The following is a 72,089-nucleotide window of genomic DNA, read 5'->3' as shown; positions in this document are numbered from 1 at the left end:
TAGATATATAAAAATTATTTTAAAATATTATAATTTAAGCATCAACTTTTCAAAAAATATTTTGATAAAAAAAATTCTTTTCACGAACTAACAGACGTGAAAATAGTGATTCTATACGCCCCAATGTCACTTGCATGTGCGAATCAAGACAGTAAGATCCACATTGACGACGTCGGACGAAGCCACGAACGTTGTCCCCAAAAAAAAAAAAAATGAGACTATGAATGAGATTAGGGGGGGGTTTGGTTGGCGGAAGTGGATGTCTGGAATCGAAATCGGAATGGATGACTCTTATTCTAACCGTTTAGTTAGGAGGAGTTCCATTTCGATTATGATTTCAGAATAGAATGGGAATGGCTCAATTTATATAGAACTCAATCTCTATTCTCCTCTATGGATTCAAATTTTCATTTTGATTTCGATTTTGATTTCGATCATGAATCAAATATTTCGAAAGATTTGATCATTCTGATTTCGATTCTAAGTCATTTTGATTTTCATTTCTATTCTGATTTCAGTTACAAATCAAATATTTTTTAAATATATTATATGCGTACAAGTGTTCAGAGTAAATGCCACCGGGGACAGCGCACTGAAGCACACAAAAAAAAAAAAACACACCGAGTTGAGGCTTCCTGCATGAATCGCCATGCACGCGTCCGGGCGATGGAGCTCTGTCCGATTGGCATTTGCTATCTGGGACTTGAAAACCTGTCGTTACACGGATCCCTTCTTAGTGTTGAGTGCGGCGATCCTCTCGTAAGAGAAAACTGACGAACGCGCCCGCAAGTATTCCCCCTGCTTCCGCCTCTTCCCTGTACCTATCAGAGGCCTCCCTCATCCGCTCCATAGAACTTTCTGGATCCTCGCCTCACGACGGCAACAGCATGGTAGTGGCTTTTTTTTTTTTTGGTAAAGATGCTAGTGGCTCCTTGGAGGGCGAAAAAAACTGCATCGTTATGATCACCACCTGTTCTAACGTTAGGATGAGCAAAGTGGCAGTCACTGTAACGAATAAAAAATTTGCGAGGGTGTTTTTGTCTAAATATATTGGCTAATCAAAACTTCATTAACATAATAACAAATATGGGTGCAACTAAATATAAAACAACGGTTAAATTAGTATTTTCCTTTTGGGAAGCGTATAATTGTTCTTTTGGATTATATTTATCTTGAAATAACATATAACCTAGCAATTAGATATGGAGGATAGTTATGACAAAATGGACAATAGAATATTAATCATTGTTGGTGCAAGATTCCACACGGCATCGGGACACTGGAATAGACAGTTAGATGGGTCTCCTGGGGTTCTGATTTGCATAAAAAGTCCGGATCAAAGGTTGCTCCGATGGAGACCTTCTGATACTCAAGTTAGAATTTTTGTTTAATAAATAGAGGAGCGTGAGAAATAAAGTAATGGCTTATCTTTTTTTAGGGTTCTCTTTGGATCTCTTTTTATGGACGAAGGCAGAAGCTTCCGTTGGTTAGTCGGTTGGCACAATCCCATCCGATCGGAGTGCAATTTGCATGTAGCGGTGGAATTGTCACTCGAAACTCCCGGGATATGATAGTTGTGGTTGTCTTATTCATTTTATGATAGCTATCGCCTAGTAAGTATTGAATTTTGAACTGATGTGCCAAACTAATATCGGCGAACCAGACTAGTCAGTCACGATTAGAAGTCGGATGCTCTGTGCCGTCCTCAAATGGAGAGTCAAGAGATAGGGGCCCATGTGGTAATGGAAGGCTGGTCGGTCGGATGTGATCGATTGAAGATCATTATCTGGCCAGACTGAGCTAATCATTTGAATGCGTTGATGACTCTTCAGCCCAGCCTACAAGGATTGACCATCGAGAAAATATTAGTGGTCTTGGGTGAGTATTATCAAGCACCAATCAGTGGGTCTTCATTTGCTCAGGCCGCGGAGTGCCAATGAGGCAGAAGTCGAGGATTAGTCAGCGACAAAGTGATGAAGATTATAGCCGATGATAGATCGGTGGGGGCTTAGTAGGCAGGCTTATCAGGCTTGAATATTTTGGGCCTTGGGCCTCTTCATATTATCGATCCGTATAAAATTTCTCTCAATACATATCTCCTACACTCGAGTCCAAGCTTTGATCGGACGAAGGGAGTATGCTTGCCTCTCTAAGCCGAGGATATGAAGAGACTCTTCAATTGATGGGACATGCATAACTTTTGGAGCAGATGTGAAGTGACACAACTAAACCATCATAACTGAATTAAATGAGCATCGATTCGAAATCTCTTTTAGAGCACCGCATTGATTTGGCCAACTGATGATTGCGGCTAACAAACAGAGGAGCACCACATGCTGCAGGTTGTTTGGCAGGAGATGATTCGATATCTCTAAGGATTAATTTTTTTTTGTCGAATAAAAGTTGGTCAGTTGTCACAAGATCCTAGAGCTTGGTTGGCCAAGGACCAGTTGACCTCACATCTTCGGATGACACAGTCCGATGTATGTTCAATACGGGCTACATGGTCGGCTTTTGGACGTGCAGAAATCGAATTAGGATGGTGTTCCCAGACTTGATCTTTCCAGCTTCTTGCCTGAAGGCAGCGCAGAGTCTTCGACCTTCAGGTGTAGGTCTCGGGGCATGAAGATTTGCGAGCTTGGTTCCGACGGTATAGAGATCTGTGAGAAAAATCTCGATGAAACTTCAGAGGTCAGGACTAGTCGTGATCCAATGTAACAATTTCTATCATCATCCATTCAGGATGACGACATTCCTATAATCACAAAAATACAATAAAAATCACTTATATTGTATTTTCTTTTACTTTGCAATGCTAGCTGGCGTTGTTGTTGGACTTTCTTGTTCGGGAGGCTTCACATTCTTGACGAAAAATCCTCGATGCTTTTCATATCAAACACCCCATGCATTAACTATGGGCAGTGTTTCAATGCTTCGTAAATCCTGACGTATTTAAGACGAACGTAATATGATTGGATGATAGTTGTGGGGAATGATGGTTGTTGTTTCTTCTGACGGAATAAATTTTGAAAAAAATACTCCAAGCTTATGGGGACATGCCACATGGCAGTGTACTGATTCACAAAGTGTTGTCCGAGTTGACTTTCGAGGTTAGAAAGGCATGCCATTTTTATGGTCTAGAAAATAGTCATACCATCAAAGCTAACGATTGGAGATTAATGGAGGTGCTCGTGCCTATAAAGAGGAGACTGATGGTCAGCGAAAGCTTCACATTCTATCTTTTCTCTCATAGTACTTACGAAAACTTTTCATCCCTTCTACAATCATGATGCCCTCTAAGAAAGCCATCAAGGAAGCAGTCAAAGAGATGAGGGCCGCCTCCAAGAAGATTCTTTCATCCAAAAGGGCAAAAAAAGAAGGGCCAGGCTAGTCTACCTCCTTTGGTGTGCCATCTACCCCCAGACCCCTAGCTACGCCAGGTTTTTGCTCGCTCTGTGGAGCTCGGGAAGAAGTTGCCACCATCGATTGGGGGTGAGAGTGCCTCTTTCTCCATCATGCGGATCCTCTATGCGGTCCGCAAACACTGCATCAAGGAGTTCAAGGCCTCGACGGCGTTCGAAGAAAAGGTCACCAACACCATCATCTCCACTCTCGTTTATGGGTTTGAGGATTGTAAGATCCGTCTATGACAGATGATGCCGCAACTGGACCTTAGCTACCTCCTCCCTGGTAATAGTAATGAGGAGGTAGGGGTCGTCTCCTCGGATGAGGAATGAACTCCTCATCCCTTTTTTTCTTTTTTCTTTTCTCTTTTCTTCTTCTTTCTTTTTTTTAGGCAGTGCTTGAAGCACTATTTTTGTAAAAATCTTTTAATAATAAAAGAAAAATTTAGACCTCCTTGCATAGTATCTATATGTGAAATTATTGATCGATGGTTATTTCTCTGTTAGGCCGATCAAAGGTTGTTTGGTTTAAAATCGATCAAATACTCCTTCAGTCGGGCCGAACAAAGGTCATCTTTGGTTTAAGGCCAATCAAAGACTCCTTCAGTTAGGCTGAACAATGACCATCTTTGGTTTAGGGCTGAAGGCTGTCTTTAGTTTAAAGCCGATCAAAGGTTTTTTCAGTTGGGTTGAACAAAGATCGTTTTTAGTTTAAAATCGATCAAAGGCTTCTTCAATCAGACCGAACCAAGATTGTCTTTGATTTAAAGTCGATCAAAGACTCCTTCAGTCGAGCTGAACAAAGATCATCTTTAGTTTAAAACCGATCAAAGACTCCTTCAGTCAGACCAAACAAAGACCGTCTTTGATTTAAGACCGAAGGCTGTCTTTGATTTAAGACTGATTAAAGGCTTCTTTAGTTGGATCGAACAAAGGCCATCTTTGGTTTAAAATCGATCAAAGACTCCTTTAGTCGAACCGAATAAAAGCCATCTTTGGTTTAAAGCTGATCAATGGCTCTTTCAATCGGGCCGAACAAAGGTCATCTTTGATTTAAGATCGAAGGCTCCTTCAGTTGGACTAAATAAAGGCTATTTTTGGTTTAAAGTCGATCAAAAGCTCCTTCAATCAGACTGAACAAAAAATATTTTTTGTTTAAGACCAATCAAAGGCTCCTTCAGTCGGACCGAATAAAGACCATCTTTAATTTAAAGCCAATCAAAGGCTCCTTAAGTCGGACCAAACAAAGATCATATGATCAGCTCCTTCAGTCGGGCCCAACAAAGACCGTCTGATCAGCTTATTCAAAGGCTCCTTCAGTCAGACCGAATAAAGGTCATCTTTGGTTTAAAGTCAATCAAAGGCTCATTCAGTCAGGCCGAACAAAGGCCGTCTTTGGTTTAAAGCCGATCAATGGCTCAAAGTCAATCAAAGGCTCCTCCAATCGAACAGAATAAAAGCCATCTTTGGTTTAAGGTCGATCAAAAATTTCTTCAGTCGGACTGAATAAAGACTGTGTTTGATTTAAAGTCAATCAAAAGCTCCTTTAGTCAGATCAAATAAAGACCATCTTTAAGATAATTGACTAATGGATTAATCCAGAAAGATTCCTCATCCATTTACATCATGATCATCGGCCCCTCAATGCTTGGTTTGCCCATTACTTCGAAGAAAACCCTTTTAGGTAACTCAGATGACGTCGATGTTGCCAGCTTAAATAATATGTCAGTTCAAAAATTTTCCATCTTGGATATCTGTTGGATTTTGAATTTCTTAAATGTGGACGTCAGGTCTCTAATCTTTTGAAGATATTTTATCATGTTCTCCCTGTGGATCTCATAATTATCCTGAATGTGTATGACGACCAGCTGGGAGTCGCTGCATGCCTTCAGATCTTGTATCTTTAATTTTTTAGCTATTTGGAGTCCTATGGTCAAGACTTCATATTCAGCTTCATTATTTATTGTAGGAACTTGAAGTATAAGGCATACTCAACTACTTTCTCCTTCGAATTTGAAAGGATCAGTCCTGCTCCGGATCCTACGGAGTTGGATGAGCCATCTACATACATCACCTAGGAATCGGTATCAACTTCTGAAGGGCCTTCATCTGTCGGCACATGGGGCTCGATTTCTTTCTGTTCAGCTGACTCATTCAGAATGGTACATTCAGCCATGAAGTTGGTCAAGATTTGAGCTTTAATGGATGGTCGAGGTCAGAACTGAATGTCAAACTCAAAAAGCTCAATCACCTATTTTGTGATTCGTCTTGACATGTCTGGCTGATGAAAAATATTCTTTATAAGTTGGTCCATCTAGAGAACGATGGTGTAAACTTGAAAGTAAGGTCAAAATTTTTGAGCCGTAATAAAGAGAGTGTAAACCAACTTCTCTAGCCTTGAATATCAAGTCTCTGCATCCCTCAGGGTTTGGCTGATGTAGTAGATCGATTTTAAAATCCTACTCCGTTCTTGGACTAATACTACATCCATTTCGGCAGATGAAACCGAAAGGTATAAGAATAGCTCTTCATCAGGATTAGGCTTGCTGAGCAGCGGGGCAGAATCAAGGTAGTTTTTGAGATCTACAAATACTTTCTGGCACTTTTCGATCCACTGAAAGTTTTTTGGCTGCTTCAAAACTTGAAAGAAAGATAGGCATCATTCAACCGATCTTGAGATGAATCGGTTCAAAGTGGCGATCCTTCCTATGAGATGCTGCACCTTCTTGATTGTCCTCGGAGGAGCCATCTCTTACACAGCCCTGATCTTCTCCGAATTGGTCTCTATTTTTCGACTGGAGACCATAAAGCCTAAGAATTTCTCTAAAGGCACATTTAGCTTGATTTAGCTTCATTTTATACTTTAATATGACAGCGAAGGCCTCTTCAAGGTCGTTAATATGGATCTTCGTGGATTTACTTTTGATGAGCATATCATCTACGTACACTTTCATGTTTCACCCAATCTAATGCTTGAAGACTTTATTTACAAGGTGCTGATAAATTGTACTTATATTTTTTCAGACCAAAAGATATGATTCTGTAACAAAAGAGATCTCAATCAGTAATAAAAACTATTTTCTCCTTATCTTTAGGCACCATCCGAATTTAGTTATAATCGAAGAAACCATCCATGAAGGTTAGGAGCTCATGGCCCGATGTGGCATCGACCAGCTGATTAATCTTCGACAGAAGATAGCTGTCCTTTGGACAGACTTTGTTCAGATCAATGAAGTCGATACAGATTCATCATTTTTCGCTCATTTTCTTCACCATGACCACATTCACAATCTACTCCGGATAAGTTATTTTCTTGATGAAGCCTGCTTGGAGCAACTTGTTCGCCCCTTCGGCTATCACCTTCTGCTACTCAGGTGTGAAACTCCACTTCTTTTACTTGAAGAAGCGGTGATTCGGACTCATATTCAGTCGGTGCACCATTATCGAGGGATCGATCCTTAGCATATCCATCGGTATCTAAGTGAAGACGTCTGCATTTTTCTATAAAAAGAAGGTCGGCTGATTCTTTGTTATCTGATCCAAATTTGACCCGATCTGAACTGTGTGCTCCTGGTTTCCATCCACCAAGGAGATTGAGATGAGATCCTCGACTAATTCTCTCCGCTCTTCGACTAGCTCATCGCGGGTGTCCAACCCTTCAATTGAGTATGGCTCGATGGGTCTGACTCCTTGAAGAGTGATATTGTAACAGTGATGCATCAAATCCTGATCTCCACGGACTTCTCTGACTCCACATGCTGTTGAAAATTTTATCTTCAGGTGGTATGTGGTTACAACAACCCGGAGTGCATTCAGACCTAGTCGGCCAAAGATATCATTATAAACTGAGGACATTCGAATGACTAGAAAATCAACATGAATGGTGGATTGGAGAGGAAATCAGCCAACTTTCACAGATAGCATGATGACTCCTTCCATGGAGATGGCATCCATGATGAATCCAACAAGTGGGGAGTCTATCCTCACTTGCCGAGCTTGAACGGGCTTATTGCCGAGCTTTCAAGCTTCTACTTATTTTTCGCAAGTCCAAGGTGTTCAAGTTTGGCTCATCCATGGGTAACACTCTAAGTTTTAGTTTCACTTGCTTTCCAATGGAGCAAGCATGCATGTTGTTAGTGTTTTTTTATTCCCCCACAATAAGCTGTTCACGAGCAATCTGGACCTGGTTCATTAATTTTGCAACCATACTTTTAACACTACTATGATAGTTCTCATCCACTTAAACACTATGGACTTATTTGTTTCATGGGAAGTGAAGGAATAAAAGTATGATCAATGAAAAATGAAGGAAAACTTATGTTTGATTGGAGTTTTTAGAAAAAAAAAGAATAGAAAAATAGCATTCTTATGGAAACAAGATTCCTATAGTTCATGAAAAAGAAAAATTCATCTAAGATATGAAAAAGTCCAATTTCCACCAATTAGAAATTAGGATAATTCTTTTTTCTAAATGAATCTTTAAGCTTTTAGGTAGAATAAGATAAAGTTTTAATTTATCTAAGAATATAATAAGTATTTTATATAATTTTTTTTAAAAAAATAAATATCTAATTAAACATAAGCGACTCTTACTATTGGGGGCGATATGTCGTCTAGATTGAAGATAAGCTAATAGAAGATCCATGATGAGACATGCAAGGTTGTCATCATAGTGTCGTTGGAAATGAAGAAGCATAATTCTAGCGTTGGATGCGCCACTTCAAAATTGTGAAACTTCGGTGATGGCAGCCATAAAGCTGTAAGGGGTCATTCAACACATAATGCAATAGTAAAAGATCCAGATAACTACAGGTCCACCAATCTTTACTCTCAGTGATTCTTCCTAGATGGAGCTACCTGACAAACTCTGCCAATTTTGACTTCGGCCCTCGATCCTGGCTTCGGCCACTAACATGGGCTTGAGATGCCAGCTTTAAGCTTTAGCCGTAGGTCTTAGCCACAAGTATCGGAGCAAACGCCATCCCGATCCAAAGTTTACGAACCAAATCAGATTTGATTTGAGGATTCTGCACCTCTTTTTAAATACAAATCGACTCAATTGGCTCTGAAACAAATAAGATAGGTATAATTGTCGCATTCCGAAACTCTTGGTTTCAAATCTCGCTACATTACGTCCGAATTGATTGGAAATACTGCACCTAAACAGATCTCGTCTCTATCCATAAATAGAGTTTTGAAAAGGATCTTCAAGATACATACTCTCTCTCACACACTTCATCTCACCTATTTTTTGAGATCTGATTGGAACGTCCGAAGATTTCGATCAAAATTTATTTTACAGGTTATCTTCTCAGAAGGACGTGTCTGCTCCTCAGCTTCAGTCACTACGACCAACAATCAGATTTCAGTAGCAATACTTACATATATTATTTTTTATAATTAATTAAATATATAAAAAATATTTTTTAAATATTATAATTTAAAAATCAAATTTTTAAAAAATATTTTGATTTTTTTTTTTTACCGTAGAAGCAGTTGTACGGGTGCCTTCCTAATCAACCCTATTCACTTGCATGTGCGAATCAGGACACCAAGGTCCAAGTTGACGACATCGGACGAGGCCTCGAACGTTGTCCCAAAAAAAAAAAATGCGAGACCATGCATGAGATTGGATGTGTTACACGTGTACAAGCATTCAGAGCAAATGCCAACGGAGATGGCGCACTGAAGCGCACCAAGTTGCGGATTCCCGCGTGAATCTCTATGCACGCGTCCGGGCGACGGACCTTTGTCCGATTGGCATTTGCTATGAGGGACTTCAAAACCTTACCCTTCTTAGGACACATTTTGTTCGTAAATTTTTTTTAAAAAAAAAAAAATTAATAAAAATTATATTTTTAAAAAAATATTTTTTAAAAATAAAATTTTAATATATTTAATTAATCATTAAAAAATTATTTTTTGATTGAACACTCATTTTTCTATAAAAATTATGTAAAATATTTATTATATTCTTAATACATATAACATCATATTTTTTTACTCCTAAACTTTATATAAATATAAATATTAAATTTATATAAATATAAATGTAATATAAATATACTATAATATCATATTAAATTATAATAATTTATTATATTAATATAATATAAATATATAAATATAATACAAATATATAAATATAATATTAATATTTAATATAATAAATTTATTAATGCAGATATAAATTTAATATTACATATAATATTAATTAATATAAAATATTAATATATAAATATAAATATTATATTAATATTAATAAAAATATTATATTAGTATAAATATTAATATATTTTTTATTTTATGAAAAATACCAAAATCTATCTTCCCCGTGAATTTTTACTTTCAATGAAATATGAAAAATTACTTCCCATAGAAAGAGCTTTTCACTCTTTTTCCTCTTAAAATCTCAATCAAACAAGAGATCCCTTTTCTACTTTCTAAAAGTTGTCACTTTCTCCCTCCACTTCCCGTCAACCAAATGAGTCCTTGGTGTTAAGTGTGGCGATCCTCTCAGGAGAAAAAACTGGTGGGGAATGCGAACGGGCGGTGATTGATGTGCAAGGAGGACCCCACCCACCCTCCCCATCGACGGTGATTGGCGTGTACGGAGCCCCCCCCCCCTTTTTTTAATTTCCTCCTCTCTTTTTTATTCCCTCCATCCCCTCAGAATATGGTCGGACTGTTATCGTTTGCCACATCATCGCACCTGCTTACGTGCGCATATTAAAATGTTAAGAAAATAGAAATAAATAAATCTTAGGATGCTGTTTGGTATATCACCGGTGATATAATAACTGAAGTGATGTGATCACAGGGGTGATATAAATACTGGGATGATGTGTAAATACTGAGAGATATGTGATCACCATATTTGGTATATCACTAGAATATCATTAAAAATAAAATTTTATTATATTTAATATATCACCAAATAGTAATAGTGATAATGTATAAAATACCATAAATAACCTTATATATTAGTACATAATAATTACTTTACAACTTGATTAAATATTCTTCATTCACAACTCTTTATAAAAATATATAGCAGTAGTAATAATATTATTTATTTATTTATTTATTATTATTATTATTATAGATATTTATTTTAATGAAGCTATTAAAATGATATTGTGATAATATTATATATAATTAGGTTTGACTAGGCTCAGTCAATTTTGACCATTAATATCAGAACTATCCATTAGGAATGATTTAGCCCACCAAAATAGATATTTAATAAATAAATAAAAGATATCCATGTTATTTAACTAAATCTGTCAATAAAAATAAAATTGACGTCTAGTAGATAGGCATCTATAGAAAAAGATGATAAGCATTTTTATTTTTTCTCTAATTTATTGACTAAAGATATTTTTGTCCCAAAATAATTTCAGCACATCACCAGTATTCGGTGATATGCTATCATCTGAGATATGTATGATGATAGCTATGTATGATGATAGCATCACTACGTTATGCAGTAATGCTATTACTGAATTTATTATCGAATCCTTCATCACTGGATGTAAATTTGCAACACCAAATAAGACGATCACATCACCTAACTTAAATTATTAAAATGATATAAAATATTATTTTTTATTAAATATTTTTTTAAAAATATGTAAATAATTTAAATAAATATCACGTAATTACTTAATCATCATGCGTGATGATTGAATCACGTGCGGAGGGAGAAGGGATGAGGAGAATAAAAAAAAAAAAAAAAAGTGGATGCTCCATACGCACTGATCACCATGAGGTGAGATCCTCCATACGCATCAATTACTGTCCGTTCGCATATGTGAACGTACTTATCGTAGACTTTTCCAAACCGACGAACGCGCCCCCAAGCATTCCCCCTGCTTCCGCCTCCCCCATACCTATCAGCGGCCTCCCTCATCCGCACCATAGAACTTTCTGGATCCTCGCCTCACGACGGAAACGGCATAGTTGTTGCTGCTGGAATGGCGAAAAACTGCGTGGTCACGACCACCAGCTGATCCAACGTTAGGATGAGCAAGGTGGCAATCACCATAACGGATAAAAAAATTTCGAGGGTGTCTGCTGTCTAAATATATTGGCTAATCAAAACTTCATTAACATAATAACAACCATGGGTGCAACTAAATATAAAACAACGGCTAAATTAGTATGTACCTTTTAGTTAACGTATAATTGTTCTTATTTATGTAGTTCACTTTTGGATTATATTTATTTTGAAATAACATATTAATTTACCAATTAGATATGGAGGATAGTTATGAGAAAATGGACAATAGAAGTGTCGAATATTGATCATCATTTATTTATACTAGCAATTTCAATAAAAAATGGTTAGTTAAATGCTGATCGTTAGTTTTTAAACAAGTCATGGATAATATATATTAGCTGACTAGGCGAGGGAACTCATGCAAAGCCGGCATAATTACCGTTACAAATCTTATAACGGCCGTTATGGAGCCTTGCTGGCAAGTCTATGGACTGAGAAACAGGCTCGGTATACATTGTCATCGATGTGGAAAGTTAAGCTCACAGGATATAGTCATACTATGTTTTTTTTTTTTTCAGATATGTGGTCAAAGTTTTTGCGCTGTTTTTGGTGTCGAGATGGTCAGTAGCGGTATCTCTCAGGGAAAACGACGGGACTAGAAAGTGAGTTCATGTGGGTTGATCCAGTGCAAGGTAAGTGGAAGAAGAGGACAGCATTCGCCGCCCAGATACCCAGAGCGGGAACAAGAGGCCTGGGTTCATATGTGTTGGTTCAAGTGCAAACCCTCTCATGTCTCCGAGCATCTTGCGCTTCTACAGTACAAGTACGAATCACCTATGGTACAACTTTTGCACATGCAATAGCATAGATAACTACCACATTATCCGTCTCGGAGACAGATGGTCTTAGAGAGGGGCGGCTCTCATTCATTTTTGGAATATAATGATGGTACGGTTAATGCAATATATGGCATGGGGTCCTAAGTCTTGACAATATATTTGATCTCCATAAATCGACGACGAAGATCCCTGTCCTTCTACTTATAAAAGCTGCATGTAGAATCAGTTCTCCAAGCATGGCGGGACTTAATGTCATAGGTTTTGATACTTCAAAAAGGGCACCAAATGAGCCAAGGGTGTTAAATTCTATGGTAACCAGTACGATTTTATCTAAGTTTATCACAAATAACCAAAATATAACTCAAAAAGAAAGAAAAAGGCCAGAAACAATGATCTAATATCTATGCACCAGATGTAGTGCTCTCTTGGTAGTTCCAACCCCTCCCAACCTTGACATTCTCATATCTCACAAAGATTTCAGTGGACTCATTAGACACCCTGAACTTCCACCTTTAATTTGCCAATCTCGGAAACCTGTCTCATTTAAGTAATGCATATATTTATAGAGTTAGGGTAACAGAGTAAAAAGAACGGAGATCAAGAGACTGTTTGGACGCTGGAACCTTGGTGACGGTAGCACGATGGTGGAGTCAACAAGACATTCACAACCAGTATCCATGTTTTTAGGATAATTGAGTCTCATAGAGAGATGATTTATCTTACCCCAGAAAAATAGGGATAAATTATGATCTGATTGGAACCCTCCCCAATGTCCAATAAGAATCCGATGCCAGGCTAATAAAATGTCCCAGCATCCGAAGAGGCCCTAAATGTTATGATATATATGCTGCCCTCATGCATGAAGCTCACGCTGACCAATAAGGTTTCGGTCGTACACCTCTTCAAGGGCCTTATAATTCGTGTTGTAGACCTGTTTTAATATTCAACTCATGTTATGCGAATGAAAAATTTGATTCTTCATGACATTTTTTTTTGGTCTTAAATATCCTGTTGATAACACAAATGTAGAAATTTGGCCACAAGTGTAATGCACAATACAGAAGTGGAGTGATTTAAGCAAAATATATAGCCAATACTCATTTGTATTAGCAACTTGGCCATAGGCCTAGATGCTAAATATTATAATGAGATCAATGCTGACAACTATATTTTTTGTTCAATGATAATTGAATAAACCAAGCTAATACTAATTTGCTTAGGTCCAATAAAAATGATATCCAAGCTCAAGCTATGCTTGACAAGAAATCTTCAATTTTAGCTTTTCAGCTGCTTGCGGCGTGCTTGAACGGGGCTTATTGCCGACCTCTCAAACTTCTACTTATTTTTCGCAAGTCCAAGGTGTTCAAGTTTGGCTCATCTATAGGTCAAACTCAAGTTTTATCTTGACTGGCTTTCCAATGGAGCAAGCATGCATGTTTTTAGTTTTTAATTTTTTTTTTCTTTTTTAAATGAGCTGTTCATGAGCAATCTGGTTCATTAATTTTGCAACCATATTTTTAACACTGCTGTAATAGTTTGCACTTAACCGCTAAGGACTTATTTGGTTCATAAGAAGAGAAGGAATAAAAGAATGATCAATGAAAGAATAGAAAAAGACTCTTATATTTGATGGGAGTTTTCAAGAAAGAAGGATAGAAAAGTACCATTCGTGTGGAAACAAGATTCATATATTTCATGAAAAAAAAATCATATAAGATATTAAAAAAGTTCAATTTCCACCCATTAAGAATTGGGATAAGTTTTTTCTAAATAAGACTTTAAGCTTTTAGGTAGAATAAGGTAAAGTTTTTTTACTTATCTAAGATTTATAATAGATATTTTATATAATTTTTTTAAAAAATAAATATCTAATTAAATATAAATTATTTTTATATATGTCAAATTTTATAATCAATTAGATATATAAAAATTATTTTAAAATATTATAATTTAAGCATCAGCTTTTCAAAAATATTTTGATAAAAAAAAAAAAAATTTCATGAACTAACGGATGTGGAAATAGTGATTCTATACGCCCCAATGTCACTTGCATATGCGAATCAGGACAGTAGGATCCACATTGACGATGTCGAACAAGGCCACAAACGTTGTCCCAAAAAAAAAAAAAAAAAAAAAAAAAAGGCCATGAATGAGATTAGGAGGATGTTTGATTGGTGGGAGTGGAGGTCTAGAATCGAAATTAGAATAGATGACTCTCATTCTAATCATTTGGTTGGAAGGAGTCCCATTCCGATTTCGATTTCAGGATAAAATGGGAATGGCTCAATCTATGTAGAACTCAATCTCTATTCTTCTATATGGATTTAAATTTTCATTCCAATTTTGATTTCGATTTCAATTCCGATCACGAATCAAATACTTCAAAGAATTTGATCATTTCGATTTTGATTCTAAGTCATTTCATTTCAATTGCGAATCAAATATCTTCTAAATATGTTACACGCGTACGAATATTCGGATGCCACCGGGACGGCGCACTGAAGCACACCGAGTAGACCAAAAAATAAAAAATAAAAAACAAACCGAGTAGTTGTGGCTTCCTGCATGAATCGCCATGCACGCGCCCGGGCGATGGAGCTCTGTCCGATTGGCATTTGCTATCTGGGACTTGAAAACCTGTCGTTACACGGATCCCTTCTTGGTGTTGAGTGCGGCGATCCTCCCGTAAGAGAAACTGACGAACGCGCCCGCAAGCATTCCCCCTGCTTCCGCCTCTCCCCTGTGCCTATTAGGGGCCTCCCTCATCCGCTCCATAGAACTTTCTGGATCCTCGCCTCACGACGGCAACAGCATGGTAGTGGCTTTTTTTTTTTTTTTTTTTTTTTTGGTAAAGATGCTAGCGGCTCCTTGGATGGCGAAAAAAACTGCATCGTTATGATCACCACCTGTTCTAACGTTAGGATGAGCAAGGTGGCAGTCACTGTAACGAATAAAAAATTTGCGAGGGTGTTTTTGTCTAAAATATATTGGCTAATCAAAACTTCATTGACATAATAACAAATATGGGTGCAACTAAATATAAAACAACGGTTAAATTAGTATTTTCCTTTTGGTAAGCGTATAATTGTTCTTATTTATGTAGTTCACTTTTGGATTATATTTATCTTGAAATAACATATAAATCTAGCAATTAGATATGGAGGATAGTCACGACAAAATAGACAATAGAAGTGTCAAATATTAATCATTATTGGTACAAGATTCCATACGGCATCGAAATACTAGAATAGACAGTTAGATGGGTCTCCTGAGGGTCTGACTTGCATAAAAAGTCCGGATTGGAAGTTGCTCCGACGGAACCTTCTGATGCTCAAGTCAGAATTTTTGTTTAATAAATAGAGGAGCGTGAGAAACAAAGTAATGACGTATCTTTTTTTTAGGGTTCTCTTTGGGTCTCCTTTTATGGACGGAGGTAGAAGCTTCCATTGTTTAGTTGGTTGGCACAATCCCATCCGATCGGAGTGCAATTTGCGTGTAACGACGGAATTGTCACTCGGAACTCCCGGGATATGATAGTTGTGGTTGTCTTATTCGTTTTGTGATAGCTATCGCCTAGTAAGCTTTGAATTTTGAGCTGATGTGCCAAACTAATATCGACAAGCCAGACTAGTCAGTCACGATTAGAAGTCGGATGCTCTGTGCCGTCCTCAAATAGAGAGTTAAGAGTTAGGGCCCATGCGGTAGTGGAAGGCGGGTCGGTCGGATGTGATCGATTGAAGACCATTATTTGGTTAGACTGAGCTAATCATTTGAATGCGTTGATGACTCTTCAGCCCAGCCTACAGGGATTGACCATCAAGAAAATATCAGTGGTCCTGGGTGAGGATTATCAAGCACCAATCAGTGGGTCTTCATTTGCTCAGGCCACGGAGCGCCAATGAGGCAGAAGTCGAGGACTAGTTAGCGACGAAGTGATGGAGATTATAGCCGACGATAGGTCGACGGGGGCTTAGTAGGTAGGCTTATTAGGCTTGAATATTTTGGGCCTTGGACCTCTTCATATTATCGTCCGTACAAAATTTCTCCTAATACATACTGTTGGTGCAAAAATCTGCTTGCGCCGGAGAAGCTGGAGTCGGGGAAGCCGCGGTCGCCGCCGGGACTTGCAAAGGAAGTCTAAACCGGAGGTGGGGTTGCTCCGGCAAGACCCTCCGACACTCAAGTCAGTTCTCTGCCTCAACAAGAATGGAGTGCTCGAACGAAGAATTTAGCAGAGTTTTGAGATAAGAAATGAGCTTATCGAATAACGTATCTGAGTCCCCCTTTTATAGGCGGAGGAAGCAACGAATTGATGGCGACGTTTGTAACCGTCTGGCAGTGGACTGCCCAGGGTCAGGCGGAGTTTGCTGCGAAGCGTAGTGGAACAGACCCGTGGCTATCGCTGGGGCGTGCCACATGGAGTCTGCCGCATGAAGTGGGGCGGCGTTTTGCCGTCGTGACTTGCCAGTGGATGAGAGAATCGCGCAGTATCCGTTGCAGGAGGTGGAGCAGGATCGTGGCCGTTTATCATGGCTAGTCAGGTAGTAATGGAGCCGCGCGGGATCCGTCATGGGGAGTGGAGCAGTGCTGCGATCGTTACTGCGGCCTGTCAGGGAGTGGTGGAGCTGCACGGAATCCGTCACAGGAAATGTAGCAGAATCGTGGCCGCGATCGTGGCCTGGGAGTGCTGATACTGATCTGTCGGCTGAAGTTCAGCAGTGGTCATAGTCCGGCCACCGTAGAGGTCCGGATGAAGACTGTCTGCAGCCGTTGGAATCGAGGACGGAGCCCGGCTCCCGTAGGAGTCCGGGCGAAGTTTTCCTGCAGTCAAGGTTAAAGGCGAAGTCCGGCTCCCGTAGGAGTCCGGACAGGGCTTACCAGCAATTAACGTTGAGGACGGAGCCCGGCTCCCGTGGGAGTCCGGGCGGAGTCTGCTCGCAGCTGAAGTTATCGACGGAGTCCAGCTCCCGTAGGAGTCCGTTCGGATCCCGTAGGAGTCCGGTCGCAGTCTGCCTTGCAGCCGTTGGAGTCGAGGACGGAGCCCGGCTCCCGTAGGAGTCCGGGCGAAGTTTTCCTGCAGTCAAGGTTAAAGGCGAAGTCCGGCTCTCGTAGGAGTCCGGACGGGGCTTACCAGCAATTAACGTTGAGGACGAAGCCCGGCTCCCGTGGGAGTCCGGATGGAGTTGTCCTGTAGTCGATGTCGGCGGCGGAGCCCGGCTCCCGTAGAAGTCCGGGCGGAGTCTGCTTGCGGCTGAAGCTGTTGGCGTCGAGGATGAAGCCCGGCTCCCATAAGAGTCCGGGCGAAGTCTCCCTGCAATTAAAGTCAGAGGGGAGGTCCGGCTCCCGTAGGAGTCCGGACGAGGCCTACCAGCGGTTGATGCTGAGGACGGAGCCCGGCTCCCGTAGGAGTCCGGGCGAAGCTGTCCTGTAGTCGATGTCGGCTGCGGAGTCCGGCTCCCGTAGGAGTCCGGGCGGAGTCTGCTTGCGGCTGAAGCTGTTGGAGTTCTCGGTGACGGAGCCCGGCTCCCGTAGGAGTCCGAGTGAAGTTGTCGTGTAGTCAATTCCACTGAGGACTTCGGCTGTGGGTATTTTATACCCAACACCAGTCCCCCTACTTTCGAGTTTGAATTTCAAACGAAGGAAGTACAGAGAGAGAGATGGGCACAGCCGAAACCGTCTCTTCGAATCCTGCGCTCTGTCGCCTCCGGATATTTTGGCATTAAATGTGTGCATGCCGGAGTCTTTTCGAATTGGAGCGGTACGAGGGGATGCTTCGAAATTCCCGCAGGTACCCTGGCCTAGGTACGGTGCAATTATGATCCTGCCAACCGTCAGCCACTTTTAGCCGTCTGCCAGGGGGAGTGGGACACGTGTCGGATGCGGACTGGCCTGGGGGATTCGCGATCATTATGGCGCCGGATCCCAGGGTCTATTTAAACCCGTCTTCCCTCCTTTAGGCGTCCTGCTCCATTCCTGAGTTTTCGCTGGTGTCTGTCTTCTCTTCGAGAGCCCTGCTTTAGTGAGCGTCTTCTCGAGCCGTAGGCACCTCCCGTTTTTCGTCCCTCAGGTCCCTCAGAGTAATATAGGTTAGTGCCAACCTTCCTCTCACCGCCTAGGGGCTTCTTTTCTCATCATTACTTTTGTGCATCCCTCCGAGTTAGTCTTCGGCCTCTCGTTCTCCTTTCGGTCCGTCTTTTTAGGGTCCTTTAGATCCCCCCTTCGAAACTACTCAAAATGTCCTCTGGCTCTTCTGCTCCCGGCAGTTTCGAGAGTTCTTCTGCTTCAAACCCCCAGGTCCCTGTCTCTGTGGACGAACCCGCGTCCGGGGCTGGGCCTCGCCCTGTTTTCGCACCGGGCGTTATTCCATGTTCCTCGACTTCGGAGGAACTCCTTCTGATAAAGGTTCAGTATGGGGTTCCTCCGGAGTACGACCTGGAGCTACCTGGCCCCTCTGACCGGGCCAGCACTCCTCCTCCCGGTCGCTTTTGTTTGTATCAGGAAGCGTTCCGTGCCAGACTCCGGCTTCCGCTTCCTGCCTTTGTCGCTGCCTTCTTCTGCTTCTTGGACATCTCTCTCGCTTCCGTGGCCCCGAATTCCTTTAGATTTTTGATAGGGTTTCTCTCCCTCTGCCACGTAGTCGAGGTTCAGCCGTCTCTCTCCTTGTTTAGGCATTTTTATACCTTCAAACGCCATCCTTCGGCGAAGAACTGGTGGTACTTCTCCCTCCAGTTTGGTAAGAAGGGGTTGCTGAAAGGCGCCCCTTCTTCGATTCACAATTGGAAGGAAAAATACCTCTTCGTCCACTGTCCGACCCTGGAACTGGGCCTGCCCCCTTGGGGTTCTCTGAGGGATTCCGTCCGCCAGGCTCCCAGCCTGGGGGAGGATGACCTCCAGGCCGCCCAGAAGCTTCTAACTTATCCCGCTCCTTCCCTTCCTAATCTTCTGAGGGAGCAGCTTCTTTTCAACATTGGCCTGAGCCCCCAGGATCCAGCGAGTATTTATCTTATCTTTTCTTTTCTTGCCTTCCTCTTCTTCTTCTCTTTACTTCTTTTTTCTTCCCACTCTCTTCTTTTTCTTTCTCTTTTTTTTTTTTTTTTTTTGACTCTTGATTGATCGGTGTTGCTTCTTTTTCCCCTTTTTCTTCTTTCTTCTCTTTCTTTTCTTTTTTTTTTTTTTTTAACAATGGACGTCGAAGCAATGCGGATGCTCGTCAGGGGCATGAGAGCTCAGAAGAGAAAAGGCGCGGCGGCCTCCGGATCGGCGAAGAGGGCCAGGGCGGAGGAGACGAGCTTGGCTGCGCCTGTCCAGGCGGCCCCAGCCATCGACATTCCTTCAGATGCCGAGCCAGTGGCTCCCCGGGCCTCCTCGAGGAGCCCGCCGGTTGGGGCCCCCGCTCCGGGGGTTCGCTCCACGGAGGCGCCCGCCGCGGGGAGGAGGAGGAAATCGGTGGCTCGCAGGGCGAGTAGCCACCGAGCCGCTGTAGACGAGTCCATCTGCTCCGAGGAGGGATCGGAGAATCCCTTCAACGATAGAGACTTGATCAGGCGGTTGATCGACGGCTGCATCCTGTCCGACATCGTGGGGAGGATCGACCGCGCCGATCTTGAGCAGCGGGCTTGGGACTCTTTGGGGTCCTTCCTCGAGGTAAACGGATCTTTATTTACATGGTCACTCGGCCTCTGTCGTAATTCTCTATCCGTCCTTGCAGATTGGGCACCAGCTCTTCGCCTATATCGAGGCGGTGAGCCGCATGAGGAGGGACATCCTCCAGGCGGAGGAATGCTGCCAAGCCGAGGTTGCCCGCCTCCAAGCGAAGTCGGCTGAAGTAGCCGCCCTCCAGGAGGCCCTGGAAAGAGAGAAGCAGGCCCAGGAGGAGGAGAGGCAGATCTTGGAGGAGTCGGCGAGGAAGGCGGAGGCCGAGGTCGCCCATTTGGTCGAGCAAACTTCGATCCTGGTCTCGGAGGCCAGGGTCCTTGCGGTGGAGGAATTCAAGGCCTCCACGGAGATGAGGGACCTGAATGTCCAGTTCGGCCAGGAGGCGTTCACCAAGGGGTTCGAGCTCTGTCAAGAGAAGGTGGCCAGCAAATTCCCCGAGCTCGACCTCGGCTTTCTTGAGGAGTCCGAAGATGAGGCCGGCCCCTCGTCTGCCGCCACCGCGGTCGCACCCCCCGCGCCGGGTTCTCCACCTCCCGCCCCTGAGGTCTGAGACCTCTGATCTTGTGCCCTTATTTTGTCGCAATATTTCTTTTCTGTTTGTCTTCACAATTATTCAATCAATAAAGTCGAATTTCTTGTTGTGGATGGCTTCTCCTTCCCCCTCCTCTTTCTTTCCGCTTTTCTCCTTGCAATGAGTCGTTCCCTGATGCTTTTGCCTTCCGATGGCAGTGCCCTGCAGAAGCACTCCCCTTGCCCCTGGGGGTCCCGCTGAAATCGACAATCCAGCGGTTGAAAAAGGAGGTCCTTCACCTGACGAAGAAGTTGAAGAAGACGGAAGGCGAACTCCGCAAATCGAGAGAAGGCCATTCTGAAGCCGCCGCTGAGGCCGCCCACTTTCGGAGTCTCCATGTGAAGGCGATCATGGATTACAGCCGGAGGAAGGCGAACTTCGCAAAAGAACTCGAGGAGTGCAAGAAGAGCACCAGCGACCGTATTTGGGCTCAAGAAGTCAGGATCAGTGCCCTTAAGGTGGAACTGTCGGCTGCGAAGAGGAAGATCGGCCAGTTGGAAGGAAATTCATCCCGGCTCTTGGCCCGGGTCGATGATGAACAGAAGTGGTCGCAGAAGGTCTCCGACCTTCAGAAGCAGCTTCAAGACGCCGAGATGAGCCACGACGTTCAGCGGGCCAGCTGGCGCCGGCAGGTGGAAGAGTATAAAGGGAGATTCCGGACGGCGGCCGACGAAGTCGTTCGTCTCCAGAGGCAGCTGGCTAACAGGGCGCAGCTTACTTCCGCCCAAGATTCTGAAGAGCTCCAAGCCCTGAGAGGCACTATTGAAGGGATTTCTGTCTCCCTCGGGGAGAAGTCAGCCGAGCTGCAACAAGTGAAGATCCAACTGGCACTTGAGTGGCGGGCCGTCGCAGACGCGGAGGCAGAGTCCGAAGTTTTGAGGAAGAGGCGTCGAAAAGCGGAGGCTGAGAGCCAGCAACTTCGTCGGACGCTCCAGGATGCACTGCGAAAGAGGGAAGAGCTAGAAGGAGAAATAGAGAATCTGAGGCAGTCCTGGTTGAGGGACGGAATAGATAACTCTATGTCGGAGGGAGCAGGGCCTCCTTAGAGCTCGTTTTGCCTTTCTGTCTTATCATGTAGTTACTTCTTTTTTGTCGTTTTGCCCTCCTTTCCTTGGCCTTCCTGGCCTTGTAGTGTGTATATCGGAAATGAAATAAAAAGAGCATTTTGCGTTACCTCGTCTGCGCGCTGCACTAATATTGCTGTCTGCCGAACCTTTCTTGCCATCTGTCTTGCCTGATGTTGACATCGTTGGGAGGGAGCTTTTTCCTTTCATCTGATCTTGTTAGCCGGCCAGGTTTCGCCACCATTAGCCCTTGCTGCAGAAGTCGTGGATGGAGCCCGACTCTCGTAGGAGCCCGGCTGAAGTCTTCCTTGTAGGCGGAACCCGGCTCCCGTAGGAGCCGGGTGAAGTCTTCCTTGCGGGCGGAACCCGCCTCCCGTAGGAGTCCGGGTGAAGTCCTCTTTGCGGGTGGAACCCGGCTCCCGTAGGAGTCCGGGTGAAGTCTTCCTTGTGGGCGGAACTCGGCTCCCGTAGGAGTCCGGGTGAAGTCCTCCTTGCGGGCGGAACCCGGCTCCCGTAGGAGTCCGAGTGAAGTCTTCCTTGCGGACGAAACCCGGCTCCCGTAGGAGTCTGGGTGAAGTCTTCCTCGCGGGCGGAACCCGACTCCCGTAGGAGTCCGGGTGAAGTCCTCTTTGCGGGCGAAACCCGGCTCCCGTAGGAGTCCGGGTGAAGTCCTCTTTGCGGGCAGAACCCGGCTGCCGTAGGAGTCCGGGTGAAGTCTTCCTTGCGGGCGGAACCCGACTCCCGTAGGAGTCCGGGTGAAGTCTTCCTTGCGGGCGGAACCCGACTCCCGTAGGAGTCCGGGTGAAGTCTTCCTTGCGGGCGGAACCCGGCTCCCGTAGGAGTCTGGGTGAAGTCTTCTTTGCGGGTGGAACCCGGCTCCCGTAGGAGTCCGGGTGAAGTCTTCCTTGTGGGCGGAACTCGGCTCCCGTAGGAGTCCGGGTGAAGTCCTCCTTGCGGGCGGAACCCGGCTCCCGTAGGAGTCCGGGTGAAGTCTTCCTTGCGGGCGGAACCCGACTCCCGTAGGAGTCCGGGTGAAGTCTTCCTCGCGGGCGGAACCCGGCTCCCGTAGGAGTCTGGGTGAAGTCCTCTTTGCGGGCGAAACCCGGCTCCCGTAGGAGTCCGAGTGAAGTCTTCCATACGGGCGGAACCCGGCTCCCGTAGGAGTCCGGGTGAAGTCTTCCTTACGGGCGGAACCCGGCTCCCGTAGGAGTCCGGGTGAAGTCTTCTTTGCGGGCGGAATCCGACTCCCGTAGGAGTCCGGGTGAAGTCTTCCTCGCGGGCGGAACCCGGCTCCCGTAGGAGTCCGGGTGAAGTCCTCTTTGCGGGCGGAACCTGGCTCCCGTAGGAGTCCGGGCCTTCCATTTTGCTCGAGCCGGTGTGAGGTTCTCTCCTCGTTACCAGCCTGGCTGTGGGGGCGCGTTAGGGCACTGTAAGGCCTCTCCCCCCATCCGGTCTAAAAGAATCGGGCCTTCGACTTTGCTCATGTCAGGACGAGGTTCTCCTCCTGTTCCTGACATGGCTGTGGGGGCACATTAGGGCGTTGTAAGGCCTCTCCCCCCATCCGGTCTAAAAGAACCGGGCCTTTGACTTTGCTCATGTTAGGACGGGGTTCTCCTCCTGTTCCTGACATGGCTGTGGGGGCACATTAGGGCGTTGTAAGGCCTCTCCCCCCATCCGGTCTAAAAGAACCGGGCCTTTGACTTTGCTCATGTCAGGACGAGGTTCTCCTCCTGTTCCTGACATGGCCGTGGGGGCGCATTAGGGCGTTGTAAGGCCTCTCCCCCCATCCGGTCTAAAAGAACCGGGCCTTTGACTTTGCTCATGTCAGGACGAGGTTCTCCTCCTGTTCCTGACATGGCTTTATTTTTGGAGGGATCATATCCAGTCATAATAAATCCACACCAGGTGGGAAGGGCACGTTAGGTAGAAAGGAAAGTAGATTCAAGGTGAAATCGTAAGTGATACATTTACAGTTTTCCCGCTCCTCCTTGAGGCCCTCCGGTGATGGAGTCGATGGTCCCGATGGGAGACTGGTCCCCAGGTTGCTCCTCTCTTTTCTGCGGTTCAGGCTGTGGGAGGGCTCTTGGCCGGTCTCCTCTACCCTCAGGCCTGCGGCGGATGAATCTGTCGAGTCGACCTCGCCGAATGAGCTTCTCGATCTCGTCCTGGAGCTGGATGCATTCTTCGGTGTCGTGGCCGTGGTCGCGGTGGTAGAGGCAGAACTTGTTGGGGTTGTGCTTCTCGGGATGTGTGCGCATCCTCTCCGGCCAAGGGAGCTGCTCCCTGACCTCCATTAATACCTGAGCCTTCGAGGCGTTGAGGGGGGCGTAGTTGCGAAATCTCCCTGGTGGGGAGCCCCGCCGAACCCCGCGGTCCGGGCTTCTCTGCCTGCGTGCCCGGAGTGGAGTATGGGCGCGCTTATGTCCAGGAGGGGATCGGGAACGCGGCCGGGCTTCCTTTGGTCTTTTTCTTGACTGCGGGCTTACTCGAATCTCCCGCTTGACGCTCTCTTGCTGTCTCTTCGTCCTTCATTTTGAAGGCTTCTTCCGCTCGGACGTATCCTTCAGCCCGAGCCAGTAAATCGACAAAATCCCTGGGGTACTTCTTCTCCAGGGAGAACAAAAGATCATTCTTCTGAAGGCCACCTTTCAGGGCGGCCATGGCAACTGATTGGTCCAAGTTCCGGACCTCCAACGCCGCGATGTTAAAGCGGTTGATGTAGGCCCGTATGGACTCCCATTCTCTCTGTTTGATGTTGATGAGGGACTCCGAACCCTTCCGGGGGCGCCGGCTGCTGACAAAATGGGCCACAAATTGGTGGCTCATTTGATCGAAGAAAAAGATGGTACCCGGCTTCAAAGTCGAGTACCAGTTCCTCGCTACTCCCTTCAAAGTAGACGGGAAAGCACGGCATAAGATGGCGTCAGGAGCGCCGTGAAGCAGCATCATCGTTCGGAAGGCCTCCAGATGATCAACCGGGTCCGAAGTCCCGTCGTAGCTTTCGAACTGGGGAAGCTTGAAGTTTGGCGGGATCGGTTCCTGCATGATCATTTGAGAGAAGGGAGGGTCAGTACAAATATCCTCACCATGAGCGGGGGGCGCGTGGCGGAGTTCTTCAATCCGTCGGTTCATCTCCTGGAGCCTCCGGTCCAGGAAATCCTCTCGACTTCAAGTCTCGAGGGTCCTCTGGCAGAGCGGGGGCAGGGATCTTCCAGGGGTGGAGTCGTGGTCCGATTGAGGGCTCTCTACCCTCGGATTTGTTTTCCCGGGAAGGATGGGGCGGCTGGCCCAGGTGGCCCGCCCCGCCGCCAGGTTCTGACATTCCGGAGATGCCCTTTTCGGGTGTGCCGACGCCTGCGGTTGCTGCTGCTGCATTGCTTGCACAGCTTCGATGAGGCCTCTGACCTGCTGTGCCAGCAAGTCAAATTGATCCATGCCGACCGCCGCCGCCGGAGGAGGAGGAGGAGGTTGGGAAACAGGAGGGGAGGCTGGAGCCTGAGATCTGGCCGCGGAGGCCGTGGACCGTCGTGTGGATGCCTTGCGTGGAGGCATCGAGCGTGGATCTCGCGGGAGAAAATTAGGAGTGGGTGTCGGAGAGACGATCGGAGGTGGCTCCATTGAACACTCCTTTAAGAACAAGGGTACCGCGAAGGCTCACCCCTTCCTCTAGCGCCAATACTGTTGGTGCAAAAATCTGCTTGCACCGGAGAAGCTGGAGTCGGGGAAGCCACGGTCGCCGTCGGGACCTGCAAAGGAAGTCTAAACCGGAGGTGGGGTTGCTCCGGCAAGACCCTCCGACGCTCAAGTCAGTTCTCTGCCTCAACAAGAATGGAGTGCTCGAACGGAGAATTTAGCAGAGTTTTGAGATAAGAAATGAGCTTATCGAATAACGTATCTGAGTCCCCCTTTTATAGGCGAAGGAAGCAACGAATTGATGGCGACGTTTGTAACCGTCTGGCAGTGGACTGCCCAGGGTCAGGCGGAGTTTGCTGCGAAGCGTAGTGGAACGGACCCGTGGCTATCGCTGGGGCGTGCCACGTGGAGTCTGCCGCGTGAAGTGGGGCGGCATTTTGCCGTCGTGACTTGCCAGTGGATGAGAGAATCGCGCAGTATCCGTTGTAGGAGGTGGAGCAGGATCGTGGCCGTTTATCGTGGCTGGTCAGGTAGTAATGGAGCCGCGCGGGATCCGTCATGGGGAGTGGAGCAGTGCTGCGATCGTTACTGCGGCCTGTCAGGGAGTCGTGGAGCTGCACGGAATCCGCCGCAGGAAATGTAGCAGAATCATGGCCGCGATCGTGGCCTGGGAGTGCTGATACTGATCTGTCGACTGAAGTTCGGCAGTGGTCATAGTCTGACCACCGTAGAGGTCCGGATGAAGACTGTCTGCAGCCGTTGGAATCGAAGACGGAGCCCGGCTCCCGTAGGAGTCCGGACGAAGTTTTCCTGCAGTCAAGGTTAAAGGCGAAGTCCGGCTCCCGTAGGAGTCCGGACAGGGCTTACCAGCAATTAACGTTGAGGACGGAGCCCGGCTCCCGTGGGAGTCCGGGCGGAGTCTGCTCGCAGCTGAAGTTATCGACGGAGTCCGGCTCCCATAGGAGTCCGTCCGGATCCCATAGGAGTCCGGTCGCAGTCTGTCTTGCAGCCGTTGGAGTCGAGGATGGAGCCCGACTCCTGTAGGAGTCCGGACGAAGTTTTCCTGCAGTCAAGGTTAAAGGCGAAGTCCGGCTCCCGTAGGAGTCCGGACGGGGCTTACCAGCAATTAACGTTAAGGACGAAGCCCGGCTCCCGTGGGAGTCCGGATGGAGCTGTCCTGTAGTCGATGTCGGCGGCGGAGCCCGGCTCCCGTAGGAGTCCGGGCGGAGTCTGCTTGCGGCTGAAGCTGTTGGCGTCGAGGATGAAGCCCGGCTCCCATAAGAGTCCGGGCGAAGTCTCCCTGCAATTAAAGTCAGAGGGGAGGTCCGGCTCCCGTAGGAGTCCGGACGAGGCCTACCAGCGATTGATGCTGAGGATGGAGCCCGGCTCCCGTAGGAGTCCGGGCGAAGCTGTCCTATAGTCAATGTCGGCGGCGGAGCCCGGCTCCCGTAGGAGTCCGGGCGGAGTCTGCTTGCGGCTGAAGCTGTTGGAGTTCTCGGTGACGGAGCCCGGCTCCCGTAGGAGTCCGGGTGAAGTTGTCGTGTAGTCGATTCCACTGAGGACTTCGGCTGTGGGTATTTTATACCCAACACATACCTCTTACACTCGAGTCCGAGCTTTGATCGGACGAAGGAAGTATGCTTGCCTCTCTAAGCCGAGGATATGAAGAGACTCTTCAGTTGATGGGACATGCATAACTTTTGGAGCAGATGTGAAGCGACACGACTAAACCATCATAACTGAATTAAATGAGCATCGATTCGAAATCTCTTTTAGAGCGCCGCATCGATTTGGCCAACTGACTATTGCGGCTAACAAACAGGGAGGCACCACATGCTGCAAGTTGTTTGGCAGGAGATGATTCGATATCTCAAAGGATTAATTTTTTTTTATCGAATAAAAGTTGGCCAGTTGTCACAAGATCCTAGAGCTTGGTTAGACAAGGACCAGTTGACCTCACATCTTTGGATGACATAGTCCGATGTATGTTCGATGCAGGCTACACGGTCGGCTTTTGGACATGCAGAAATCGAATTAGGATGGTGTTCCCAGAACTTAATCTTTCTAGCTTCTTGCCTGAAGGCAGCACAGAGTCTTCCACCTTCAGGTGTAGGTCTCGGGGCATGGAGATTTGTGAGCTTGGTTTCGACGGTACATAGATCTGTAAGAAGATTCTCGATGAAGCTTCGGAGGTCAGGACTAGTCGTGATCTAATGTAACAATTTCTATCATCGTCCATTTAGGATGACGACGTTCCTGTAATCACAAAAATGTAATAAAAATCACTTATATTGTATTTTCTTTTACTTTGCAATGCTAGCTGGCGTTGTTGTTGGACTTTTTTGTTCGAAAGGCTTCACATTTTTGATGAAAAATCCTCGATACTTTTCATATCAAACGCCCCATGCATTAACTATGGGCCGTGTTTCAATGCTTTGTAAATCCTGATGCATTTAAGACGAACATAATATGATTGGACGATAGTCGTGGGGAATGATGGTTGCTGTTTCTTCCGACGGAATAAATTTTGAGAAAATACTCCAAGCTTATGGGGACATGCCACATGGCAGTGTACTGATTCACGAAGTGCTGTTTGGGTTGGCTTTCGAGGTTAGAAAGGCATGCCATTTTTATGGTCTAGAAAAGAGTCATACCATCGAAGTTGATGATTGGAGATTAATGGAGGTGCTCGTGCCTATAAAGAGGGGGCTGATGGTCAGCGAAAGCTTCGCATTCCATCTTTTCTCTCATAGTACTTACGAAAACTTTTCATCCCTTCTACCATCATGATGCCCTCTAAAAAAGCCATCAAGAAAGCAGTCAAAGAGATGAGGGCCGCCTCCAAGAAGACTCTTTCATCCAAAAGGACGAAGAAAGAAGGGCCATGCCTGTCTACCTCCTTTGGTGTGCCATCTGCCCCCAGACCCATAGCTGCGCCAAGTTTTTGCTCGCTCTGTGGAGCTCAAAAAGAAGTTGCCGCCATCGATTGAGGATGAGAGTGCCTCTTTCTCCACCATGCGGATCCTCTATGCAGTCCGCAAACACTGCATCAAGGAGTTCAAAGCCTCGACGGCGTTCGAAGAAAAGATCACCAACACCATCATCTCCACTCTCGTTTATGGGTTTGAGGACTGTAAGATTCATCTATGACAGATGATGCCGCAACTGGACCTTAGCTACCTCCTCTCTGGCAATAGTAATGAGGAGGTAGGGGTCCTATCCTCGGATGAGGAATGAACTCCTCATCCCTTTTTTTTTCTCTTTTCTTCTTCTTTCTTTTTTTTAGGCAGTGATTGAAGCACTATTTTTATAAAAATCTTTTAATAATAAAAGAAAAATTTAGACCTCCTTGCATAGTATCTATGTGTGAAATTATTGATCGATGGTTATTTCTCTGTTAGATCGATTAAAGATTGTTTTGTTTAAAACCGATCAAAAGCTCCTTCAGTCGGGCCGAACGAAAGCCGTCTTTGGTTTAAAATCGATCAAAGACTCCTTCAGTCAGGTTGAACAAAGGTCATCTTTGATTTCAGGCCGATTAAAGACTCCTTCAGTCGAGCTAAACAATGACCATCTTTGATTTAAAGCTAAAGGTTGTCTTTAGTTTAAAGCCGATCAAAGGCTTCTTCAGTTGGGCCAAACAAAGATCGTCTTTAGTTTAAAATCGATCAAAGACTCCTTCAATCGGACCGAACCAAGGCTATCTTTATTTTAAAGCCGATCAAAAACTCCTTCAGTCGAGCTGAATAAAGGTCATCTTTAGTTTAAGACCGATCAAAGGCTCCTTCAGTCGGACCAAACAAAGATCGTCTTTGATTTAAGATCGAAAGCTGTCTTTAATTTAAGACTGATTAAAGGCTTCCTTAGTTGGATCGAACAAAGACCATCTTGGGTCTAAAATCAATCAAAGACTCCTTCAGTCGAACCGAACAAAAGTCATCTTTGGCTTAAAGCTGATCAATGGCTCTTTCAATCGGGCTGAACAAAGATCATCTTTGGTTTAAGGTTGAAGGCTCCTTCAGTTGGGCCAAATAAAGGCCATCTTTGATTTAAAGCCGATCAAAGGCTCTTTCAATCGGGCTGAACAAAAGATGTCTTTGGTTTAAGATCGATCAAAGGCTCCTTCAATCGAACCGAACAAAGACCGTCTTTGATTTAAAGTCAATCAAAGGCTCTTTCAGTCGGACCAAATAAAGATCATATGATCGGCTCCTTTAGTCGGGCCCAACAAAGATCGTCTAATCAGCTTCTTCAAAGGCTCCTTCAGTCAGGCCGAATAAAGATCATCTTTGGTTTAAAACCAATCAAAGGCTCTTTCAGTCGGGCCGAACAAAGGCCATCTTTGGTTTAAAGCCGATCGATGGCTCAAAATCAATCAAAGGCTCCTCCAGTTGGATAGAATAAAGGTCATCTTTGGTTTAAGGCCGATCAAAAGCTCTTTCAATCGAACTGAATAAAGATTATGTTTGATTTAAAGCCAATCAAAAGCTCCTTTAGTCGGATCGAATAAAGACCATCTTTAAGATAATTGACTAGTGGATTAATCTAGGAAGGTTCCTCATCCATTTACATCACGATCATCGGCCCCTCAATGCTCGGTTTGCCCATTACTTCGAAGAAAGCCCTTTTAGGTAACTCAGATGGCGCTGATGTTGCCAACTTAAATAATAAGTCAGTTCGAAAATTTTTCATCTTGGATATCTGTTGGATTTTGAATTTGTTAAATGTGGATGTCAGGTCTCTAATCTTTTGGAGATATTTTATCATGTTCTCCCTGTGGATCTCATAATTATCCTGAATATGTATGATGACCTGGGAGTCACTGCATGCCTTCAGATCTTGTATCTTTAATTTTTTAGCTATTTGGAGCCCTATAGTTAAGACATCATATTCAGCTTTATTATTTGTTGCAGGAACCCGAAGTATAAGGCATACTCAACTACTTTCCCCTCCAGATCTGAAATGATCAGTCCTGCTCCGGATCCTGTGGAGTTGGATGAGCCATTCATATACATCACCTAAGAATCGGTATCAACATCTGAAGGGCCTTCATCTGTCGGCACATGGGGCTCGATTTTTTTCTGCTCAGCTGGCTCATCCAGAATAGTACATTCAGCCACGAAGTTGACCAAGATTTGAGCTTTAATGGATGGTCGAGATCAGAATTGAATGTCAAACTCAAAAAGCTAAATCACCTATTTTGTGATTCGTCCTAATGTGTCTGGTCGATGAAGAATGTTCTTTATAAGTTGGTCCATCAGAAGAACGATGGTGTAAACTTGGAAGTAAGATTGAAATCTTTGAGCCGTAATAAGGAGAGCGTAAACCAACTTCTCTAGCCTTGAATATCGAGTCTCTGCATCCCTCAGGGTTTGGCTGATGTAGTAGATCAATTTTTAAATCCTACTCCATTCTTGGACCAATACTGCATCCATTGCGGCAGATGAAACCGCAAGGTATAAGAACAGCTCTTCGTCAGGATTAGGCTTGCTGAGTAACGGGGCAGAATCAAGGTAGTCTTTGAGATCTACAAATATTTTCTGACACTATTCGATCCACTGGAAGTTCTTTGGCTACTTCAAAACTTGGAAGAAAGATAGGCATCATTCAACCGATCTTGAGATGAATCAGTTCAAAGTGGCGATCCTTCCTGTGAGACGCTGCACCTTCTTGATTGTCTTCGGAGGAGCCATCTCTTGCACAGCCCTGATCTTCTCTGAATTGATCTCTATTTCTCGACTGGAGACCATAAAGCCTAAGAATTTCTCTGAAGTCACACTAAAGGCACATTTAGCTGAATTCAGCTTCATTTTGTACTTTAGTAGGGCAGCGAAGGCCTCTCCAAGGTCATTAATATGGATCTTCATGGATTTACTTTTGATGAGCATGTCATCCACATACACTTTCATATTTCACCCAATCTAATGCTTGAAGATTTTGTTTACAAGGCGCTGATAAGTTGTACTTATATTTTTCAGATCAAAGGACATGATTCTGTAACAAAAGAGACCTCAATCAGTAATAAAAGCTATTTTCTCCGCATCTTTAGGCACCATCCGGATTTAGTTATAACCGAAGAAAGCATCCATGAAGGTTAGGCGCTCATGGCCCGATGTGGCATTGACCAGCTGATCAATCTTCGATTGGAGATAGCTATCCTTTGGACAGACTTTGTTCAGATCGATGAAGTCGATACAGATTCATCATTTTTCATTCATTTTCTTCATCATGACCACATTCGCAATGCACTCCGGATAAGTTATTTTCTTGATGAACTCTGCTTGGAGCAACTTGTCTGTCTCTTTGGCTATCACCTTCTGCTGCTCAGGTGTGAAACTCCACTTCTTTTACTTGAAGGAGCGATGATTCAGACTCACATTCAGTCGGTGCACCATTATCGAGGGATCGATCCTTAGCATATCTGTCAGTATCTAAGTGATCGATCCTTAGCATATCAGTCTGTATTTTTCTACAAAAAGAAGGTCGGCTGATTCTTTGTTATCTGATCCAGATTCGACCCGATCTGAACTATGTGTTCCTGGTTCCCATCTGCCAAGGGGATTGAGATGAGGTCCTCGACTAATTCTCTCCGCTCCTCGACTAGCTTATCGCGGGTGTCCAACCCTTCAACTGAGTATGGCTTGATGAGTCTGACTCCTTGAAGAGTGATATTGTAGCAGTGATGCACCAAATCCTGATCTCCACGGACTTCTCCGACTCCACATGCTGTTGAAAATTTTATCTTCGGGTGGTATGTGGTTACAACAACTCGGAGTGCATTCAGACCTAGTCGGCCAAAGATGGCATTATAAGCTGAGGGCATTCGGATGACCAAAATATCAACTTGGATGGTGGATTGGAGAGGAAATCGGCCAACTTTTACAGATAGCATGATGACTCCTTTCATAGAGATGGCATCTCTGATGAATCCAATAAGTGGGGAGTCAATCCTCTCCAGTCGATCGACAGGTATTCCCAGCTTTAAGAAGGCATCATGAAATAAGACGTCGTCGCAGCTTCCATTATCAATTAAAACACGATGTACATCATAATTTTTAATATTTAAAGTTACAACTACCACATCATTATGCGAAAACTAAATTCCTTAAGCATCCTCCTCGGTAAAAGTTATAGGCTCTTCAATTCTCTATCTTTTCACCACTTCATCTCCATCGAGCCCTCCACTGTGATGCCCCCTAGTGATGGTGTTTATTACACTGACTGGGGGTTGATCTTCCTGCGGCTTAGCCTACTGTGGTTGCTCTGCTGGTCGAGGAGATCTCCATCGGTCTTTCCATTGCTCCCTCCTTCGTTGGATGCACCGATCGAGATGGCTGTGCTTGATGAAATTCTCGATCTCATCCTAGAGTTGAATACACTCCATGTCATAGCCATAGTCTCGATAGTATAAGCAGTACTTGTTGGGATTCCTCCGAGTAGGGGTTATTCACAGCTTCCTTGCCTTTGGGAGCTGCTTTTTGATCTCCATCAACACCTGAGTCCTTGGAGCATTCAACGGGATATAATTATTGTACCTCCTCAGTAATGAGGCATGTCGATCTTTTTTTTTGTGGGCTCCTAGGTCGGCGGTTCCGAGGGGGTCCTATTCCTATGCCTCTGAGATGGAGACCTAGAGCGCTGTCGAGTTCTCTCCTCTCACCTCGACGAACGCTCTTTATTCTACTTTTCTCTCATGATGGAACTAATGGGGACTTTGTCTTCCGCAAAGACCTCCTCCATACAGGCGTATTTCTCCGTCAGGACCAGCATGTCGGGGAAGTCCCGAGGATAGATTGATCAACGTGTTTTCTTGTAGTATTCACCAACGACCTCTTGAGGTTATTCTTTAGAAGTTCGCTCATCATTGCGGACATTGCAACCAATTGATCTAGGTTGCGAATTTTGAGAGTGGCCGCATTAAAGCAGCTAACAAAAGATCGGATCGACTCATCCTCCTTCTACTTGGTAGTATGGAGGTAGTTGAATCGCTTTTGCTGGTATCGGCTACTGATAAAATAGCCAATGAAGGACCGGCTCAGTTGCTCAAAAGAATGGATTGAGGCCAGTTTTAGACTAGAATACCAATGTCGAGCCACCCCCTTTGCAATAGCAAGGAAGGCTTGGTAAAGGATGGCATCGATAGCTCCATGGAGGAGCATCACCGTCTTGAAGCTCTCAAGATGATCGATGGGGTCAACAGTCACATCATAGTTTTTCAACTGTGGAGCCTTGAAGTGCTGAGGGAGTGACTCTTGCATAATCCTTGAATCAAAGGATGGGTCATTATTGAATCCCTCGTAAGGCGTCGAGGAAGTATTGTGGATCTCATCAATCCGCTGATCAATCTTTTGAAGTCGTCACTCGAGTATAGCATCTCGAATGGTACAGACCTTGGAGTGCTGGGAAGATCACCAACCAGAAGTTGAGTCATGTCCTGATCGGGGGCTAAGAGATCGCGGCCTTCTTAGTTTCAGACTTTTAAGGCAGCTTTGATGGGTTTGTCTCCTCTTCAGACTTTGGGGAGGCATGTGCGGCTATTCTGGTGGTGGTGGCTGCGAAGCCGAATTTGATGGTGGTGTTGCTGATAGAGGTGCAGGAATGGCTTGATCAGGCTACGGTGCAGCCGATGGAGGTACAAAAGCATCCCGGATCGTCTAAACAGTAATCGTCAGATTTTGAACCTACTGAAAGAGTAGGTTGAACTGATCCACCCTCACCACTGCAGGCTAAGGAGGAAGAGGAGTTTCTGCCAATGACAACTGTATCTGGTTGTTAGCCTGGCTCTTCTTCGGTCGAGGGGTGGTGGCGTTGGTACAGCAAGATGAAGTTCTTTTAGGTGCTATGGTTGTACTGCTCTCGATCTGCACTCCTCTAAATAGGGATAAACCCTTCCTCTAGCGTCAATCTATTGATATAAGATTTCACATGGCATCGAGATGCTGGAGTGGATGGCCAGATGGGTCTCTCGCGGGTGTGATCTACACAAAAAATTCGAACTGGAGGTTGCTTCAGTAGGGACCCTCCGATACTTAAGTCAGAATTCTTGTTCAATAAATGAAAGAGTGTGAGAGACAGAGTATTAGCATATTTTTTTTTTAGGGTCTCCTTTGAGCCTTCTTTTATAGACGGAGGCAGGAGCTTCCATTGGTAAGTCAATTGGCATGATCCCATCTGGCTAAGGCACAGTTTGCACATAGTGGCGGAATTATCGCACGGGACTATTGGGATATGGTAGTTATGGTTATCTTATTCATTTTGTGATAGCTCTCGTCTGGCAGGCATTGAATTTTGAGCTGGTGTACCAAACTGATATCGGCGTGCCAAAGACTGGTTAGTCACGATTAGAAGTCGGATGCTCTGTGCTGTTCTTAGATGGAAAAGTCAAGGCTGGGGGCCTGTTTGACAGCGGAAGGCTGGTCGGCTGATTGTGATCGGTTGAAGATCATTATCTGATCAGATTGAGCTAATCATTCTCATACGTCGATGACTCTTCAGCCCAGCCTGCAGGGATCTGCCATTGAGAAAATATCGGCAATCTCAAGTGAGAATTATCGAGCATCAATCAGTAGATCTTCATCTGTTCAGGTCGCAGAGCGTTTATGAGGCAGAAGTCGAGAACTAATTAGCGACGAAACGATGGAGGTCATAGCCGACGATAGGTCGGCGGGGGCTTAGCAAGCAGGCTTAGCACGCTTAAACATGTTCGGCCTTAAGTCTTTTCATATTATCGGCTCATACAAAATTTTTTTCAACAATCATCATTTATTTATACTAGTAATTTTAATAAAAAATGGTTAGTTAAATACTGATTGTTATTTTTTAAACAAGTCGTGGATAATATATATTAGCTGACTAGGCGAGGGAGCTTATGCAAAGCGGGCATAATTACCGTTACAAGTATCATAACGGCCGTTATGGAGCCTTGCTGGCAAGTCTCTGGACTGAGAAACGGGCCCGGTGTTCTGCTCCCTCGAAGCGACGGATTGGGGCTGTACCTTTCGTGCGAATCTACCGTTGGATTGAACCGTGAGACCTGTGAGGGGGGCGATCGAACGGTCGACACCTCAAAATAGAGACAAATCATTCTTTGGCGCGAACCATACGACCCGAACCCTGACTCGAGTCGGTTCAAAGGGGGAAGTAGCTGCAATAACAGCAACAATAATACAGCGGGACTCCATGTTCCTTCCCAACGAAAAAACAAAGGGTAACCAGATCTCCTCTCTCATTCTCTACATCGTTATTCTATCTATATATATCTTTTATCATCCCCGTCGATCCTACCTCTGAATCTTTTCTCCTACTGCTCTCGTGGTTGTGTGGATATATCCTTCCATCGCCATTCCCTCCCACCCGCTTTCTTCCTGGAGGAGATGTTCTGTGTTCCTGACTTGGACCTTCCCCTCCGCCACACAAGCCCCGCTTTGTCCGTCCCCTCCATCTCCTAATCAATTCCCTCTCCGTCGAGAATTTCTTTGGATTCTCTTGGTAAATTTTTGAATTCTTCTGTAGGCTTGAGAATGAATTGCCGGGGCTGATCTCGAATAAAGGGCCGGTGACCCACGGTGACCCGGTCCCGGAGACGTCGCTACCGGATCAGCCCACCGCCGAAGCCGGGGAGATGGGATCGTCCGCCGTAGCGGAAGCGGTGAGGCAGCTGTTCATGGAGGAGGACGATATTGCCTCTTGGATCCACTACCAGATCGGGGAGGACGGCGGCGGCGATATGTACAGAGAGCTGCTGGCGGCGGCCACCGGCGAGACCACGGCCGATCTTGGAGACGCGAAGAAGCGCATGGTGGAGGGTTTCACGGTGGCGGAATCGAGCGAGATGCCGGCCGTGGAGGGGCAGGCAGCGGTGTTGATGGGGTTGAGGAGAGGTCCTGTGAGGTCGCACGCAGGGGACGGCAGGAAGCGGAAGGCGAGGGAGGGTGACAACTCCGGGTGCCAGAACGAGGTCAGTTCAACCCCTCTTCTCCATTTTCCAAGTACTAAAAATAAATAAAGAAAATAGATTAGGGAATCCTGATGCATCGTTTTCACAGCATACAGATGTGCACGACTAGATGATTATTTTTTTCTAAATAAAAAGGGGCTGGGAAGAGTCATAATATAAAGACATAGGATCGCCATTTTCGCACGATGGGGTACTTTTTTTTGTTCGATAGCCGACATATCAGTCCGCAACCAGGAAAACAAAAAAAAAAAAAAGCCGACATACCATTCATTTTAGAAAAAAATTATTAATTGAGTTCAATCAATCAACACGTGTGCGCAAAGGATTCACGGAAAAATGTAACGAGGCTTGAGCGATGTTTCTGGATCCATTTACGGTCCGTTTACCACTTCGACAGCTCCCTCTTCCTTGCGCCGCCCCTCCGACACTTACTGCGTCTGGAAGCATGGTGCCGACCTCCGCGCCGGCGCATCCCTCGCTTCCACATCTGCCGTATCAGTCCTTCTTCGTCGCGGACCAACTGGCGGGCGAGCAGAGGTCTTCTCCTCCGAGACCTCCGACGTCCGAACCGTTGAAAAACATTGTTTTCCACGTGAAGCAACTGCAATCTAATTAAATTAATAAATAAATATTAATATTAAATCAATCTAATATAAATATAAAATTAATATTAAATAAAATTAAAATTTATAGTTCAGAGACATGCAATAAAATGTCCTAAAGCTATTTCCAATCGTCATGTGGGACTCGAAAAATTCACGCCATGATATAGGCGGAGACCTCTACAGGATCATTTTACAGATCCACAGTCTAGCTAGTTCAATGTTTAAAAATATTAATCTTATAATTAATTAATCTAAATAGTTAAAACAAGCCAATAAATCTAAACAGATAAATAGAATGGACAGAAATAATTTAACTCAATGGATATAAAATGATGGACCAAACATAATATTTAAAAATTTAACAAAAAAATATAAAGATCAAAAAAATAAAATATAAGCCCCGTCGTAGTGCGGTCGCACGCGTCCGAGCCGGGCCTATAGATTCAAAAGAAAAATTTTAATTTTTTTTTTATTTTTTTAATATTAAATTAAATTTCATAAAAATTAATAATTTAATTGAAAATAAATAAAAAAAAAATTATTTTTTATTTTCTTCCAAAACCAGTCATCTGTTCTTTTAGACCTCATAGCAACCTTGGATACCAGGCTCAACAAATATTTTTTTCCCATATTGAAGGGGGATGGTTTTTCTTTATCACGGCAACTTCACTGGCCCACTTTTCAAGAGCCAGACCAAGACTTTATGATATGAGGTTTTCATTTAAGAGAACTTGCTTTCATATGTTCGATGTGGGGTTAAAAAAGAAAAAATTTTAAAATATTTGAATCAATTAAAATTTTGGAGGATAAGGTTGACTTTATTTTTTATTTAAAATTTAAGTTTAAAAACAAAAACTCAGCGGTTGAAAAGAAAAAAAAAAACTGATGTCTTTTGAATTTTTCGTCTCCCCTGATATTCGTACTTTGTTTGCTTTTTTTGTCTGAATGAAAGGATGATGAGTTTGAATCTGGTGACAAAAGGAAAGACACACACAGATCTGCACCCGTAAGAAGGTCACGTGCTGCAGAGGTCCACAATCTTGCTGAGCGGGTACGCTTGTTTTGACTAACTAACGCAGACTTCTGGTTAGCTTTCATCTCCTTAAATTTGTACTCATTATCTGATGTTCTATGGATGACAATCGTTAGAGGCGTCGTGATAGGATCAATGAGAAGATGAAGACCTTGCAAGAACTAATTCCCAGATGCAACAAGGTCCTCATCCTACAATTTAATCTAGCCAACAGGCAATATTCAGATGATCTTCCACCTTAAATTCCTTTTGTTTTCTTCCAATTTTCAGTCGGACAAAGCTTCAACTCTGGACGAGGCCATTGAATACTTGAAATCACTTCAGTTACAAGTCCAGGTACAACTAACTTGCATTACTACCTTCTTCCTGTTTACTTTGGATATGTTCTTTAGAATGAAAGGATCACCCTTTTCTGGCTCATGCAAAAGCATGAAACGATAGGCTCTATGGTTGAGTATTTCATGCAAATAAAATTATTCTCAATTAAACTTCATGCTGTTGTTAGCAACCACTATGCTGCCGTACTATGTGTCCTCTTGTTGGACAATGCCGACTGCAGTTTATATCGAGCATGAGAGCCTAAACAGGCGATTTTCTCAAAAATGACATGCATGACTAGCGGATGCACTCTGTTTCGTGCAATAATCCTGTCTAGTCATGAACAACATATAGGCCCATCTTTGTGATGCATAATGCATAAGAACATGTAACAAATCATCATTCTCTTGACCATGTTCTCGTAGAGATGGTAATGTTTGAGTCAGATATTGTACCATCCATCTCCAAACTCAAACTTAATATCCTATACTCAAATCCTACCCAATACCAGATCAGATGAGAAAAGAGATACCCATCTCCATTCCCATCCATATCCGTCCCATACCTATCCCATATAAAAAAAAAAATCAAAATAATTTTATACATATTATCAATCAAAACAAAATTACCAATTCAACATACAATATAATTTATAAGTTCAGATTTATAGAAATCAAACATAGAAATAGAATTACAATTCAACATAGAATATATAAATAATCAAAATAATTTTATGCATATTATCAATCAAAACAGAATTACCAAAACAGAATTATAAATATATATATTCGGATATAGGTTTGGGTACTATCCATATCCGTAGGTTCGGATCGGATTTGTATTTGGATTTGGATTTGGGTAAAAAAGAGTACTATCCATATCCTACCCATGTCTGTACTACAGTTTTCGGGTTTTACCCAAATCCGATCAAATCTTACTTTTCAGGTTTGATCAGATTTGGGTAGGGTGTATACCCATCGGATCGGATCGATTTTGTCATTCCTATATTCTCGTTGTATTTTTTTTAATAATTATAATTTTTTTAAAAAAAATAGGATAAAACTCCTTGAGTATTTACTAATATTCTCTAAATATTTTAATTTTTTTAAACTCTTGGATAGTTATTAACTTTAGGAAACCTCTGCAGCATTTCAAAGGATTCCATAGTGTTATATTTTTCTTAAAAAAATATATATGCAATGTTCGGACTCTAAAGAGTTGCATCGCTTCAGAAATATGCTATCTTTGGACTCTTATAAATTAACAAAATTTCTCTTCTCAATTTATATTTTGTAAGCTTCCTTTTCTCAAACGTTCCTACTGCACTTCATCCTTTTGGATGTGGCTTCTTCATTTAAAAGGTGATTAGAAATACAATCTTATATTATGTTGGGGATCCTATCCTACAGATAGGATTTCTGTAAGTTATTTTGTATCTATAAGAAGGAAAATCTCTATTTTCAAGAAAGTTTTCTGAAAGTGCCTTACGCAATGGAATTCTATTTTTTCATTACAGTCCTTTCTATATGTTCGACCCAACACAATAGTTCAAGCATAAGTAATGCACAAATTAGTGCTATTTCTACTGAAGTCAAATTTATTGGAGGACCTTGAGGCTTCTACCACTTAAAAGTAAGAGGAGAGATGCAGGTGGCCTGTCCATCATGTTAGGATCCCAGCTCATGAAATTTAGCACAACTCGATTTATGCGAATGCGAATTAATGTGTTATTTTTTGATGTAAAATTAATGTGTTATTTGAATTCAAAGAACTTTGCAATGACGGGACTTAGCCCTGAATAAGAACAAGTTGCAAATGTTCCTTAAAAATCCCCTTTTAGAGTGAACAAGGAGTGAACAAGGCTTCATGGTTACGGAAGCCTTACACTTTCTCCTTCTGGCGCTGGCTTTCTACAAAGCACAATTAGAAAAGAAAAGTTATTTATGAAATAAAGTATATATAGGCTTTCATCTCTTCCAAATATTATTCTTTTTTTTCTTTTAGTTCTTTTCCTTGGGAGACTGTAGCGCCTGGTGGAGACTGACACCTGCTTTTAGATTCTAAACTGAACAAATTGGACCACCTTCGTCTGAGTTTGCAGTCTTATAATTTCTCCTAGTCAAAAATACGAACCGCCCTTATCAGTCAGAAAAAAACGTGCAGCAAGAAGAATTGCATCCTGGTATCTCACAACTAAATCCTATTTCAAGAGTAGTAAGGAAAATTACAATGAACCCCATTTTTTTATCAACATATTGCTTGTGTCAGTCGGTGCCCTTAAAGTTCTTCTGATTTTTGGAACACATGTTTCACCGGAGACTACCTCCATTAGGATGCATCGTCCAAGACTCTTTCAAAACAAGAGATGTGATTACAAGCTGGTTTCCTTGGTTTTCTTGTGTGTATATTTTCTTTCTTATCTGTTATCATCTGCTGCCTTCAGCTATTTTGCTCCTGATGCCACAGTAGTCTGTGAGATGTGTGTAGAGTTTTACCGTTAAATTGGTTTGTGCTCCCGTGGAATCCTTTTGGTGTTAATTTAGGATGCCTTTGGTTACATTTTTTGATTTTTGATTTTTAATTTTTAAAAAATATTTTTATTTTTTTGATTTTTTTATTAAATAAAAATAAAAAAAATAAAAAAATATATTTAATAACTATATTGCTATAAAGTAAAAAGTAACGTTTGGGAACGGCAGGTGAAGAACTCAATGAGAAAGAAGAATTCGAAAAGAAAGGAAGGAGGAGGTAGGGAGGTGAAGGGCCCAAGGAGGAAAAAAGATTCAAGCTCTTTACTTTTTGATTTGGTATTTTAAATATGAATAAGTAAAAAAAAAATAAAAAATTTTTATTTTGTATATAAAGTAATTATTTTGATTATTTTAATTTTAATTTTTTATTTTTTATGATGTTATCAAATATTATTTTTTAATTTTTATTTTTTAAAAATTAAAAAATAAAAAAATATTTTTTTAATGACTAACCAAAGGCATTCTTAATTTTTGCACTGTCATCGACCCTGGCTGGGGACACTTGATGGGTGGGATCCACTGCCTGAACTTAATCAGGGCAGACTCGCCAATACTGAGTCCATGGCCGCGAAGCTGAAGTCCATTGCTTGTTAGAAAAAATAAGAATAATTTTCTCTTACGGTATCAAAACTGCTGCAGATGATGTCCGCGGGATGCAGCATGGGGCCAGTGATGTTTCCGGGTGTCCAGACGTACCCGCCACCCATGGGGATTGGAATGGGGATTGGCGTGGGTGTTGGTGCGGGCGTAGGCACGGGGGCGAAAATGGGTGCGGTGATGGGTGCTGGGGACTCGGGCCGCCCGCTGCTTCAATACGGATCCTTCTTGCCATGTCCTCATATGGCTGCACCTGTTCCAGCTCAGTTTAGCCCAAGGCTCTTTGTGCCGTCTTTTCTTTCACCGACTATGGCAACAGCTGACCAAATGGGAGTTGAAGCACCTGGTCAGCGAGTTCCGACCTCATCAAACTCGGTCGGGATGCAAGGCGCAAAAATGGTTCAAATTCCACGAATTGGTGATCCGTATGGCCCTTTTGTCGGCCTTCATCATCTCCAGGGATCATCTCAGGTATTTATGTTTCTTTGCAATTATCCCTACCTTGCTACCTTGAGATGCTATATCATTTTTGTCATCTCATATTTGAGTCTATGATTAGGGTTCACATGTGGATTGGAATTATGGTATTTTATATATCTAAATGGAACCCGCGTGCAGAGGTGATGGTCCAGATGTTGGTACCATTAGTATTGTTTTCCAGAGCAATTTTTAGCAGCCATTATATTTGCTTTCTGAGATTGTTGATTACTTTGTGTCCTCATCGTCTTACAACAGCAGTTTCAAAACTGAGTTTAGCCTCTCCTCATAAGTCGCAATAAATATTTTATTCACTTGATATATATGTATATTTTTTAATCTGAACGCTGTTGGTATATCAATAGATTCTTGCAATTTTTGCCAGAGTTGCGTGGTGGATCAACCAGGAACCAGCAAGACGAGAACTGATGATGCTGAAAATAACATTCTCGGTAGGCTGATATGCCTTTCATATTTGCCAGGTCTTTAAAAATAAAAAAAATCTTGCTTTTTGGATGATGATACAATCTTTTGATTTGTTTGCAAGCCGTTTATCGGCATTAGGACAATTAGGCTTCTGATATAAATCTTTATTAGGCATTGGCGTAGGCCTGATTAATGCAAATGTCTATTCAGTTGGCTTATCAAGTGGAACAATGAAGAAGTTTATTTTAATCTTCCATGCATAGGAAACTTTGGTCCCTAAGAGGATGAATCCCACCTTTAGCTTGCTGATGAATGTTTCAGAACATGCCATTGGAATGGATTACTGTTTCCTTTCCTGTACTCTGGCCTCCAGCTACCCAGTTATCCCTAATGGAACCGCTTTTGTATGAAGCTTGATTCTTTTAATGAAGAGAGGTAGAGTTTAGGGTCTTCCTTTTTCTCAACAGAAAAAACAAAGAGCAAAAGAAACAAAGAAAAAAAAAAAAGAAGGCATACACACACATCTTATTGCTGGATCAACTATAATTGAGCCAGCCGGACAATAGGAGTTCCTTTGGATCACCTATAATCATTTTTGTTGTAGTGAAAATACATGCATGCTTGAAGTTTCGTGAATAAACAATATTATTTATATTCTATTATTGTGCATGAATTTCATAGTCATGTGATCTACGTGTTTCTCAATTGAAACCTCTTAGAAGTAGTTGTCTTTCTTTGCATCATAAACATGATATATACGTACGCACAATATAAACATACAGACAAATTAGAACAAGCAAACAATGACTTTTGAGATGTTTTTGCACGGGACAAGTTCTTGAAGATAATTAACTAGTGGCCATGACTAGTTATAGTTTTATACCATTAACTAGCCATATCCTGTATGTATTATTTAATAAACCTGCCATGATCCAATTAATAACATATAAAAGTGTCTACCCGAGGAAAACTATGATGGTAGAGAATAACATCAGACCAAGGGGCAATGTTTGTTGCAATTTTTTTTTTACCGGAATATCTTCATAATAAGGCAAATGAACTAAATATGATTTTGAATTAGTCTCTATATATTGTTTGACCTAAAAATTCCTAGTAATAGTCTCACATTCCATATACATCCCTTTTGCAGGCTGAAATGTTGCCATTTTTTAGTTATCACCTGCTGCATCAACTACCTCCGAAAATGGACCATGTTGGAGTATGCAACGAAGTAAAGTTGCGCATACCTGCCTTCTAGATTTTGCAGAACATGTGAGTATAGCACCACCCATCACGAGACACTGCTAACTTTTAGGATACCATAGGTGTAGCTCCTGATCAGTATAATAGATGTCCGTTCTCATGTCCTGTACTTGCTATATAACATAAAACATGAGAGGTGTAATTGTATATTGCTTATGCTACGTAATATAAAGCGTGTGCTGGTTAGCCTCTAATCAAATTTATGTAGCTTTGCCATGCGAACCTCATTAACTTTTTGATGTCATCTGCTAGTCCAGAACATAAATTCGAGGTATGTCTTACGAGATAAGTACATGAAAACTACATGATGACAAGATCCACCACTTTCTGCATTTTAGGATGCAAACTCTATTTATATCAAAACAATATGATTATATGCACCATTGCTGTGGTTGAGTGCAGCTATCAAACAATCTACCGCTTTTCATATTTTATATAAAATATAAAGTAAATTGTAAAAATTTTCTTAAGATTAGATCGAAATTACAGTTAAATCCAATAACTTGGAAAACCTACACTTATGTCTCTAATGTTTACTTTAATACTACAATTTAATCGACCGTTAAGCAGCCCGCTGATCGAAAATGAGATCGAGCTGTCACGTAATTAAAATTTTCAAAAATAATAAAAATATCCTCCACCCTCGACTGCCTCACCACCCTCGAGCTCACCGGCACCGACTGCTCGGACCTTCTCTCGGAGGTCTTCGCCGTCCTCACTGACTTTCGCTGCGCCATCGTCAAAACCAACGTTTGGACCCACAATGGCTGGATCGCCACCCTCATCTTTCTTCGAAATGAGAATTCTGGCTCCTCAATCGACGATCCCCAGCAAATGCATCGCATCGAGGCCTGCCTCCACCACGTCCTCAAGGGCGACCATGACATCTGCGGCGCCAAGACGGCCATCGTGCCTGTACCGTCGCTCACTCCAATCGCCGCCTCCACAAGCTCATGTTCGCCGACAGCGACTACGAGCGCATCTCCTCTGTCGAGACCACCTTCTTGTCCTCCGCATCGTCATCGTAGCCATCCATTTTGGTCCAGCACTGGACCGAGCACGGGTACTCGATCGTCAACATCCAATGCGGGGATCGCTCCAAGCTACTCTTCGACGTCGTGTGTATCCTCACCGACATGGAGTACGTCGTATTCCATGGCACCATCGATACAGATGGCGATTGAGCCCATCTGATAAATTTTTCAAATTTTTCCTTATTTTTAGGTTAAATTTCGACTTTATTTGACAATTGTTTGGGAGATTCTATTCAAATTATGGGTTAATTCTTGAATTTATCAATTATTTCTTTTCAGAAATTTTGCATCAGGCATCTAGATGGAAGCCCAATCAATTTGGAAGCAGAGCGGCAGCGTGTGATCCAATGCTTGCAAGCCGCCATCGAGCGCAGAGCACCCAAGGTACCTTCCTCATCATTCTTTGCAATAAATTAGCTTCAATTCCCTCCCAGAAAGAAAGCATGATAGGCATCCGGTTCTCTAATCCCAACTACAATTAGATTTGATTCCTCTCGTGGGTGAATATCAGGGATTGCGATTGAAGCTGCGCATGATGGACCGGTAAGGCCTTCTCGCCGACGTGATCCAGACGTTCCGGGAGAATGGCCTCGGTGACGAGGGCCGAGGTCTCCACCAAAGGCCAAACGCCGATGAACATGTTCTACGTCACCGATGCCGTCGACCATCCGGCCGACCCCAAGATGATCGATGCGGTGATCGAGAAAATCGACATCGAGATCCTCAAGGTGAACGACGACCGACCACAGTGGGTCTGCGGGACAAGACCGGCGAGCCATGAGGCGGCAGCCGGTGATGGGGCTGTGCTGTTCTACCTGGGGAGCTTCGTGAAGAGGAATCTCTACAACCTGGGCCTCATCAGATCCTATTTTTTGGGACAAAAAATATCAGAAGCTGTAGCCGCATAACGAGGGTGTGGGTGGATGGAATTTGTGGACCAATTGGGTGTGTGAAAAGGTCCTGGTAAAATTCATTTACTGAGTTACAGTGAAAGATAATTTAATTATTTTAAATTTTTAAAATGATTTAACTAACGATATTAAGTTTTGATACGTAAATGTCGATTTTAAAAAATAATGAATGTAACTGTTATAAATATAAATTTTTAAAAAAAAATTATAATTTACCCTAAAATTATACTATTGCTGTGGTGGGTTGTAGATGGTGCATATGTGATAGCGAGGAGAGGATGAAAGGAATCGGATTTATTTTTTTTCACGTCACTCCCAAATTTATCCAAAAAAAAATATATAATCATAATTCTTCATCAAAAAAAAAAATCATAATTTCAGATCTACCACCTGAAAATCATATCCCATCCAAATCCTACTTATCAAGTAAGTAATCCAATTCGAATATAAACCGTACAATTTAACTGGATTCGAACTAATCAAGTTTGCTCGACCAGATCCAACCCAGCCCAACTTGCAGTCACAAGCTTGACTTAAAAGTAAAGTGCAGCCGATATCGTGTTTGGGTTTTAGAGCCAAGCCATGACGGTGATGATGATGCGTCCCGCCATCCCGCAGGCTCCCACAGCATGCCAGCTCTGTCCAGGTGCTCCACTCTATGCACATACAAAAGAACTCAAGATTTTACCCAAAAAAAACAAAAGGCTCAAGATACAGTCCACGCATACTTTGTGTGATATTAATTAATTAGCCCCACAATGGTGAACCAATCCTCTGTATCCCCGTTTTGCCCCGGCTAGCTGGCTCCTCCCGTCCTTCCAACCGTTTCGTTATTCTTCTCCCATCCCATGACTCCGGATCACATTATAATAATCTCCTTCCTGTGAAACGACAGCTCCGACTCTCACCCGCGCCGATATTTTCTCCGATCATCGCCCACCTCCCTCCCCTCTCCTCTTTGCCCCTCTCTCTTCATCGAAGAATCCGAAGAAGAGTGGGAGTTTTAGGGCTTCTAATTCGGTGGTGTTCTCGAGTTGCTTTCGTGCTAGGGTATTTGCTTCTAAGGAGAGAGAGAGAGAGAGAGAGAATTAGGTAAGGAGGGGAGGAGGAGGGAAGGATGCGTCCCAGCTTTGGCCAGAGTTGTCTCGCCGTCCTCCTCAAGTTCTTCAACTTCTTGCAGACCTTCGTCGGGATCTCGATATTGATCTATTCGGTATGGGTACTGAATCGCTGGAACCGGCGAGGGCTCGATCTCGATCTCGAAGGCCTCCCGGCTCCTTGGTAAAGCTCTTCTGTCTTTTAGGTTTTTATTGATCGGATTTGTTATCTATCATGTTTAATTGAATCGAGGGATTGATTGCTCTCGAGGAAAAAGAAAAAAAAAGAAAAAAGAAGAAGAAGAGGGCTTTTGATGAATGAGGATGGGTTCTTGCAGCTAATTTCTTATTTCTTATAAGGTTGTTTTCTCTTCATTTTCTATGACATTGTTGTTTTGATTAATCATTCCATGCTTCTTGACTAAGGGATTGATGTGTGGAAATTGGGTTCTTGCGGTCGATTTATGAGTTTTGGTATCTCTATCTTTCGTAATGTTGTTTTGGAATAATTGTTGTTTCTTTGGTGGGCTTCTTGATTCTTGATTTTGGTGGTGGGGCAGGTTTATATGCGCTATAATGGGTGCAGGGGTTTTGCTGTGTCTGATTGCTTTCACAGGACATATCGCTGCTGAAGTTGTTAACGGCTGCTGCCTCTGTTTCGTATCCTACATTGTTGCATCTTTCAATCTTACTCTTAATTTTTACACAACCGGCTTGAATGTATATAGCTTGAAACATGCTATTGTTGTAGAACTCTGCTTGCTTGATCCTTTTTGTGTGCCTCAGTGGATCTGAAAGGTACTGCTCAAATTCAACTACAGGTCAAGAATATTTTTGAAGTTGATTAATGCAATGATTTTGACTGATTACGAGAGAGAGAGAGAGAGAGAGAGAGAGAGAGAGAGAGATTATTTTACTGAAATAGAATTTGAGCTTTTTGTTGCCTTTCCTTGCCTCTAACTTTTGTTACATGGTATCGCCAGCATACTTTTTTACTGTAATAGAATTTGAGCTTTTTGTTGCCTTTCCTTGCCTCTAACTTTTGTTAGATGGTATTGCCAGCATACTTTGTGACTCATGCTTTGACCCTTTCCTCTTAGTTGGTAGAATTGCTTGTCTTCTCATGCTCTTTTCATGTAAATTGTTTCTTGCAAATCATTTCTCTTAGTTTGAACCTTTATAGATGCTAGATGAACAATATTACATTTTTTACATTGAATTCTTATTGCCAGCATACTTTGTGACTCATGGTTTGACCCTTTCCTCTTAGTTGGTAGAATTGCTTGTCTTCTTGTGCTCTTTTCATGTAAATTGTTTCTTGCAAATCATTTCTCTTAGTTTGAGCCTTTATAGATGCTAGATGAACAATATTACATTTTTTACATTGAATTCTTAGTATTCTAATTTTCATGTCTTTCTTTGTTTAAAATATTTTACATAGATTTAAGTACATTTTGGTCTTTTTCTTTTTCCTTTATTATAAAATTAAGAGTGTAGTCACATAGTTGATATTTGAGGACCTATTGGAAAACTCACAAATTTTAGGAAAATACTGGTAAAATTTTGAGAAATTTTATGAGTTCTTGAAGAAGAAAGAATAAATATGATAAGCATTTCAATAAAATGGAAGAACTTAAATTGGCACAAAAAACTTCTAAAACAACCTATTGATGGCCACACCACACACACACACACACACATATATATACATATACATACATACACACACACACACACACATATATATAATATATACACATATATATACATATATATAATATATATAATACATATGCATATATATACATATATATATATATATATACATACATATATATATATATACACATATATACACACACACATATATATATACATATATATACACATATATACGTATATATACATATATATACATATATATACACACACACTCACATATATATACATACATATATATATACACACATATATATACATATACATATATATATACATACATATATATATAGAGAGAGACAGACTTGGGTAAGATCGACCGTATTTGGACTTAAATCCGGTCAGATTAAGACTGGATAATGGGATCCTATATTGATGATCTAAGCCGTTGGATGCGATCTACTACATCAAAACAGTTTGCACACCAAAAATCATATGATTTGAAAGCTCCTAGTCTATGCATCGAGTAGATAAAAATTGGACAACTTAAATAAAATTAAATTAGATGTATTTTTTGATGACTTGATACATAGGCTAGGAGCCTTCAAAAAATACATCTAATTTAATTTTATTTAAGTTGTCCCTTTTTTGACTACTTGATGCATAGGCTAGGGACCTTTAAATTATATGATTTTTAGTGTGCAAGTCATTTTGAGGTAGTAGATCACATCCAACAGCGTGGATCATCAATATAGAATTTTCATTGTAGAGTTTTGATCTGACTAAATCTAAATCTAAATCCAAATCCAATCGACCTTATTTTAGTTTTATATAGAGAGAGAGAGAGACTAGGCTCAGGTCGATCGAATTTGGAGCCAAATCTGGTCAAGTTCCCTATCATCCGATCCATCCAATTTTCATGGATCTCTATGTAGAAAAACAAAAAGTTAACGGCCATTTTTCACCCATTTGGGTTTGAAAAAAATAAAAAACAACAATAATGGAGGATAATCACAGACTTCTAATGGAAAAAATACAAATTCCTTTAGCATAAACACAAATCTTTGTAAAATAAATACAAAGGAGTCCAAAACAAATAAAAACATAAACACTCTAGAATAAATACAAACTCTGCGAGATAAAAGGAAATGCTCTAGAATAAACATAAACTCAACCTCCAACCCTTGGTATACATGGACTTCCATGCCATCCGCATTAATGGCATGTGGGCTTCCATCCAATCTGCATTGATGGCATTCTTTTTTAATTTTTTTCAAATCCAAATGGATGGAAAAGTGGCTAGTAGCTTTTTTGTTTATTGCATAGAGATCCGTGTGGATCACACAGTAAGAAATCTAACCAGATTTGAAGCTAAATCCGATCGACTTGAGCCTAATCTCTCTCTCTCTCTCTCTCTCTCTATATATATATATATATATATATGCACGTGCGCACGTTAGGAGAAAACTTAGGGCCTATTTGGATGATTAGGCCCAAAATCTCATAGGAGTCGTGGGTTTGGGCTCAATAGGTCTTTTTTTCTCCCTATGAGATTTGGCCTGGCCCATTGCAATTATTCTCTAGGTATTTGTAAAGACAGGTTTAGCCCAGCCTCATTTAGGTGGTTGTATTGGCCCAAATTCATAATTCCTATGGAATTTTGGGCCCAGTCATCCAAATAGGCCCTTAGGTATGCTCGAATACTTCCTATTGTCATTCATTGAGTGATCTTTGAAAATGATTTAGAGTTTGTATTTTGGATGTTCAGATAATTAAGATCCCATTGATGGAAATTCCATGTTTGAAAGCAATCCACAGTAATTTGTCCGTTGGACTTAATTATATTAGTTTTGGAAATATATGGGGAAATAGGTGTCCAGAGTTTTTTTTTCTCCCGAATGCTGATGGGAATCTTGATTATGATTGCTGCTATGTGCAACAGTAAAAGTAAGGTATCTTTTTATGTGGTAAAAGTGAGAAGCTTGAGGCCTAGCTTACCCCTATTTTTTTGCATCTCTAATGAAAAATTGCATGCATTTCTTCTTGAGGTGTACCACAGGTGCAGGGGAACAAAACTCTCCATGCTTGTGGCTTGCATAGTCCTGTACGTACTTGATCTTCCCCCCCTTCCTTTTTCTGTTTTAGGAAATCAATATTTTTACTAGGTCTAGGGATTTCTCAGGGAGTCTGAAATCTTTCAGCTTGGAACAGGTAAAGTTAAGTATTATGGACACTCGGTACGCTGTGTCATACCATACTAACCGCATACCAACACTATAATAGGATGGTATCAATATAGGATCTGGTACTAAGATGGTGAATCTTGATAGCATGACTTCTGAGAAAACAGGAACTCGGCAGAAACTTATCCTAGTTTATTATAAGAGAGCTGATAGAGATGCCAAATTTTCTCGCAATGCAAGAAGTTGCAATATAGAGGTTGTAATACTAAGTTTTGAGGACAAGAACGAAATCTGCAAGAAGGGTATGAACATCATATGAGGAAGCAATTTAAGTAGTGATCTAGCTTGGTTAACTTCACATTGGAACATTTATGGTATCAAGTTAATGCATTGGAAAGAAGTCCGGCTTAGGAGCCAAAGAGGCAATATATGCAAGATAAGATGGAACTTGACACTAATCATTTTACCTATCATGTTCTTTGAATGATTCTCATATACTTCAAAGGAGATGTGATAAGGATTCTCATAACAGGTTAGCCTACTGTATGGAGCATACACCATTCATGATAGTCCTGGGGTAAATTTTAATGGAAATGTGTCCCTTGCTTCATCGATCCAATTTGCTTTTGTTAATGGTTACTTGATTGCAAACAATTTTTTTAGTTGTGTTGTTGCGAATGACCAAATGGGTGAAATCACATGATGATCATCAGATTTTCACTGTTATTCTTGTAAATAATGGATAATATAGCAATGAACTAATGTGCTTGAAGGAGTAAAGGTGAGTGGTCAGTTGAATGTTCTGGCTGTGAAATATTTTTAATCTAATGATATCCTACTATGTTATAATACAATTCTTTATGAGCGAAGATAGGATATATTAGTCCTTCATGTTGCTTTGGATTTTTGTGAAGAGCAATAGGCTTTGGTCATTGTAAAGTTACAGTATTGCTACATGGGTGGATGTTTATAGGCCTCAAATGGCTGTGGGCTTAATGGGATGTATAATCTCTTGGAGATCGAACTAGCCTAAAGAATAAAAAGGACCGGCAACTTTCAGGCTAGAAGCCTAAGATTGTCATGTGAAGTGGAGTTCTATTTTAGTAGAATTTCTGTTTGCATGTTAAATTGTAGGCTCGGACTTCTGTTTTAGTTAATTATGGGTGGAAAAAATGGTCGCTTAGAAACAAGACTAGAGAAATTGGATTTGGGGTTTCTGTCTGATCAAGGTAAAGCTAGGAAAGATCCTTGGATTATAGGCTGCTGGAAGATATTTTAGGGACCAAGGTATTGAAGTGATGGCTTGTAGGAGAAAATAGTGACTAGAAGGAACTGTAGGAAAACCAGGATGCTTAAGCAGTTGTTATTCTTTCATCTGAGCAGAGAGGCATTGTTAGAAGCAAATAAAGAAGGGAAATTTTTTCGCATAGGTTCAACATTGGAAGAGAGATACAACAAGGTTTTACTGAGCCATGGGATAACTCGACATAGGGTACTAATTATTGAACCTGTTGCTTTGGTGTTTGATCATAACGAAGCAGTGGCAACATGGATTTTGAAAGTCAGAGGGTTGCCGATTGTACCGAGCTGTGCTGGTTGCAGATCAGGACGGTTTTGGCATTCAAAATGAGAAACCAGCGAAGGAGAAGGAGAGGGAGAAAGAAAAAGAGGAAAAGAGAGAGTGGGGGGAGGGAAGGAGAGGGAGAGGGAGAGAAGGCCACCGAAGGGCAGCCGAGGCCTCCGAAGGGTCAAGGGAGGGGCTCTGCCCTCCTCTTAAGTGAAGTTGGCAACAGGTTGCCGGCTTCATCGAGAATTGGCAAAATAAAAAAGGAAACATAGATTGAAGTCCTTGTTTTGATTAGGAGGGGCGGACCTCTTAAGTGAAGTTGGCAACGGGTTGCCGGCTTCACCGAGAATCGGCAAAATAAAAAAGGAAACATAGATCGAAGTCCTTGTTTTGATTAGGAGGAGGGGCTTCGTCCCTCCTCCAGTGCTTCGAGGGTCTCGACAGTCCTTCGGTAGCCTCAGCAGCCCTGGCAGCTCTCTTTCCTCACCCTCTTTGCTATGTCGGTTCGGCCCAACATGGAATGGCGCTAGGGCATACTGAACTATGATGCCGGCCGATCGATAGAGCCCTGGTACCGGCACAATGAACCTTGCTTGTTGCACTGGATCAGGTTTTTTTATGTCTAGTTGAGAATTCTATAAACGGGGTGCAACATGTTCCCCAATATAACATGTTATGCTATGATAGTTGGGGCAAATCTTGCTGGGTTTAAAGGTTGGCTTGTATGCTTGCAATAAACAACCAGAAAGTTGCACACTTCCTTTCATTTTGGTTTGCGAAGTCACTGTCAGCATTTCTTGTTGCTTTTAGATATTTCAGCCATGGTTTTCTTGTTGAAAAAGTATCCTTATGAAATTGCCTTCTTTGGATGTAATGTTCCTAGGTTAGTGTTTATTGAAAGTCAGTATTGCGTGGAACTCAATGTCATCTTAGTTTACCTTGACTTGGATCAACCACAGTTTGCAGTATTGACTATCATACTTATTTTATTAGAAGCAACTTTAGTGAGTATTCTCGTGTTCGACAAACATTGGGAAGAGGTAAATATGTGATTTATAAGATTTGACAATAACAAGTTTTAATTTGATAAAGTATTTTAGTCTCCATGCATTGCTATTTGAAATCTGCTGCCTCATCATGGCTTCACAGAATCTTCCATATGACTCTACTGAAGAACTGAAAAGGTTTTGTGCATTTATAAAAGAGAATATGGATATATGCAAGTGGGTTGCTGTAACTGTGATTGTTATTCAGGTATGCAGCTTTTTCGTATCCTTCAATTTTTTGAAACTGTCGGTACATATTGTCTTATTCGATGCACATTTGGCATTAACCTACTTGATGGACAATTGGTATTAAGTGCCAACTCGTATGACTGAGGTGCAATGCATGAAACCAAGGTTTGCAATACTGGTTTTAGTACCCATATGGGTACCACGTTGGTATAGTGTCCATATGAGTTGGTTCAGCACACCAGTGCTTGATACACCCCTTGTATCGAGCATTAGTTCAATACTGGTATGGTATAATGCCTGGTATGGTGTGGTATGCTGCGGCATGGTGGATGTTACATGAAAGTTTTTATGACAAACTTGTTAGGTAATTTTTCATGTTCACAATTTTATGGAGGTTGTCATTATCATCTATCAAAACTTTGGCAAGCTCATCAAAGAGGGCAAATGCCAAGAACAAGCATCGATTAGATTCCACAATTTTTGCTTTGATTTCAGTTTAGTACTTATGGTCTTAATATAGGGATTGGAGGAGTAATCTAGTTTTAACTTTTCAGTAGTACATAAACCAATGCACCTGCAAATGCATGCCCGTAATACACATGCAGGCGCACTTGCATGTGCACATTCAGGCAAACACGGGTAGGCAATATGCAGAAGAAGAGTGTGCAGAAACACACAAGCATGCAGAAATGTGTACATGCATGCACAAGAGAATAAGTTTTCAAATCTTATTTATAATTTAATTAACATGCATTTGTTTGCACCATGTGAGCTGGCCCCCACTTTTTCATATGGGTGACAATAGCATCAGCACACAGCATGGTGTACATGCATGCACAAGAAAAAAGTTTTCAAATCATATTTGTAATTTAATTAACATGCATTTGTTTGCACCATATGAGCTAGCCCCACTTTTTCATAGAGGTGACCATAGGATCAGGTTGAGTCAGATACAAGTCCGGTTGGATGCAGATCGGATCAAAAATTCGTTAACCTGAACATGATCTATTTATTAAACAGGTCAAAAATTCATATTTGAATATGATCTGTTTATTAAACAGCTAATATTATCCCAACTCACATAACCTATTTATGAAACAGGTTAAGTTAGGTAAATGGGTTAAACAGGTTAAAGTGTATGGATTAAATAAATTTAAACAGGTTAAATAAGTTAAGCGAGTTGGGTTAAACAGGATAGAAATAGGTCAAGCAGGTTTTAATAGGTCTTAAATAGGTTGGATATGTTGAGTCATAATGCGACTCAATTATTAAATGGGTCAAAAATGGGTTGAAGGGGTCAAAAGTCTAAACTTGAACCTGATCCATTTAATAAACAAGTCTAGAAGGGTTGACCTGTTTATGAGCCAAACCTATTTATGCCAAACCTGAACTTGCTTCAGCAAGTCGATTGCGGGTCCGGTTGATGGATTAAGTCATAAATTGCCACCCCTACTTTTTCATGCTCTTAATTGTTTATGTTGACGTATTAGTGCTTAAGGACTTGCTGCAGACAGGGTGCATTTGAGTGAAGACATCAAAAAGCATTGTCTGCAAGTTTTGCATTTTATTACATGTCCTTTTCCATTCTTTGTGCAGGCACTCTCCCTTCTTTTGGCAATGATTTTGCGTGCCATGGTTCCAGCTAGAAGAGTAGACTATGATAGTGATGAAGATTTCGTAGTTATAAGGAGGCCACTTCTAGACCCACAAGGTGGCTCTAGTTATGCTTCAACTTCTGTTGGCGGCAAAGGTTTTCACTCAGACTTCTGGAGTTCACAAATGAGACAAAAGGTACTTTACTGTTTTAGATTAAACATTTTTCCTTATTCATCTGGCACTTTCCTAATTATATTGTAGACTCCATCATCTGAAATTTGAGTTTTGGGAAGTTGAATGGCCTGTGAACAGTGAAGAGCAACAAATTGAGGATGTTGAGGTGGATTTATGGAACAGTGAAGAGTAAATCAGTAGATTAGAGAAGCACTGGGAGTAGCACCAGTAGAGCACAAGTGAAGGAAGACCACTATAATGGTTGGCACATTTGCAGCACTGCCAGATACAGCCGTAGTGAGGAGTGTTCTGAGATGAACGCAAAAATCAAAAAATGACCTGCATATCATAGTGAGAAATAATTTAAAGGCAGTTCCTAGTTCATAACAGTCCAATTAGCCACTCGACGTTGATGGGATAAGATTCCTTATGTTTTATAAATTTTGAATGAGTTGCTCTTGCTTTTTATCTTCCTAATTTTCATTGTTCTATATGTCACGTTTGTTCAAGTCTCTGAATTTTTTTCTGATCAGTGGAGCTAGATTCCCTCCCCCGGCCTCAAAAACAGATGAAAAAAAAAACCCACCAAAAATCATCTTATAAATTCAAATTGAGCAGCACTAGCAATTGAAAATATTAGAATAAAATCGGACTGGACATTTCATTTTAGAAGTTGGTAGAAATTTGGAGAATGGATCTGCCACCAAAAGATCAGACATATGGATCATAAACATGGTTTCATATAATCCTTGCTGGTTTCAAATACTCCATTGAGATATCATGATGCTTAGATAAATGCAGAACAAATAGTTTGTCGGCTCATGCTGTTGTCTACCAGGCAGTTTTGAGTCCATGCCTTTATGATAAATAAGATGACAAATAGCTTCTCATTGATTTACGTGGATAAGACTGCCTATTGCATAAGCAACGTGACAGGTGTATTTTGATCCTATTTACAACTTTCATTGTTTCTGTTTGATTTGGTATGGCTATTAAGTCGCCAGTCATTAGTTCTTAAGGTATACATAAATCTCAAAATTGCTACTGGCACATGTTCTAAGGCTTCACATTCAACAGTACTTTGTATGTGTTCTTTTCTTTCTTCTTAAAATTTCTAATGTTTGTTGATCAGGAAGTTTAAGACTCAATTGGAGATGTTATATTATTGTTGTTCTTGGTGGAAAATGCACTTTAAGCCTCAAACAGGATTGAGGTATGCGTATTTTATGGTCAGAGCCCTTTTCGAACCTCAGAAGGGTGTGACTAGATGCTCCTTATCAAAATGAAGGATCATCCACCTTAACCAAGTGATTTGTTACTTAACCCAACTACATTTCACGTAATGACATAAGTATAAGCTTCTATTCTTCTGAAAAAAGGGGAAAACCTTTGAGTGCCATGTTGTTTAGTCCAATTAGGATTATGCTATTCATGGCTACAGTTCCAATGGTTTGATGCAAAATGAAAGTGCAAACAGTTTGTCAAGCGCCCAATGGTCCTTGTTCTCGTCATAATATTCTTTGATGGTGATGCCACATGGATGTGGTTGCAACATTCATTCTTTTCTACACAACAAATATATGAAGATGTGTTTCTTTATTTATTTCATCTGATGTACTCCTCTTTCCTCCATTTCTTTTTTTTTTTCTTTTCTTTTCTTTCTTTTTTTTTTTTTGCAGTATGGATTGAACCAGAGTGAGTTCTCATACAATGGCGTGGATCAAAAAGCACCGTCTGCAAATGGCAACAGTGACAACAGAAAGCAGTGCTCCATCTTGTGAGCATCGGACACAAACCCACTACTGTTTGCAAGCATCTTTTGTCATTAGAACGGTTTGAACCCTTGTAGTATAATCGTTCTCTATATAGCTGGGGTGCTGGGGACGGCACCTTCCACGGGGCTGTAAATATCATGCTGTTAATATCTTGTCATATTGTTTAATAGGCATATATTAATCTCTGGGTGCACATGTGGGACCCTATGTTCGGTTGGTATCACATTTTATGATTTCAAACGACGATTGGACCATTGAGGATTCTGTTGTTGATTGGGTATTTGGGGACCGGGGTCATGGCTCCTCTGACACTTCAGATTCCTCTCTTTCTGCATTAGATTGTAGGCCTCCCTCTAGAATAACTTCTGTGGAAGTGAAATGTAGTTGGCTGTCTCCGGGAGCATTGATGTTGTAATTGTTTCAGGCACCCCTTAGAAAATCTCCCGTCTCCTAAAGGATACCACTTGAATGGACAAGGAGGTTTTCTTGCAGGTAGCGGCATGTGGATAGATCATATCTAAGTTTAGATGATATCAACCAGCATGTGGATTTTCTGGCGTGATAGTAGGTCTGTGGCATCGTCTTGCATGATTGGTGTTTGCCAGGCCCTCCATTTTCCGTCACAGAAAAAAAGAAGATACAAAGAAAACATTTTTTTTTTTGCTGGCAGCAGTTGATGCAGACAAATAGTTAAAAGGAAGCAAAACCGCGAAGGCATGTTATAGTATTGTCAGAATAGTAAGCAGAGTCTCACACAGGCTTGTTATCATTCGATAATCAAGTAATCACGATACATTACAATTTTAGTCATATCTCCTTGGGAGCCAAGGTTCTTTTCTTATAAATTCATCTTTGGCTTGTTTTGTGCGTGGTTCCACGGCGCAGGTGTATTGTCAGTTATTTTAAAAGTTAGATTGGAAGGTGGTAGGTATGTTTGGGAGTTTGAGAATAGGAATCTGATAGATTCTGATTGAAGCTCAAGTTTTACTTTGATGGATAACTTTAGAGTAGTAATTTTGATGCGAATTGGTTGGTGATATTGAAATATGATGATTTAAAAGAACTATGCAGGTCCGTGATAATTTATTGACTACTCCGGATACTATGTTCAGCTGATGTATTCTAGCGTCAACTCCCACGTCGAGTCAATCCTAGCTGAAATGCTGAATGCATGGCAATGATACTAGAATTATGATGAAATTGTAATTATTCTAATTTGGTATTGTTAGCATAATTCTGGCTAGGGCTGAGCAAATAATTGAAATCTGAAGAGATTTATCTAATACGATCCAATAAACATCGATTTCGGTCAATTAAAAAATATAAATCGAATGTAATTGAATTGAAATTTGTAAAAATTAGTTATGTACGATAGAATTCGGTTTTTATATTTTTAAACCATATGAAATCGAATCAAATCGATATAGTATTTTACAAACTCACTTTCATTTTGGGATGGTGTCATTTAGATTTCAATACTTCATTCTAACAAACACTGTATCATTTATTTGAATTCATAGAAATATTAATGTTGTATTGTTGATGAAAGCATATTCATCTGAGATAATTCTAAAGTGAAAGCTTTCAGATGTAGTTACTTTCAGATGCGTAAATCTTCTATTTTTTTATTTTATTTTTTATATATTTAAAAATAAATTTATAATTTATAATTTATAAAATTTAGATTTTTTATATTAAATTGATAAAAAAAATAAATAAATTTATGTGCGTCAATATTGGACTTAAAATCAATATTGATCAATATTAGATCAATATTGAAGCTCAAACTGATACAATCCATCTAAATCTGTTATAAACTATTCATTTTGATTTCAAATGGTATATATAATAAATGATCGGCAGTGGATTGAATTTTTTTCAATTTGATTCAGTTCGATCAGATAAAATTTTTCTTTTAATTCGACTAAATCCGACCCATGTTTAGTTCTAAATTTTAACCATCAGATTTTTGTTGCAATGAAAACATTTTCAGGAATAGGATTGAGATCTATAGCATGCAAACCATGGCGTAGGTGGTGGCCCACGATAATTAATATCAAATCATTTAGACCCATTAAACATGCTCCGAACCATGTGTAAAGTGATTTTTATTCGGAAGTGTCGTCATGTCATATGACCTATGAAAAGGTTTGCAGGTAAATGAGCAAGAATTTAAAGCAGCTGGCTGTCAACCCGACGACAACCTAGCATAAGATGATCAACTGCCTATATAGCTTAGCTCAGGCCAGCTGAATGCATGGTGCAGAACAGTAAATATTCTGCCAATCAGAAATAGTAAAAACAATGTACTGTCAATCAAAAACTCAGAGGAATGTTGGTCAGAAAGAATTGAGATTTGGAATCAAAATCGAAATAGATGATTCTTGTTCCAACCATTTGGTTGAAAAAAAATTAATTTTAATTCTGAGACGGAACAAGAACGGTCTAATTTATTTAAAACTTACTCCCTACTTTTTTTCATGAATTTAAATTTTTATTCTAATCCCACAAGAACCAAATATTTAGGGAGATTGGGCCATTTTGATTCCAATCTATTCCAAATCTGATTCTGGTTACAAGTGAAACAGTCCTTAAACTTCTGCTGTAAGTACAGACAGATTTCCCAGGCCTATAGAGTCAGATGGCTAAACAAGCTTTGCAAGTTAGAACGTCCCAAGTGGTGCCCATCCGGCATAGAAACTTGAATGATTCTGTCTACTTGCTTATTCCTGAGAAGAGATGAGAAGAGACGAGCACATAAAACCAAGGGAACCTCACTGAGACAGCTTTACATTGCTGCTATGTGTCAGCTTCCGCAAGATATAACAAAACCAATTTGACGAATCTATAATGCATCTTCGGACACATCTACAACTTTATTTTTTCCCATCCATTCGATGCATCTGAAAAATGCTAAAACAGTAACTGGCAACGCAGCATCGTATTTCACGTGCCAAGGAATCTTCATCTCGGAGACAAATCTGCATGCAGAAATAGTATTCTAGTAAGGGAACCATATTATCACAATGGCATGCGCCATTCTAATACGAGCATGCCGCCAAACATAGAGGCTTCGTGAATACAACCTATTTCCTCGGTTCCTCAAATAACTCAACCTGTCAATCTTGTGACAAATCTACTGTTGATACCCTCAGAAATGCCATCGGTTTAAAGGGAAAAGAAAGGATACTACATGCACCTTCTCTTTTATTATTTCAATGGAAAAAAAAAAAACAATACAAAAAAAATCCTCATCATCAGTGATAAGCGCCACAGGAAAAAAAAAAAAATGGAGAAGGACGTTATCCTTATATATATATATATATATATGAAAAAAAATCATGCGCAGGATACCGACACGTCAACATAACTGTAACTCGGCAGACAACACATTTTCTGCTTCGGTTCTTGCGCATCTACTTTTTTGTATCACCTTCTAAACTCTCATCAATGAATAGAACTATAGAAGGCTAGGAAACTGGGTAAATCTATCTTGGGCATCTACATCACAAGCAAAATAATATAGCAGGAATTGGTGAATCCAAGAAAAAGAAATCTAAGTAGAGATCGTCCGCAGTATCTGTATGTTGGGGACTCTTGGAAAGAAATTAAGATCCTAACATAAAACTACCCTTCATTTATGAGTAAAAATCAAATAGCAAATAATACGCATACATTACAACTTGGGCCTTATATAGATACATTATGGATTAGCCGGCCACTACCATTAGCACAGGAATACCAGCAAAAAAAGAGAAGGCCATTAGGGGAAAAAAAGAGAGAGAGGGAGAGAGAGAGAGAGAGAGAAAAGTGCCACACTGCAATCACCCACAAGTAAAATCTGACAATTCCTCCTCAACCAACTCCAACACCAGACCACCAATATCCTTGCTGAACTCATACATTTCCAGCCACATCAATTCTGCCCATTCTCTTCCTGCTATTTCTCTCTTAGCCACTCCATCTACCATAAGACTGATGCTACTGGGCTCACCTGGCATAGACTCCTCTTCACCAGAGTACCAAGTTCTCACAAGTTCACACACTTTCTGAGTAACCAAAGCACCACCTGGACCATCCTCCCAAGCCCCCTGACAAGATCCAGCCCATGGTTATGAAGCCAATAAGGCAGTTTGACCAATATTTAGCAACGCTGCATTGACACAATCAAATAGGAGCCTCTGGTTTAATTGCCTCTCCCTGCAGTTAGCTGCTGCTGCTTTCCTATCCAAATATTCGTCCAGTAGCATTGCATTCAAAGGGCTGTCAAGTGAATGCCATCTGGTGAATATCATGTCATCACGAAAACCAGCAGATGACAGTCAATTCTGCACAAGCATAAATCGTTCTTGTTCTTCTCCTACCCTGGGCAGAAGTCTGGAAAGTTTTAGGGGACCATTCAAAATTGTTCCCATATTGGAGCTGTTGCATGATAAGAAACGAGCAATTGACTCAATCGGTGGAGACCTAGAGACAGCTTCTGAAGGAAGCAGGCATAGATACTAGTTAGTGTATGGGACTTGAAGATCTGCAGTGGTAGTTATGACTATACTTATGTAGATGTCCAGCAGTGTGGCTTTCAGATGCTTGGGACACATTATTGTAGACATCATCGACAACTGTTGCTCGTAGAACTGAAACAGGGCTGGGGTGGTCCTGGCTCTCCCTGGAGTTTCTGCGTGTCATTGGCTTTTCAACAGAATGAGCTCCCTGATAATGTAAACACCAATTCTAAGTAGGAAACTGGAGAAATAAAAGAAAAATAGTGATAACTAAGAACAATTATGTGGTAGTTCAACAGGCATTAGAAATTTAATGTGCAGCATCAACAGCCTCCCTCTCAACTGTTTATAAGATAAGGGGAAAAGAACAGCACTGATATGCTGAAATCAAAAAAGAAGAAGAAGAAGAAGAAGAAATCAGAACAAAATATGGATGAGTCGGGAAATTACCACCAACCAGCTTTCACTCGTTTATCTTTTTTTCTAGTATGATTGATTCACAGAAGGGTGAACTCCTACCAGACAAGATAATAAGTAAAAAATCAGGGGGAAGATCCAATACCTTAGGATAGAAAATGCCTTGATTTGGTACATCACTAACTGTAGTCAGAGAGAAAGCTCCGCCAGAATTTTTATTTGAACTGAACAATACAATTTGCTTAGGTCGGTTGTCATTAACAGAAAGCAATAAATCATTTCTTTTACTATCAACCTCAGCACTACCAGGTTGAAGCCTATAATCACAACCCACCAAAGGAGATGGAATAGATTTTTCTTACCTTGTTTCTTATTTCTAGAGAAGAATAAACTGGAAACTTTGCCTTTGAAAGATGACTTGCCACTCTTTGACTTAGCAGTGTCGTTATGAACAATGGGTTTGCTAATAAAAGCATCAGAAACACCCACATTCAACTCAGTGACTTCATAAGCTGAAGAAGATGGAACAGATCTTGACCTTGACAAATTCCCAGGGGTGAACTCCCCACCACATCCTTCCTTTACCCTGTCTATAGACAAACATGGTAATAGTACTTTAAGGTTCTGTTCTCCATCATATTGCCTGTTGCTTGAAACAGTAAGCCCCCAACTATTCTCCTCTTCTTCCTTCACCTCAGGAACGGCCAGCATCTCACCAAAGGTATATGAGCTTCTCTTTGTTTGTCTTTGTTCTTGACTATTTACTCTCATTGCCACCAATGCCAACCTCTCTGAAAGCCAGTTTTCTGGCTTCCCTGATCACTGATGTCTCAGGTGAAAAAGATTTTCTACTTACGGATGAGATTAAGGACTGCCAATCCCTAGAGTGTCGTGAAGTTGGGGTGGCCGTCTCGGAGTCACTCAGGTTACCACCCTCTTCATCCATGTAGCTACATTCAAACCTATTGAATGAGCTCTCATCTCCAACATATCCATTCGATAAGACTGAAGTCAACAAGGTTTTTTCATCCCTTCGTTACCAGTCAGGTTTTCTCGCATCTGACGAGTAATCTCCTTGGCTATTACTCTTGACCCTGCGACTCCATCAGCTCCCCAAAGCTTCACAAGAATCTCGATCTCCAAGCTGTTCTGCTGAAGATGCAGTGGATTTAGCTGTGTTCTTTACATCATGAAGCTTTCCTGGGTTAGGCTTCAAAACTACTATCCTGATTGGTTGAGATAAATTATGGGCTATTGCATCAGAGAAACTAGGGGTCCAATGGTGCTTATTGCCATCATATTTTCTTTCTTCAACAGCCGAGTACAGATGTTTTTCCACACTTTTGTCGCACTTTACCTCGCTCTTTTTTGATGGCTTCAATGCGGTTATGCGCTTTCTCTGCGAAGGTGGAGAGATGATCTGGAGTTTGTGCATATGCTTTGAGAACAGGGAATTTGGTTCTTCGAGAAATTTGAGGAATAAGTCTCTGTTTGAACTTAGAACTTCGAGTGCATCTTGATACTCCTTCGACTGAATGAGCTTTTCATCTGTTGCTAAACGCTTTGCTTCAATGAACTTCTGACGAACAAGAGTCATTCTATTTTCATGAGTTCTCATCCTATCTTCCTTTCTGTGGTCGCTGATCCTTAATATGGCTAACCTTTGATGGTTGCTACCTGACTTCATATACATCTTTGTATTCGTGCTTTTCATGGGGAATTTCGCGAAGCACTGGATTGTGAAAATACTCATCTTCCTGCTGCTGATGGCCCCGAAACACTCCTGCCAAACTGTGCGAATGGTGCTCTTGGAAGCTTTTTTTAACAGTGAAAACTGCTTGCTGCACTGGCAAGGTAATTATCAAGTCCCATAAGTCTAGCAACAACATTTGGTGGCTTCTGCTTCAACTCTGCTTCTTTCCACATCTCCTGTTGTATAAGCATCTTCATTGGTGTTCCACCCGAGTTCTTCTTAGAGGAACTTTTCCTTAGTTCACTGATTATCTGTACTGAAAACATAAATCAGATACATTATGTGGTTCTCTTTTTACAATTTTCAAAAACAAGAAAAGAGTGCTAACTTGTTTGTCCTCTATTGGAATTGAGATGGGATCCCTTGGCTTCTTCACCATATCAGACTGATTTCTATTGATTGGACAACCTACAAATCAGTTTATTCCATGTCAATAGCAGCTGGATTGTTACCGAGAACTTAAGCAGAAGCCAAATGCCAGTTCCACCGATAAACAAACAACAGAAAATATGATAGGGTGCAGCAAAGACATGGGCATAGAGGGAAAGAGATCAGCTAAAATTGATGCATAAAATGTGATAACATCAATGCAACTGGATTTGCAATCCCCAAGCCTTTTCTTGTAAGAGAAAATGGGGAAGAATCCACAATCAAAAAAGTACAAGAAAGAAACAGCACCTAATCCATAAAGGCTCCAACTACCAGCCCCCAGGAGGAATGCAGTTAACACAGGCTGAGTTAACATAGATAGCAGAAGAAGATCAAGTACTAGTTTCAAACCTATGTGGATTTTTTTTTTTAAAAGCAGCATTCTGAAGAAAAAAAAAAAACAAAGAGGGGGGGGGGGGGTGTTGTGGTGGTGTTGCTTAAGATTAGATATCTTGTTCAGACAAGATTCGGCATTGTAGATGACAAAATTTACCGCAAAGCAGAAAAGTTCTGAAAGCATAATCATCCGCCACTGGCCTAATCATTTCTGTGTGCTTCATGATGCCCTTTACCTCTCTTAGTAAATAAAATCAGCAAAACATGGGTGAAGAATTATGATTTCGATTATTCTATAATGCCTTATGGACAGCACAAAAATTTAAAACAAAACAATAAAAAAAAGACACACATATTATTGTTTTTAAAGACAGTAAATACCTTTTCTATGTGTTTTATCAGTGAGCAGCTTGGTTTCTGCCATGCTGGTACTCAAGTCACATATGTTGATCATCCTTCCAATGCATACCGGAAATAGCATCTGCAAATCCTGCCCCCCTTTGTTGTTCACCTCAGCAAGTTTGAATGAAGTGAAGATGAACCCACCAAAAAATAATATTTTTCGTTTGTCTTACGCCCTTATCAAACCATCAGAAGAGAGGAAATAATATCACCCACTAAGGTCACAGAGCATGGCATCCTTACAGATATGAAGAAGAGAGATATGGCCGAGGCACTGCCCTCATGTTACAAGAAGCAAACCGTAAACAGATGAATATAATATTGTCACCCTTAATAAAACCAGCTGGCATTTATTATAATGCAGAATAAGAATGCAGAGATCTTGCATTTATAGACAGAGATATCGTCATTAAAAAACATAAGAACAGAAGCGACTATCATTTAAGAATTCGATATTTAACTTCAAAAAGTTTATTGTAACTATTCCTATGGGAAAAAAGGGATTTTTAAGTAAAATTTCGTAAGCAAACAAGAAAAAATAGCAAAAAATAAAATGGGACATGGAACCATAGATTTTACTATTCGTTGCTGCAAAATAAGGAATCAGATGCACAAGTAGAGCAAATCTCCCAGAAAAAGAGGGAGGAAACAATGGGAAAAGTAAGAGAATATTAAAATAATGGATTCAAAAGTCGGAGATGCAAAAAAGGAATTAAAAGCTAACAAAGCAGATATAGAAAAACTGTAGGCTGATGAATAAAAACAAAGGATTTGAGCTAACAAAACGTACTCCAAAAGCTGCATTTCTCAAAAGATGGTAAAAATGGAAAAGAAGATCCCTGCAGCAATGTTATGGAAGAGCCCTAAATTCAAAGAAATCAATCAAAATAACAGACAGCACAGCAAAAAGTCGGGTCGAAGCCTAGAAAAGGGTCAACCTTTTCATGATATCAAGGGAAATCAGCCATTGCACGCCCAAAACCAAACAGCAAACACCGAAATCCACCTAAGATAAGCAAAAAATACTGAAAAAAAAAAAAAGCGCTTGTCCCACCAGAATGCATCAATCAATCAAAGAGAGAATTTGAGCATTAAAGGCACGAGAAGGTTCACCAGAACCCTGGACTTCATCAAAGAAAATAAAACCCAACCCAAAATCCACTTAAAAAAACAACTGCATGCCGCCAAAGCTCCCGCAATGAGATCGGCGGACACATTGGGCGGCAAATCAGCTAACCAGACACTTGAAATCCGGCGCCAGATAAGGAAAAGATCGAAAATAAGCAGCAAAAACTCGTGCCGGAGGTCCATTTCGCACCATTTCTCTCCCTGGAGAAAGCTCCCATCTCATTTGCTCTGCCACGGGCGATCGGGACCTGCATTAGCCGTACCACCATCAGAATCTATTTTCTCCGACGAGACGTCAAAGTTTTTTTTGGGAGAAAACTAATTATAATCTAATACGTAAATTAGACTAAGATCTATCTTTACGGAGCATGCAAAAATTTTATTATAATAAAAAATAATTATAAAAAAAGAACATATACTTTCAATTCTTATACACAAATCTCTCTCAACAAGAAGCTTTTATCTTTGATCCTTTATAAAAGTTCTCACAAAAAATTACGTACTCTCAATTCTTATACACAAATCTCTCTCAACAAGAAGTTCTCACCTTTGATCCTTTATAAAAGTTCTCACAAAAAGTTCCAAAGAGACTCAAACCAGCTGAACCAGGATCTTCTGAAACCCTAAAACCCTTGGATGCTTCCTTATAGTCTCAGCCACAATCTGAGACCTTGCCGCTGCTATACTATTCTCTCAAACCATCAAGGCCTTTTTATAGACTAAAAAACCACTTTAGCTCGGAATCCGGCTTTCAACAGGAGTCAACTACCTTTTTTGACCATTGGATCGTGACCGCAAGTCTTTCTAGCCTTCAAATCGTGCCCCATCACGCGTGAACCACTGCTGGGACCGTCCGATCATGCCCGTGTAAGCTGCCAGCCATTGGATCGCATAAAACAGCGCATGAACCACCCATGAATCGTACGAAACGAGTGGGAAACATGCATGGACCATGCGTGAACCGTGTGGTCGGTCCATGCACCATGCGTAGACCACATCACACGAGCCCACGCGTGCACAGGCCGCCCGCATGCGTTCTGGGCCATGCGTCGGTGTTGGGCCGCACCTACGCTCGGGCCGCGCATCGTAGGCCTCGTTGGGCCGTGCGTCCCATAGGCCTACACTTGCTTGCGGGCCGCGCTGTGCTGCGGGCCTCCACGTGCTGCATCTTCGGACTTCCGCCGCTTTATGGTTTCTCCTACAGACTTCTCTGTTTTAGATTTTTCTCTAATGGGTCGAATTCGAGGCATCAAAATCCTAACAATCTCCACCTTGACTTGATGTTCGGCCTCCACCTAACTCTGAAATCTTCTAGATGATCTCACCCTCATATTCGGAGGCAAACACCTACTATTTATAGATGGGCAAATATAAGAGTCGAGCCAGACTGCTTGATCCCATCTCTGTCGTGTACTGTGATTTGCCTGACCTGAGACCTGTTCGAAATAGCCTCCTGCGGCAATAGGAACTTCATCTTGCGATATCGTCGATCTTTCTCTCGAGTCTCTCACCTCGTGTCCGATCCATCTGCTCCTAGAGCTCCACCTCGCACTGAGCTCTCACTGACTTCTAAAGCTTCACCTTGCACTGAGCTTCCTACCAAGAAGTAGTGTCCTCCATATTCTTTCCTTCATCACAACCCAACTACCATGCATGACCTTTAAGATTTCATCATCAGCTCTCCACCTGTAGTCGCTTGAATCCAGTCTGCTCAGTGAAATTAGATTATTCTTGAAGATAGGTATATATCAGACCTCACCCAACTTCCTCACTACTCCATCATACGTCTATAAGTTGACCATCTCACTACCCTTGATCTCACAGCTTGATCCATCTGGTAATTGAACAGTGCCTTCGCTGCTCTCTAGGAAGTCAAACAGCTCCTCTCTGTAATACACATGATGTGAATAAAAAAAATCTAAAATTCACTAGGAAGAAGAAGTAGATACCTCATCAGTCATTAGAAAAATATCATCACTGTCTTCTGTATCACTATCTGCCATCGCCACATTAGCCTTCGTCCGATCTCTGAGCTATAGACAATCTCTGACACGATGCCCCAACTCATCATACCGGTAGTACTTGATCTTCCTCAAGTCCCCGATCTGAACTTGGACCACCCACGTTGTGATCCTCTACCGCTTCATCTTCTGCCACCTCCACCTCCAATCATCGCCAAAGTTGAATCGCCATCTGAACTCGAAGCTTGATTCTCTCACTTGAGAATCTCGTTCTAGAATAGTACAAAAATAACTTCTTCTATCTTGATGGTGCTTTTTTCTACTAGAAGAACAGTCATCAAGGACTCAAAAGAAGGAGGAAGGGTTGAAAACAAGACCAACGCCCTAGTCTTCTCCTTAACCTTCTTGCCAATGCTAAGGAGATTGATGAGGATCTTCTGAAAGTTGCTAAGATACTCCTGTACGCTCTGTTCCTCGCTCACCACAGCTAGTAGAACTGTTTTCAAAGAAAAAAAGCATTGGTGAGTGACTTCATCATATACATCTCCTCAAACTTTGTCCACATCACAGTCGGAGAAGTCTCGCCAAATACATGGATCACTATATCATCTGTCCAATACAAATGGATCGTACTCATCGTCTGCATCTGTAGCCGCCTTCAATCCTTCACCTCTATGGTAGTCGGCTTCTCCTTGCACAAGAGAGCATCGATCAACCACTGTTGGATGAGCACAGCCTTCACCCTTGCTTGCCACAGGGAGAAATTGTTCTTCCCATCATACCGGTTGATCTCCATCTTGATTGAGCCTAACCTCCATCTTCTTCAATCTTGATCAACATGGCCGCAATCTGCACTCTAGTTCCATTTGGCTTTGATATTAATTATTGGGGATCTAGTACTATTTGTTGCCAATTATTATGATAGAAAGAAAGAAAAAATAAAAAAAATAATCAAATACGTAGATTAGATCAAGATCTACCTCCACGAGGCATGCAAAGGCTTCACTATGAAAAAAAATAATTACAAGAGGAGACACACACTCTCAATTCTCATACACAAACCTCTCTTAAGAAGAAGCTCTCATCTCTCATCCTTTACAAAAGCTCTCACAAAAAATTCTAAGGAGACTAAGGCCTGCCAAATCAGGATCCCTTGATACCTTTGGATGCTTCTTGATAGTCTCAACCATCACCTGAGATCTCTGCCACTGCTACACTATTCTCTCAGACCGTTAGGGCCTTTTTATAGACTAAAAGATCACTTCAGCTCAAAATCGAGCTTTCAATAGGAGTCAACTACCTTTCCTGACTACTGGATCATGATCGCAAGCCTGTTTGGCCTTCAGATCGCACCCCATCACGCATGAACCACTGCCAAGACCTTTCGATCAAGCCTGTGTAAGCTGTTGGCCGTTGGATCACGTAAAACTGTGCATGAACCATCCATGAACCACGTGAAACGAGTGGGAAATGCATGTGAACCGCATGGTCGGTCCATGCACCGTGTGTGGATCACATCTCCTCCCACGGTCCATCGTGGACCGCATTATACTGGCCCATGTGTGCATAGGCCGCCCATGCGCGTTCTGGATCGTGAGCTCGTATGCCTGTGTCGGGCCGCACACCTGGCTGGGCCGCATCTGCACTTGGGCCGCTGTTAGGATTTGATGCCTTGAGATTCAGCCACATTGAGCCCACACCGAGGTTCGCAACGAAAAACGAAGTCCAACGAGACTAAGATCACCTAAAACAAAACTCGGATGGAGAAGATACGAGCTTTTGAAGTCGGTACGAGATCCGAGGCGATGGAGGACCACCGGCAGCGGGCCGGCGGAGCGGCGGCGGTGCGTGGCTCAGGCGGGGCCAACGCGCGGGACGTGCGGCCCAGCCGGGCACGAGGCCCAGCCCATGCATGGGCCCATGTACGGGCACGGCCCAGGCCCATGCACGCGGGCCAGCCCAGGCCTAGGCCCAGGCACCCTGCCTGTGCCTGTACCCCAGTCCACCATGGATCGGGCAGTCTATGGCGGACCGCATGGGCATTTCCCATGCATTTCTCGTAGTCCACGATACTATTTCGTGGATCGATCGCGATCGAACGGCCCAAAGAGTTTCCGATCTTGATCCGACAGTTCAGGGACTTGATTTGGCTTGTTTAGGAGACCTAAACCTAATCTAATTAGGTTAAACCCTTGTTTAAGGCCTTTAAATGGCCTGTGCCTCAACAGAGAGCTGCGGTGATTGGTTTTTTGCAGAGGAAGCCACGCGAAACCTGAGAAGAGAAAGAGAGAGAGGTGTGAGGCCACTGTGAGAGAAGGAGCAGGGCTCCTGGACAGCGGACGTCGGTCACTTCAGGGGTTCAAGGGGTCTTCCAAGAGAGAGAGAGCTTTTGAGAGGAAAACTTCTAGTGAGAGAGAATTGGATGTACAAAGGTTGAGGGTGAGGTCTCCTCTTGTAAAATTTTTTTTTCATAGTGAAGTTTGGATGCCCCATGAAGGCGAGCCCTTTTATAGCTAATCCACGTATTTTGATTATTTTTTGTTTTATTTTATTTCTTCTTTCTTCCTGCTGCATCGCGTGATACTGAAAAGATTTTAGGAGGTGGTGTCCTGGCCATACATCCATCCAACAAGTGGTATCAGAGTAAGGCGGTACAAGAACGTAGATTGCAGCAGTGGTGAGCAAGACTGAAGATGGAGAAGACAGGAACAATCAAGATGGAGATCAACAAGTTCGATGGTAAGAGAAATTTCTCCTTGTGACAGGCAAGGGTGAAGGACGTGCTCATCCAACAGGGGTTGATCGATGCTCTCTTATACGATGAGAAGCCGACCACCATGGAGGTGCGGGATTGCAAACGGCTACAGATGCAAATGGTGAGTACCATCCGCATGTACCTGACGGATGAGGTGGTGATCCATGTGCTGAGCGAGACTTCTCCAATGGTGCTGTGGTCGAAGCTCGAGGAGTTGTACATGGCAAAATCTCTCACCAACACTCTTTTCCTCTGGAGGCAGTTCTACCAACTGCGAATGACTGAGGGACAGAGTGTGCAGGAACATCTGAGCCACTTCCAAAAGATCCTCACCGATCTTCTCAGCGTTGGCGAGAATGTTGAGGAGAAGATCAGGACGCTGGTTTTGCTAGCGTCGCTTCTCCCTTCGTACGAGTTCTTGGTGATTGCTCTTCTAGTGGGGAAGAGCACCATCAAGATGGACGAAGTCACTGCGGCGATACTCCAGAATGAGGTTCTCAGGAGGGAGAACCCAGCTTCGAGCTCAGGTGGCGGTAGCTCAGCTTTGGTGGCTTCTGGAGGAGGAGGAAGCGGTAGACAGAGCGACAGAAGATCGCAACGAGGGCGGTCAAAGTCCAGGAGGGACTTGAGCAAAACTAGGTGTTACCGGTGTGAGGAGTTGGGGCATCTAGCCAGAGATTGCCCTCAACTCAAAAATTGGATGGTGGCTGCTGTAGCGACGACCAGTAGCGATTTAGATGGAGATGTCCTGGAGATATCTGACAAGGTATCTACTTCTTCTCAGTAGTGGATATTAGATTCTATATGCCCCTACCATGTATGTTGTAGAGAGGAGCAATTTGACTCTCTGGAGAACAGTGAGGGCACTGTATATCTGCCGGATGGATCGAGCTGTGCGATCAGAGGCATTGGGACGGTCAGCTGGAGGACACATGATGGTGCAGTGAGGAGATTGGAGGAGGTCCGATACATACCCGATTTCAGGCAGAATCTTATCTCACTTAGCAGACTGGATTCGAGAGGCTACAGGACAGTAGCTAGTGGAGAAATCTTGAGGGTGCTACGCGGCGATAGGATTGTGCTGGAGGAGAAGAAGGGGAGCAGAGAACATTATTACCTAGCGGGGAGTCCAGTACGAGGTGGAGCTTCGGGAGCCAGGCGGAGCCCAGAACGAGGTGGAGATCTAGGAGGCGGATCGGGCACGAGACAGGAGATTCGGGAGGACGAGAGACGACGTCGCAAGGTAAGATTCCTATTGCCGCAGGATGATGCCCCGAGCAAGTCTCAGGTCAGGAAGAGCACAGCATACGACGGAGATGGGATCAAGCAGTCTGGCTCAACTCCCATGTTTGTCCATCCATGATCAGCAGGCGATTGCCCCAGGGCATGGAGACGAGGAAATCCAGAAGCTCTCAGAGTTTGGAGGAGGCCGAATATCAAGTCGAGGTGGAGATTGTTAGGATTTTATGCCTTGAGATTCAACACACATTGAGCCTACAGCGAGATTTGCGATAAAAAATGGAGTCCAACGAGATCAAGATCATCCAAAATGGAGCTCAGATGGAGAAGATACGAGCTTTTGAAATTGGCACGAGACTCGAGGTGGCGAACGACCGACGGCGGCGTGCAGCCCAGGCGGGGCCAACGCGCGGGACGCGCGACCCAGATGCGAGGCCCAGGTGGGCAGGCGGCCCAGTTGGGCGAGCGGCCCAACCCGTGCGCGGCCCAAGTGCATGGCCCAGGCGGGCGCGCGGCCCAGCTCGTGCGTGGGCCCGCGCACGTGGGCCAACCCAGGCCCA

The 72,089-nt window shown here is 42.5% G+C and overlaps 2 protein-coding genes and 1 pseudogene across 4 annotated transcripts; 2 read left to right on the top strand and 1 right to left on the bottom strand.

Moving 5' to 3' along the window:
* The first annotated feature begins 35,108 nt into the window (after positions 1 to 35,108).
* On the top strand, positions 35,109 to 45,402 carry LOC105055793 (putative transcription factor bHLH056). Of its 3 annotated transcripts, XM_073247046.1 has the most exons (10): positions 35,401 to 35,595; positions 35,682 to 36,126; positions 37,684 to 37,782; positions 37,881 to 37,946; positions 38,035 to 38,100; positions 41,253 to 41,681; positions 42,073 to 42,139; positions 43,264 to 44,517; positions 44,690 to 44,794; positions 44,922 to 45,402. In XM_073247046.1, exons 1-8 carry the CDS (start codon positions 35,543 to 35,545, stop codon positions 43,266 to 43,268), a joined length of 1,230 nt encoding a protein of 409 aa, XP_073103147.1. In that variant the 5' UTR covers positions 35,401 to 35,542; the 3' UTR covers positions 43,269 to 44,517; positions 44,690 to 44,794; positions 44,922 to 45,402. The 3 variants fall into 3 exon arrangements, with proteins under 3 accessions (XP_029123561.2, XP_073103147.1, XP_010936085.1); XM_029267728.2 differs by lacking the exon at positions 35,401 to 35,595 and adding an exon at positions 35,109 to 35,376 and having other exon boundaries at positions 43,264 to 44,794; XM_010937783.4 differs by having other exon boundaries at positions 43,264 to 44,794.
* Positions 45,403 to 46,097: 695 nt separating this feature from the next.
* Positions 46,098 to 56,871, top strand: LOC105055792 (tetraspanin-18). The gene is made up of 6 exons (XM_010937780.4): positions 46,098 to 46,602; positions 46,979 to 47,078; positions 52,787 to 52,867; positions 52,977 to 53,081; positions 54,659 to 54,853; positions 56,512 to 56,871. The coding sequence occupies exons 1-6, from the start codon at positions 46,439 to 46,441 to the stop codon at positions 56,611 to 56,613; spliced, it is 747 nt and encodes a 248-aa protein (XP_010936082.1). The 5' UTR covers positions 46,098 to 46,438; the 3' UTR covers positions 56,614 to 56,871.
* A 3,375-nt stretch (positions 56,872 to 60,246) lies between these two features.
* Positions 60,247 to 65,833, bottom strand: LOC105055791 (uncharacterized; annotated as a pseudogene).
* Between the last annotated feature and the right edge of the window lie 6,256 nt (positions 65,834 to 72,089).

The sequence above is a fragment of the Elaeis guineensis genome, chromosome 12, assembly GCF_000442705.2.
Source record: "Elaeis guineensis isolate ETL-2024a chromosome 12, EG11, whole genome shotgun sequence".
NCBI classification, from domain to species: Eukaryota; Viridiplantae; Streptophyta; class Magnoliopsida; order Arecales; family Arecaceae; genus Elaeis; species Elaeis guineensis.
The sequence above is the reverse complement of the archived record's forward strand: the minus strand, read 5'-3'. Positions and strand labels throughout refer to the sequence as shown.

Excerpts from the sequence above, each read along its gene's own strand:
- LOC105055793 (XM_073247046.1), top strand. The coding sequence starts at position 35,543 with ATGTTCTGTGTTCCTGACTTGGACCTTCCCCTCCGCCACACAAGCCCC. Across the intron at positions 35,596-35,681 it reads CGCCACACAAGCCCCGCTTT|GCTTGAGAATGAATTGCCGG; the intron begins GTCCGTCCCCTC and ends ATTCTTCTGTAG. Across the intron at positions 36,127-37,683 it reads ACTCCGGGTGCCAGAACGAG|GATGATGAGTTTGAATCTGG; the intron begins GTCAGTTCAACC and ends TCTGAATGAAAG.
- LOC105055792 (XM_010937780.4), top strand. The coding sequence starts at position 46,439 with ATGCGTCCCAGCTTTGGCCAGAGTTGTCTCGCCGTCCTCCTCAAGTTC. Across the intron at positions 47,079-52,786 it reads ACGGCTGCTGCCTCTGTTTC|TTTGCAGTATTGACTATCAT; the intron begins GTATCCTACATT and ends GATCAACCACAG. Across the intron at positions 54,854-56,511 it reads GTTCACAAATGAGACAAAAG|TATGGATTGAACCAGAGTGA; the intron begins GTACTTTACTGT and ends TTTTTTTTGCAG.